The 72,089-nt window shown below is 37.4% G+C and overlaps 2 protein-coding genes across 2 annotated transcripts; one reads left to right on the top strand and one right to left on the bottom strand.

Moving 5' to 3' along the window:
• The first annotated feature begins 52,069 nt into the window (after positions 1-52,069).
• On the top strand, positions 52,070-53,744 carry LOC110618615 (cytochrome P450 77A3). Its single transcript, XM_021761791.2, has one exon. It carries the CDS (start codon positions 52,154-52,156, stop codon positions 53,681-53,683), a length of 1,530 nt encoding a protein of 509 aa, XP_021617483.1. The 5' UTR covers positions 52,070-52,153; the 3' UTR covers positions 53,684-53,744.
• A 3,264-nt stretch (positions 53,745-57,008) lies between these two features.
• LOC110619246 (lysine--tRNA ligase, cytoplasmic) lies at positions 57,009-68,647 on the bottom strand. The gene is made up of 17 exons (XM_021762554.2): positions 68,385-68,647; positions 68,127-68,202; positions 67,032-67,100; positions 66,754-66,919; positions 66,564-66,657; positions 64,770-64,855; positions 63,824-63,933; positions 63,681-63,743; positions 60,622-60,747; positions 60,257-60,539; positions 60,057-60,153; positions 59,811-59,967; positions 59,239-59,382; positions 59,090-59,158; positions 58,864-59,007; positions 57,337-57,388; positions 57,009-57,201 (listed from the first exon to the last, which is right to left on the bottom strand). Exons 1-17 carry the CDS (start codon positions 68,477-68,479, stop codon positions 57,194-57,196), a joined length of 1,839 nt encoding a protein of 612 aa, XP_021618246.1. The 5' UTR covers positions 68,480-68,647; the 3' UTR covers positions 57,009-57,193.
• Between the last annotated feature and the right edge of the window lie 3,442 nt (positions 68,648-72,089).

Raw genomic sequence — 72,089 nt, 5'->3', positions numbered from 1 at the left:
CAGGTTCGGCGGCCGAAAGTCCTTCGGCTGCCGAACCTGGTTTCTGCCAAAGGGCAGAAACTTGGCTCCTCATGCACATTTGCCTCCCAAAACCATCCAAACATGCATTTTTCCTAATCTACAACATACATACTCAAGCATACAAGTTCCTAGGGGCTTCAAACTATCTTAAACCCCATCTACAACACATCAAACATCCACATTGTCCACAAACATAACATAAACCCATAAACCTAACCATAAGCTAAACATGCATTCTACCCCATAGATCTACTTAAAACTTACTTAAAACATGCCATAAGCTCAAGATCGGCCCTTACCTCTTGAAGATCGAGAGGAGAACGAACCTAGCTCGGAAAATGGGAGAGAGAGAGTTCCTTGAACCTCCAAGCTCCAAAACTTGCTCCAAAAGCTTAAAATCTTCAAAACAAAGTGAAAACTCATGAAAATCTTGAAAGATCTGAAGGAAGAACTCAAAGATTGGTGAGGGACGGCGGAGAGCTCACCTTGGCCGAAAATGGGGAGAAAAGCTCGCCTATTTCGGCTAAGGGACCCCTTTATAGGTGGCTGGCCAGGCCACGTTCGGGAGCCGAAAGTGCCTCCGCATGCATGCCATGTTCGGCGACCGAACATAAGGTTCAGCGGCCGAACCTGGTTTCCCTCGCTTATACTTTCAGGGGCCTAAGGCACACCCGAAACACATGTATGTTCGGCGGCCGAACTTGAGGTTCGGCGGCCGAACCTGAGTTTTCCTCCAAGGTTGTTTTCATGCAAAAACTCATTTTCTTTCATGCTTAAAACATAAAACACTTTAAAACATTTTATGAAAACATGGTTTTACCCTTCTAGAGGTCTCCGACACCCGAGATTCCACCGGACGGTAGGAATTCCGGTACTGGAGTCTAGCCGGGTATTACAACGGTGTTGGATGTGTTAGCCTCCTGCTGAGTCATGGTGAAGATCCTAGCTGGAGCTGATGGACCTTCACCTCGGGAACCAGAAGAAGAGGCTGCCCCTCTCCCTCTACCTCTGCCACTGCCCTAAGTTGTGGCTGGAGCTGCTGGCTGTGCCACACTACCAGAAGCTGTCTGCTGGGGCTGGCCCATAAAAGGTGCTCTAGGACACTCCCGAGCCATGTGTCCCTCTTATCCACATCTGAAACATGCATTAGTCCCAGCCCGACATACTCCCTTGTGTGGTTTCCCGCACCTTAGGCATTCTGTACCATCTGAGCCTGAGCTCGAGCCACCGCCTAATCCCAGACCGGATTTCAACTTACTCCAGAACTTGTTCTTCTTCGGCTTCTTGGTGGTGTTACTCCACCTCTTGCTACCTGAGCTCTGAGAAGAGAGACCTGGCCCTCCTCTGCCTGGGGACTTAACTCCTGAAGACTGGGTCACTGACTGCTTCACTGACCCCTCAACTATAGCACTAGCCTCCATCCTTCGAGCCATATCCACCACAGTGTGGAAACTTTCCCTCTCAACTGACTGAATCAAAGAGGAGTACCTAGAATGCAGTTTCATAAAATATCTCTTGGCTTTCTTCGAATCTGTATCTAGAGCTTGCCCTGAAAAAGGCAATAGCTCCAAGAATTTATCCGTGTACTCCTCTACACTCATGTGTTCTGTCTGCCTCAGCTGCTCAAACTCAATCATCTTCAGTTCTCTGGAACTGTCTGGAAAAGCCCATCCAGCAAACTCATTTGCAAATTCCTCCCATGTCATGCTGTCTAGTCTTGGGTCCACATAACACTTGAACCATTCCCGTGCCTTTTTGCACTTTAAAGTGAACCCTGCCATCTGAATGGCCCTGCTGTCATCCGCCCCTAGCTCGTCAGTTATCGTCTTCACTACTCTCAGGTACTCAAAGGGATCATCCCCTGACTTGTATTTGGGAGCATCCAGCTTAAGGTAATCTGTCATCTTCACCTTGCTCCCACCGGCTGAGCTAAGTCTAGAAGGTTGAGCAACTGGGGCTGCTGGTTCTGTAGGTGGTGGAGGTGGGGGTGTAGCATTCCCCGAGGTGGGGTTTGCCGGGTTAGGATAGAAGGGTGAGGGTGGATAAGCTGGGTACTGTGGGTAAGGTGGATAGAAAGGTGGATAAGGCATGTAGGTAGGGTAGGGGTTAAAGCTGGAGTAATCCGATGTGCCTCCCATCGGATACCCTGAACCCTGTGGGAAGGGTGGATAATGGGGTGGAAAACCATACCCGAGGCCTGAGCGCCTCCCTGTGACTCCCCTGTCCCTTCTTCCGTCATGCTGACATCCAGATTCCCATCCCTCCTCTGGTCCTCTTCCATAACCTCCCTCACATCTGAGGAACTTCCTCCTCTATCTGTCCCTCTTCTGCTAGCATCAAAAGACCTTCTAAGGTCCCTTGACACTCTTTCTCTGCTTGATCTACATGACATTGCCTTAGGCAATGCAGGAGGACGGGCGCTCTTGCCCTTATCCTCAAGTGGTACTCCAGTCAATCTTGCAGATCGACGGGTTCCTCTCATTCTGTTTTCTGAAAAACAGTACACATCACACAAACATTAGCATCATATGATTCATGTGGGAACACATGAACCCGCATCACATACATATCATACATATCATAGCATTAATGCTCATGCATATAATCATGGCATTCCACATCATCATACAAGACAGGACTCAACATCCTATCCTAGTGGACATGATCTTCCTATTGTGCTTGACCTTCTAGAACATCTATGAGCCCGACACTCTAGGTCCGATCCTATGAACCTAGGGCTCTGATACCATTCTGTAACGACCCGAAAATCGGACCGCTACCGGCGCTAGGATCCAGGTCGGCTTAAGGCCGTCGGGACCCGTAGCAAGCCTGACATACCACCTGTAAACCTGTTTAATCCCATACATGATCAACACCATATGCAAAAATTCTAAAACTTTAGCTTTCATACATTCATCCTTTTATTCTTTTACCAAACTCAACCTGTACATGCACTATACATAGTCATAATCATAAACATTGACCCCTCTGTGGGATCTCATCAGTGCCCCAATGGGCGATATAACATATGTTGAGTTGGTTTACATAAACATCATAAAACATCTAAGATCATGTATTAAATGGGATAATAACATTCTATGGTCAAGCACACCTCTATCATCCATAATCCTCATTACATTACATGTCTATACTGTACTTTTACATAACATCATATTCATTTATCATGTCCACACTATCTATTACATAGACAAGACTTCAATACTCTTGCTGACCTCCTGGTCTACCCTGTACCTGCAAACCTGGGGGATTAGGGAGAGGGGTGAGCTACTAGAGCCCAGTGAGCATAATAATAAAAACATTACATTAACATTTCATGCTTTCATGGAATGCATCACATCACAAACATATCACATCAAGGATGAACTTGTCACCAGTAGCCCTCTACATATCCAATAGTGCCAGAACGTAGAATGGGTCCTGGTCTTTCTCTTACATAGCATAACATAACATTCCAATGTGCCAGAACGTAGAATGGGTCCTGGTCTTTCTCTTACATAGTGGCAGCGAACGTAGAATGGGTCCCACTGGTCTTACATTCCGTACCGTACATATCACATCGTCACATCATAGATTGAGGGCTATGGATCATCCAACATTCATCCACATCAACAACAATAAAGTATGCAATGCAACATATTCGTGAATTCTAATGCAAACAATCTAGTATATCTCATGGCATTAATGATGCGTGAATCATGCTAAAATGTGCATTATTTGCTTTAAAACGTAATGAGTTATTCCACTCACCTCTGGATAGCTCTGACCAGACACTGGAGCAGCTGACTCACTACTGGGGTCCTCGATTCCTCGGGTCCGAACCTACACAGGTGGACTCAAATGAGGGACCAAACATACATGAACATAACACTAAACTACTCCCCAAAAACCCCCTAGAACATCATGAAATAATCATAGAAAAACATGCAAAGGAGGGCTGGACAGGGCACTTTCGGCGGCAGGTTCGGCGGCCGAAAGTCCCTCCAGAGCCGAAAGTCAGGCAGGTTCGGCGGCCGAAACTCCCAGACAGAGACGAAACTCATGCATGTTCGGCGGCACTTTCGGCGGCCGAAACTGCCCTCCAGAGACGAAAGTCCTCTTTCAGGGGCAGGCTTCGGCAGCCGAAGGCTGCCTCCACAAGCGGGTTCGGCAGCCGAACCTGAGTTTCTCCAAAGTGGCAGAAACTCAGCTCCAACATGCACAAACGCCTTCCAAACTTTCAAACATGCATAAACCTATTCTACAACACTCCCAATCATACACAAACAAGCATACAAGTTCATAAGGGTCTCAAACTAGCCTAAACCCCAACTATAACACATCAAACATACCCATAAACTCAAAACAACCTAAACATGCATTTCTACTCCATAAACTTGTATAAAACTTGTTTAAAACACATTATAAGCTAGAGATCGACTCTTACCTCTTGAAGATCGAGAGTAGAGGCGATCTAACTTGGAGTTGGGAGAGATTTAGCTCCTTGGGTCTCCAAGCTCAAAACTTGTTCTTTTGCTCAAAAATCTTTAAAACAAAGTGAAAACTAGTGAAAATCGTGAAAGATTTGAAGAAAGGAACTCAAGATCGGTGAGGGGCGGCGGAGAGCTCACCTTGGCCGAAAATGGGGGAAAAGCTCGCCCGTTTTCGGCTAAGGGACCCCTTTATAGGTGGCTGGCCAGGCCACATTCGGGAGCCGAACGTGCCTCTGCATGCATGCCATGTTCGGAGGCCGAACCTGGACTTCCCTCACTTATGCTTTCGGGGGCCTAAAAGCGCTCCCGAAGGCATGCATGTTCGGCGGCCGAACTTGAGTTTTCCTCCAAGGCTATTTTCATGCAAAAACTCATTTCTTTCTTGATTAAAAACATAAAACACGTTAAAACATTTTATAAAAACATGGTTTTACCCTTCTAGAGGTCTCCGACACTCGAGATTCCACCGGACGGTAGGAATTTCGATATCGGAGTCTAGCCGGGTATTACATTCTCCCCCCCTTAAAAAAATTCGTCCCCGAATGTTCCTCAACTTGTACAAGCAAGGCATAACACACATCATACACATAAAACTAACCTCAGAAGAGATAAGGGTACTGCTGGAGCATGAACTCCCGTGTCTCCCAAGTGCATTCTTCCAAATTGTGGTGGTTCCACAGGACTTTCACCATCGGGATTTCCTTGTTTCTCAGCTTCCTGATCTGGGTGTCTATGATCCGTACTGGCTGCTCAACATAAGTGAGATCTTCTTGGATCTCCACATCAGGCTCACTAAGAACCTTGCCCGGATCTGACACAAACTTCCTCAACATAGAAACACGGAAAACCGGATGGATTCTTTCCATTGAAGCAGGTAAATCCAGCTTGTACGACACATTCCCAATCTTTTGCAAGATTTCAAAGGGTCCGATGTATCGTGGGGCTAGTTTACCTTTCTTCCCAAAGCGAACCACTCCTTTCATAGGAGACACCTTGAGCAATACCAGATCCCCCTCCTGAAACTCTACTTGCCTTCTGCGGATGTCTGCATAACTCTTCTGTCTGCTTGCAGCCGTCTTGATCCTTTCTCTGATTATGGGTACCACCCTACTGGTGATCTCTACTAGCTCAGGCCCTGCCAAGGCCTTTTCTCCAACCTCTTCCCAGCAAACAGGTGATCTGCACTTCCTCCCATACAAAGCTTCATATGGAGCCATCCCGATGCTAGCATGATGGATGTTAATGTAGGCAAACTCCACCAAGGGTAGATGCTGCCTCCAAGAACCGCCAAAATCCAGCACACACATTCTAAGCATATCCTCTATTGTCTGGATGGTCCTCTCTGATTGTCCGTCTGTCTGTGGATGGAAAGCAGTGTTAAAATCCAACCTGGTACCCATGGCATTCTGCAGACTCTGCCAGAACCTGGAGGTGAACTGGGGCCCTCTATCAGACACTATTGAAACAGGAACCCCATGCAGCCTGACGATCTCATCAACATACACCTGTGCCAACTTGTCCACAGAATAGCCACTCCTGACAGGGATGAAGTGAGCAGATTTAGTGAGTCTATCCACAATCACCCATATGGAGTCCAATCTGTTGGACGTCGCCGGTAACCCCACTACGAAGTCCATAGCTATATTCTCCCATTTCCACTCTGGAATAGGTAGCAGGTTAAGCATTCCAGCTGGCTTCTAATGTTCCAGCTTCACCCTCTGACACACTTCGTAGGCTGACACAAACTGTGCCACTTCTCTCTTCATAGCTGGCCACCAATAAACCTTCTTCAGATCTTGACACATCTTGGTGGCTCCGGGGTGAACGCTGTATCTTGCATTATGAGCCTCTCTCATAATATCTCCTTTTAGCCCTATGTCGTCTGGTATACACAATCGGCTCCCATAGCGGAGGATCCCCTTGTTGTCGAATCTGAACTCACTATCTTTGCCTGACTGAACAGTCCTGGCAATCTTTACTAACTCTGGGTCCTCGTGCTGTTTCTGAGCTACCTGCTCCAGAAACACAGGTGCCACTCTCATCTGAGCAATCAATGCACCTGTACCAGACAACTCCAACTGTAGACCTTCATCAATGAGCTAGTAAAACTCCTTCACCACCGGCCTCCTCTCAGCCGCGATGTGGGATAGACTGCCTAGTGACTTCCGGCTTAGGGCGTCTGCCACAACATTCGCCTTACCCGGATGGTACTGAATCTTGCAATCATACAAGGAACTCATAATGCCCATATCTGGTTCTGAAAGCTGTCTTTGACACATCTTCCTCCCTTATCCTTAGCTGATGGTACCCCGATCTCAGATATATTTTGGAGAAACAACCCGCTCCTGCTAGCTGGTCGAATAGATCATCGATCCTTGGCAGAGGGTACCTGTTCTTGGTAGTGACTTTGTTCAACTGCCTGTAGTCGATACAAAGTCTAAGGGATCCATCCTTCTTTCTCATAAACAAGACTGGAGCACCCCAAGATGAGGTACTCGGTCGGATGAAGCCCTTTTCTACCAGCTCTTGTAACTGCTCTTTCAATTCCTTCAACTCGGCTGGAGCCATCCTCTAGGGAGGGATAGAGATTGGTCTAGTTCCAGGCATCAACTCTATCTCGAACTCTATCTCCCTAGCAGGTGGTAAACCTGGAAGCTCGTCTGGAAAAACATCCTGAAATTCTCTGACAACTGGCACTGAGGCTGGCTCCCTAACCTCACTGCTAAGCTCTCTCACATGAGCCAAATACCCCTGACATCCCTTCCTAAGCAACCTACGAGCCTGAAGAGCTGATATCAGACCTCTAGGTGTACCCCTCTTGTCTCCTCTGAAGACGACCTCTGACCCGTTCTGATCTCTGAACCTGACTACCTTGTCTCTGCAGTCCAAGGTAGCACCATGGGTAGATAGCCAATCCATCCCTAGAATGACGTCAAAGTCTGTCAAATCTAGAACCATAAGGTCGGCGGAGAGGCATCTTCCCTCAACAAAAACTGGACTGTACTGGCAGACTGACTCTGCCACTGACAGGTCACACTTGGGTCCACTGACCCATAGGGGACACTCTAACCCAGAGACTATCAGACCCAACCTCTCAACGGCTCTCGGAGCAATAAAAGAATGAGATGCACCCGGGTCCATTAATGCATACACATCAGAACACCCAATGATGAGATTACCTGACACCGCGGTGTTGGATGTGTTAGCCTCCTGCTGAGTCATGGTGAAGATCCTGGCTGGAGCTGATGGACCTTCACCTCGGGAACCAGAAGAAGAGGCTGCCCCTCTCCCTCTACCTCTGCCACTGCCCTGAGTTGTGGCTGGAGCTGCTGGCTGTGCCACACTACCAGAAGCTGTCTGCTGGGGCTGGCCCATAAAAGGTGCTTTAGGACACTCCCGAGCCATGTGTCCCTCTTGTCCACATCTGAAACATGCATTAGTCCCAGCCCGACATACTCCCTTGTGTGGTTTCCCGCACCTTAGGCATTCTGTACCATCTGAGCCTGAGCTCGAGCCACCGCCTAATCCCAGACCGGATTTCAACTTACTCCAGAACTTGTTCTTCTTCGGCTTCTTGGTGGTGTTACTCCACCTCTTGTTACCTGAACTCTGAGAAGAGAGACCTGGCCCTCCTCTGCCTGGGGTCTTAACCCCTGAAGACTGGGTCACTGACTGCTTCACTGACCCCTCAACTATAGCACTAGCCTCCATCCTTCGAGCCATATCCACCATAGTGTGGAAACTTTCCCTCTCAACTGACTGAATCAAAGAGGAGTACCTAGAATGCAGTTTCATAACATATCTCTTGGCTTTCTTCGAATCTGTATCTAGAGCTTGCCCTGAAAAATGCAATAGCTCCAAGAATTTATCCGTGTACTCCTCTACACTCATGTGTTCTGCCTGCCTCAGCTGCTCAAACTCAATCATCTTCAGTTCTCTGGAACTGTCTGGAAAAAGCCCATCCAGCAAACTCATTTGCAAATTCCTCCCATGTCATGCCGTCTATTCTTGGGTCCACATAACACTTGAACCATTCTCGTGCCTTTTTGCACTTTAAAGTAAACCCTGCCATCTGAATGGCCCTGTTGTCATCTGCCCCTAGCTCATCAGTTATCGTCTTCACTACTCTCAGGTACTCAAAGGGATCATCCCCTGACTTGTATTTGGGAGCATCCAGCTTAAGGTAATCTGTCATCTTCACCTTGCTCCCACCGGCTGAGCTAGGTCTAGAAGGTTGAGCAATTGGGGCTGTTGGTTCTGTAGGTGGTGGAGGTGGGGGTGCAGCATTCCCCGAGGTGGGGTTTGTCGGGGTAGGATAGAAGGGTGAGGGTGGATAAGTTGGGTACTGTGGGTAAGGTGGATAGAAAGGTGGATAAGGCATGTAGGTAGGGTAGGGGTTAAAGACAATTCAGACGGATCAAACTAAATCAGACGGATCTTTGCTCAAAAACAATTCAATTCGATTTTTATAAATACTGATTTTTTTAAGCTTTTAGTTTACTAATTCAATTCGATTTTAAATCGAATGATCCGATTTTAAATCAAACCAACTAAATATTGAGCGGCTTAATTATATTTTCTGTGGGAGGAATTAATTTGCTGATTTTAAAAATCATAATGGCTATATATATCTAGCTTCTAAAGATATAAAAATTAATGTACAAGTTTTCTTGAATTACATAAACCAAATTATAGTTTACTCTTTTGTTTTTTTTGAAATTAAAATTATAGTTTACTCAAAATTATTTTAAAAAAAATATTTATATAATTTTTTTAATTAAAAACAAAGAACGTGACAATTTTTTTTATAATGAATTAGATTTCACATAGTGCATTCCCATTTGAGAATGTGTCTATCTTCTATGCCTATGAAGAAGACAATAAACTGGTAAAAAACTTATTAATTCATCCTAAAATGTTATTTTATATTTTAAAAATTTACTTATATTTTTATTATTATTTTAAAATTTCCGTCGGTTTAGATTTTATAAAAGTTTATTTTAAATGAATATTGGAAAAGTCAAATTTGTTAAAACTAATGGATTTTATCTCATTATTTTCTCCCAGAATCTGTTGCCAACTTTACAATCTGATAGCAATAAAGATTTTTATTATTTTTAATATTAAATAAAAAAAGTTAAATATTTACAGTAATTTACAATTATATTCAATATTTTTAATTTTAAATAATAAAATTAATTTTTTTTCAATTTGATACAATTATAATCAAAGGTATTAAATTAAATCTTAAAAAATTAATGATAAATTACAAAATATTTTTAAAATTTTATATTATTAATAAAATATATAATCCTTTAATTTTAATTTTATATTGAAATTAAATATATTATAAACATTATAATAAATAAATTCATATTCTACAAAATATTACATATAAATAATATATATTAAAATATTTCATTGAATACTTATACTTAATAGTATTTATTATATGTATATTTTTTATATTTAAAAAACTTTCCTTTCTATTAATAATATTCTAAATAAAATAAAATATTATATATTTTAAATTATAAATTTTATTTTATTTTATATTTTAATTTTTTATTAATAATCTATGATGTTATATAAAAATGAAAATAAATAATAAATAATGAAATTAACAGAAAAATGATATTTTTATAATAAAAATATGTAATTAAAAACTATTTTATTAGTCAAATAAAATTTTTGGTAATATATTGTAATTTAACATTAATTTTTCTACCTTCAATTTAGTTCTTTGGCTATAACTGTAGCAAATAAAAAAGGTTTGATTTTATATCTAAAATTTAAATTATTGAATATAAATGTAAATTATTGTCAAGGTTTAGATTTTTTCAAAACAAAAATTATAAAAAATTTCAAAATTATCAACGGAATTCATTAGTAAACGAATTACCAACGAAATTCGTTAGTAAACGAATTATCAATAGATTACTAATAAATTATGATATGTAAATGAAAAGTTTATTAATATTATTTTTTATTAATTCAATAAGATTTAAAATTATATTATTATTATTAAATTTTTAATTTATATTTAATATTTATTAGAAATACATAAAAAATGGAAATAAGAGAAAAATAAATGATATAAAATGATAAAAAAAAAGAGAAAATAAGAAAATAATATAAAAATAAAAATTATAAAAAAAGAAAAAGAATGAGAGTAGAGTAAAATGATTATGAAAGAAATAATAAAAAGACAACAAATGATTAAAGAAAAATATAATATGAGAAAAACTAATATAAATGAAAATTATAGAGAAAATGAACAAGAAAGTAAGAGAAAATGGAAGAAAATGATGAAAAAGAAAATGGAGGAGTGAAAGGAAAATTATAAAAAAATGAAGAAAATAATGGAAAAGGGAAGACAATAAGAGAGAGAAAAAAAAGAGATGAGAGGAAAATAATAAAAAAATAAAAATAAATTATGAAATAGAAAAGTGAAATAAAAGAAATTAATAAAAAAGAAAAGAAATAAGAGTAAAAGAAAATGAAAAAATAAAAAATGGTAAAATAAATGAATAATAAAAGGAGAGGATATAGTTTTACATTTATAAACGTTGATTACTCATATCTTTAATAAAGGATTTGCAATTTCTTATTAAATTTAAAAAATATTGAAATTTTTTTACAAATAATAGAAAAATATGAGTTTAAAAAAAATATAAAAATTTTATAAAGAATTTTATTTTAAATTTATTAATAGATTTATTAAGAGACAAATAGTATCCGATAAATTTAATAATTTTCTATTTGTTATTTAATAATAAAATTTAGTAATAAATTTCTAAATTTATTTATAAATCAGGAATGAATTTAAATTTTATTAATAATTTAAATATTTTTTTAAATTTGTTAACGAATGGAAATCAATTAGTAAATTGTAAATAAATTTATTAATAGATTTTAAATCATAAATATTAATACTAATTATTTTATATATTTATAAATTATGTATAAATTTTAAAATTTATAAATAATACCAATAGAAATTTGTATACAAAATTTTTTATATTAAAAATTAATAATGGATTTTTAAATTGTTAATAAATCCATTATTATTAGCAGATTAAAATTTATTAATAATTCAGTAATTTCTGTATTATATTTTACATTTAAAATCGAGTATAAATATGTGCACAAATTCATAGCCTCTACACCATTAGTTTTTGGGTAGAGCTTCTTTCAAGTTGGTGGGTTACAAATAATTTCTCATTTGTCCTCTTTTCACAACAGATGCAACATATATCCACCTTAATATTGTAACATCAAAATTTGTCTGAATTAAATAAAAAAAGCAAACTTATAATTCTATATCTTTTTATTTCTTTCTAAGAAATCAAAATATTTACGTATAAAAAGAATTCAAAAATTTGAGTAATAATTATTGGGCTATAAATTAAAAAATAATCTATTTTTCACCAATAAAACATTCGTCGATTCGGTTTAAAATCGAATCGAATTGAATAAATTAAAAATTAAAATTTTAATATTTATAAAAATCGAATCGAATCAATTCGATCAAATTTTTTAATTTAAAAAAATAGTGCTGATCCCATTTTTTACCGTACTTTCCCTCTTAAATGTGAAGAAAGATGAATTAAATTTGCTCCATAAATTTTGATACTGTGTTTGGTTTTGCGTGTATATTTTCAACACGCAATTACGAAGATTGTATACAAATTTGAGAAAGGTCCACTTTCACTTGATATTAGTTGCAAACATTAAAGACACATAAGATTATTCACACAGAAGCCATCCCTATTAAATGTGCTACTTTTTAGTTGTGGTTAGTTGCAATCAAGGGACTCGTCCTTTAGCTTGTAAAGTCATCGGGGACATTGAAGTTCCTTGTTGTTTTTTTAATACGTTGGTACAATATGACTTTGTACTAGATTTAATGTTTACTGTTGCCGTTATTAATGATTTTTTTTTATTTTTTTTAAATCTCATTTCTCTTTTTTGCCCATAAATAATTAATATATATTTTTAAAAAATTTAAAATAATTTCTAAAAGCAAGACATTTCAATTCACCATAAATAAATAAACGAGGGATTGTAACAATTTAAAGTCACTAAAAACTAACCTTAGACAATTGAAATTAATTCCAAAATTATGAAATTTAAAAATAAAACCTATTCTTTAAAATATTTATATAAATTGGACTTATAAATACTTTGAGCAAATCATACAAGACCTTTTAATCCAGCTTCGTATCACTAAAAAGAGGCATTTGCCACGGATAACAAACATCACTAATGATTATTTTCTGTCACTAAAACTTTTTTTAACAGATTTTTAATAGTAAAAATCTCTAGTTGAAGCACTAGTTGCTAGTATTTTGAGACGGTCTTTAGCATATGTTGCTAACTGTAACGATCCGGAATCCGGACTGTTACCGGCGCAAGGATCCAGATCGACTTAAAGTCGTCGGGACCCGTAGCAAGCCTACTATACATTCTGTACACCTGATAAAATCCCAAACATGATCATACATTTTCATAAAAACTTTAAACTTTCCATATACCAAGCTTGACCTGTGCATACACCATAACTCTATACATACACACCCCACACTAGAGCCCTCATCAAATGCTCTAGTTGGGTTAACATTACATACATCAAGCTTGGTTCAACATATATCATCACTAAAACATTTACATAAAGATCATGTACAACAGGGATTAACCATGCATTAGGGCCAAGCACAATACTAATCCTCATTACATCACTGTACAATACCTTACATCATTTTACATTACATGTCCACAACTAATCTATTACATAACATAGTTTTTACCCTTGCTGACTTCCTGAGCTATCTCTGGCCCTGCAACCTGGGAGTTAAGGGAAAGGGGTGAGCTACTAAAGCCCAGTGAGCAGAACAGTAAAAACAGTTTATAAACATATGCTATCATGAAATGTATCACATCACAAACAATTCACATCACGGATGGACTTGTCACCAATAACCCTCTACATAGTCCAATTGTGCCAGGGGCGTAGAATGGGCCTCACTGGACTTTCTCTTAACATAACATAGCATAACATATCCAGTGTGCCAGAGGCGTAGAATGGGCCTCACTGGACTTCTATATCGTATCATAACATATCATATTGAGGGCTAGTGGGTCATCCAATATCCATCCACATCAACATCATATTATGCAATGCATCATATTCGTGAATTCTAATGCAAAACAACCTAGTACAAATCATGGCATTCGTGATGCATGAACATGTTAAAAATTTCATTTTTACTTTAAAACATAGTTCAGTTCTACTCACCTCTGGCTGACGCTTTACTGACTCCGTAGCAGCTAGCTCACTGCTGACCTCCTCGGTCTCTCAGGTCCGATCCTACATAGGTGGACTCAAATGAGGGATCAAACAAACTCCAACATGACTCTAAACATCTCCCCGAAAACTCCCTAAAATATCATAAAACATGCATAGAAAACATGCAAAGGAAGGCTGGGCAGGGGACTTTCGGTGGCAGGTTCGGCAGCCGAAAGTCCCTACAGAGCCGAAAGTCATGCAATTTCGGGGGCAGGGTTCGGCGGCCGAAGGTCCTTCCAGTGCCGAAAGTCAGGCACTTTCGGGGGCAGGTTCGGTGGCCGAAACTCTCTTCCAGAGCCGAAAGTCCAAACTTTCGAGGGTGAGTTTAGGCGGCCAAACTGCCTCCACAGGCAAGTTTGGCGGCCGAACATGGCTTCGGCAGCCAAACCTGGATTCTCCAGAATGGCAGATCCCGATTCCGCCTCACACATCCAGCCACCCAAAACTTCACAACATGCATTCAACTATTCTAAAACAAGCATAAACACTTATTCCAGCATATAGGGGCATAAAACTAGCTTAAACCCCAACAAACATCAACATAGCATCACATTTCTCATTAAACTAACATAAACCCTAACATTTTACAACTAGTCTAAACATGCATCAAAACCCCTTAACCCATCATAAAACTTACTTAAAAACATAAGAGAAGATGAGGATCTACACTTACCTCTTGAAGATCGAGAGGAGATGCGATCCCAAACTTGGAGATATGGAGGAATGAGCTCCGGGGGTCTCCAAGCTTCAAAACTTTGATCTTAGCTCAAAAATCTTCAAAACAAAGGTAAAAACTCATCAAAACTTGAAAGGATTGAAGGAAAACATAAAATCAACCAAAGGAGGGCGAAATCTCACCTATACCCGAAAATAGAGAGATAAAACTCGCCCATTTTCGGACAAGGGGCCCTTTATAGATGGCTGGCCAGACCACCTTCGGGGGCCAAAGGTGCTTCCGCAAACCCCCCATGTTCGGCGGCTGTAACGATCCCAAAATAGACCGTCACCGGCGCTAGGATTCAGATCGGCTTAAGGCCGCCAGAACCCGTAGCAAGCCTGCTATACTCTCTGAGTACCTGTAAAATCTCATACATGGTCATACATTTTCTGTGAAAATAAAAACTTTTCTCTGGACCAAGACTTAACCTGTGCATGCACTATCTCTGTACTCTGTATCCCTGACTAGAGCTTGCTCTAGATGGGTTAATTCATATCTGTTAAGCCTAGTTTTTCACATACGCTGTAAAACAGTTATATAAACAGATCATGTATACAAAAGATTTACAACACAAAAAGAACTAAGTCAAGCACAATTCTAACTTTATACACAACTGTTACATCTCTTTAATGTTACATGTCCACAATATTCTATTACAAAACTCTTCTCTCTTCCTGTACTCTGCTGGACTTCCCCTGTACACTGTACACTGAACCTGCAAGACTGAGGTTAAGGGAGTGGGATGAGCTCTATAGCCCAGTGAGTAGAACAGTAAAACAAGTCATTAACACATGATCTTATGGAATGCATCATATCACAGACAAACCACATCAAGGGTAAACCTGTCACCACATAGTCACGGTAGCTCTATCGTGCCAGGGCGTAGAATCGAGCACCTGATCTTCCTGTCATATATGTATACGTGTATATAACACCTGTGTACTTACCACTACCAGGGCGTAGTCAAAGGCTCATGGACTTTTCTATACCTGCCAGGGCGTAGTCAAAGGCTCCTGGACTTCTCTATACCTGCCAGGGCGTAGTCAAATGCTCCTGGACTTCTCTCAGAGACTATTGGATCATTCAGCATCCACCCACATCAACAAATAACTATGCAATGCAACATATTCGTGGATTCTAATGCAAACAACCTACTGCATACTCATGATGCATGAATTATGCTAAAAGCATTTCATTTTTTCAATTAAAAGAATAAGTTTAGTTCCACTCACCTCTGACTATCTGGACTGACTCTGCAGGCTCTGTAAACGCTGGAGCAGTACTCACTGCTGCTCTCTCTGGTTCCTCTGTTCTGTGCCTACACAGATGGACTCAAATGAGGGACCAAACTAACTTATGAACAACAACACAAAACATATACCACGTATACAAGATTTTCTCACAAAAATATCAAAAAACCTCTCTTTTACCCTAATCATGCAACTCTCCCCCAAAACCTCAAAAATCTTCCATAAATCATGAAAACAAGTTCAGGATCTTCACTTACCTCTTGAAACCAAGAAGATGAACGATCTTAACGTGGAGTTTTGGAGCAAATCTCCTTCCAACTCTCCAAACTTCACAACTTTGTGTTTTTAGCTCAAAACCTTCAAAATAACATAAACATCAATCAAATCTTTGCACGATTTATGAAAACATAAAGAAACCTTAAGGAAGACAGAGTCTCACCTCAGAAAGTGAAAAGATAAACTCATTCTTATCCGTTCAACCGACTGAGGACCTTTTATAGGTGGCTGGCCAGACCACCTTCGGCGGCCTATCGTGAGACCGAAAGCCATGCAAGTTCGGCAGTCGAATGTCACCTTCGGCGGCCGAACCTGGCTTTTCTGCCTTGGTTCTTTTCTTGCAAAAACTCTTTTCATTTTAGCTTAAAAACAGTAAAACATACTACATTGCTTTAGAAAAACATAAATCTTACCCCTTTTAGAGAATTCCGACATCCTGGATTCCACCGGACGACAGAAATTCTGATGCCGGACTCTAGCCGGGTATTACAGCGGCCGAACTTGAGGTTCGACGGCCGAACCTGGATTTTTCCCTCCATGACTTTTTCTTTCAAAAACTCAATTTCTTTCTTCATTAAAACCATAAAAACATTCAAACATTTTAGAAAACATTTATTTTACCCTTCTAGAAAGCTCCGACATCCGGAAAATTTCAGATTCTAACGGAGATTCCGCCGGAAGGTAGGAATTTCGATGCCGGGGTCTAGCCGGGTATTACACTAACCTTAGTGATAGAGTTAGCGACATTAATATGCCATCAAAATTAAACTGATGGATGCTCTGAAGGAATTTTCTATTGCTAAAATATGTTGAAAATTGTCAACAATTTCATCATTACTGTTAAATCCATTGCTAATTATCTTTGTAATATGTCGCAAATCCATCGTAAATTCAAAAATATTTTTCATATTTAATTTAATTTTTTATTATACTTATAAATTAAAATCACATCCAACACAATTGATAAATTACAATCAATAATAAATATGAGTAAACATAAAATATAATAAATTAACATTATTCATTTAAAATAATATCATAAAATGTACTATTAAAACATAACAGTATCTATAAGAGAGTATTATAATTTCAAACTAATAATAAATCGTAAGTACAGATATAAATAAGAGAATTACTACTCTTAGTTATAATGGGGAGATGTGGGATATGAAGGGGATTGATTGTGAAAATGTTGAAAACTAACTTTTAAATATAGACATCATCCTCTCTAATACTCTACCCCTCACTCTTTCTTCATTTTCTTTCATAATACGTTCAACTTCATCCATGATCATCATAGGCAGACTAGAATGAACTATTGAGTGAAAATGAAAGCTAGATGGTGTAGGAGTGCTAGATTTTGCAATTGCAGATAAACCAAAGCCATACATCCTTCCCTTTTGAAGGCCACAAATACTTCAACCACTTTTTCACATCAAATTCAAGCTAAGATCCAAAATTGAAACCATATCTCTCCAAAATTGCACTTGAATATGCTCCCTAAATATACATATAATGCAATAACAAGAATATTATGTTAAAATTAATATTTATAAATGAACTTACATCAACTCGTTGTTATTTTTTATCAACAAAGATACCATTACTTCCCTTCTTTGTGTGAGTTCCTCGAAATAACTCAAGTTAATTTGGTAGTGTTTTCAATTTTTTTTGCCTCATAATTAAAATTATCATATTATGTAAAATATAAATTAACTAATGAAGATTTATATAAAAAAGTAACATGCACACTTATAAAAAAAGTGTAATAACTTAATATTTTAGAAAATTATGCCAATCGATCTTTATGAATCTCAAGTTTCACTGATCCACTAACATGTCTTATCTTAGATCTTCATGGCTTTTATGCCTCACTATCAACGAGATATGATATAGACCCATCAATATGTTAGTTAGAAGCATATTATACTATTTGCTATACCGTTTTGGATGACATAAATAGCCTGTGAAGCCTATGAATAAAAGCCAAGTAATACAACACTATAAATGTTTTATTTTTTCTATGCCCCTTGCTTGCTTACCTTGGCATATACTGAGGCTGACCACACTGAGCATACTAGTTGATTACTAACTTCTTTGTAAAACAATATGCAATTGAACACACATCAATCTTTTGATAACCAAGCCCAAGAGCTGACATCATCTTTTTTTAGTTATAAAAGTTACTTAGCAGTTGATGACCTTCAGGTAACATACTTTTTATTATTGTTAGAAACTTGTCAAAAACAACTAAGGCTAATATTAAAGTTCGACATGTAGTTTAACAATAGAGACATTGTAGATAACCTAATATGATTATCATAACCTTCCCATAATGGTGTATTTGCATCATGTAACAAGCCATAGAAATTTGATGCTTCTGGATTTGATTCATTTGCTTCACAGCATCGTAATTACCCATTCTCACTATATTATCATTCATATCTATTGCTTCAATGACCATTCTTTTATAATTATTTAAATCAGTTAAAGTTGTCAGAGTTGGTGTTGAATTCATTTCATTTGCAGAAGTTTCATCATGAACAATCCACTCAGTGCATACCCTAATAAATCCATTTTTATAAAGATGATAAATGACATTAAGTCTGTATAAGAATTTTTTATTATTGACATTTAAAACATGGACAAAGAATCTTGTTTCTTGAGACAAAATGACTTTGGGTATAGGTGTAATTTAAAAAATATTATACCCTAATCTCAAATTTAGGGTTATGGAAGCCATTTTTATTTAGGCGCCGATACATCTAACTACGATCTATGGATATATTAATATTTTTTGAATTTAAAACTAAGATATTTACTAAGTTAAAATAAATATTAAGTATATATGACTAAGAATATTTTAAAAAGTTTTACATGTTCTATAATGACCTAAGCATATATAACAGGTTTATAAACAGATGAATGATAAGAGTCAATATATAGTTTAAAATAGATGTAAAAAATATCACCTTTGTTTTTCTTTCAATTGGATTTAAGTGCTTGATGTAGTTGCTTCACTACAAAAGAAGTGAAAAAGGAAAATCAATGATTCATGAATAGCCAATAATAAAATATGAAAAGATAGTAACAAGTTTAATACACATCGAGAAATAAATAAAATTCATGTAAAAACTATCTTTCTAAAAGAAAACAACATAAATACTTAAATGAAATTCAAACATGTACTTATATTTTGTTATTATTTGAAAATAATAATATATTTGAAATATATATTTGTATTCAGTTGTGTATTTGAAAGTAACAAACTTTTACTATAATGAATTCCTACAAAAACACAAATTTCTACAAAAATAAGTTGATTTTTATAGGAATTCAAGTTTGTATAAAAAAAGTCTCCACAAGAATTCATTTCTGTAGAAACAAAGTTGATTTCTGCAAGAACCATTTCTTGCAGAAAGATTTATTTTTGCAGGAATAATTTTATGCAAAAATAAGGTTTATGCAGAAAATATTTCCATAAAAACTAAATCAAGTTTCTACAGGAGACTATTTCCTGTAAAAATCTAGTTTCTGCAGGACCTTGTTTTTGCAGGAAATGGTTCCAACACAATTAAGTTTCTACAAAAACCATTCTTGCAAAAATAATATGGTTCTTGCAGAAACAATATGGTTCTTGCAGAAATTTTCTAGGGAAACTATTTTTCAAAAACATAGAATTTCTGCAGAAAATTTCTACAAGAACTATTCTGCAAAAACATAAAGTTTTTGCAAGAGATTTCTACAAAAACTAGTGTTTTAGCAGGAGATTTCCTTAGTAATGTTGAAGATATTAGGTTGATGATGTGGTCGGAACGATACTGTGCTGTGATTAGCTAGAACTTGCAAGAAAGGAGGCGTGAGGTAGTAGTGGGTGCCCACGACAACTACTCCGATACCCAAGTCAGCATTTTAAAGAACAAAGAGAATGTAATGAACAACTTAGAGTTCGAGTATTATTAGAGATAGTGTACCTTTGTCTTTGTAATAGATCCCCTTTTATACTGCAAGAAGATAGAGATAAACATAGCATTTCCTGAGAATCCGACATTGATCTGATCGACTCCTCAATAAGGGGCATCGCCAGCTACTAAGTTGGTAATCCTACGATCTCAGGCTAGATGGGAGTGTGTTTAATAATGGTAATTCTATGCCAAGATTCAGCCTATCGGGGGAGGGCGAGTCTTATCGGCAAACCGGATGTTAAAGTGTCTGGGTCTCCTTTTCCTCGGGTGAGACCGTATTTCTCACTTGTCAGATCATTGCCACATGGCCTTTGTCTCGTGGTGATAGCTCATAGCTTGCTTTGGGCGAATGTTATATAACATTAGAGGTCTCCCCGCTGGTCTTTGATTCTTTAGGTTTGAAGGTGGCAATTTTGCTTTTCCATTTAGGACGACCTTAGTTGTGAGTGTCGCTTCAGTTTCCTAAGGTCTCCTTATCTTCTGCGCCGCATTTAAAGCTTTGTCGGCTACCTCGCGGTATAAGAACTCTTCTTTCTTCTTTTTCAGCTCACGATAGTTTCTCATGGGAGAGAGGAGTGGTGGTCCCTCTTCTTCTGTTCTGGAGGGTACCGAAATCTGTATGGAGGATATCATCATAGTCTTCGAAGAGCAACTGAAGGCAGGTCTTCATGAAAGTGCAAGCATACTGTTTAGCTTTGTGTACTAGCTGAGGACTTCAATAAGCTCGAATATAATGGCTTTCCAGCGCCGTGACTCCTGCGGGGTTGGTTTTGAAGATTAATTCCGAGGGTAAGGCTAGGAAGGTAGTTGGAGAGATAGCTCTTCTCATAGCTTTGCAGGCGGCTCCTCCCACAGGACATGATAGATTTTAAAGATTTTGATGTAATAGAGACTTTTGATATAATGGAGATTTTATTCAAATCCCTTTTTGTCTCCTTATAATTTTTTGTAATGAAAATATATGTTTCATATGTCTAGTTGCCACCATTTTTGCCGAATGGGCTAAAGTGTATCTTTTTATAATGCCTTCCATAAAATGTTTTTTGGAAAATTTTACTGAAGAATAAGGTTAATACCTAGGCTTGTGGCCCGATGGACCACTGTCCTTCCATCGTAAAACATCTTGGGCGAATTTGTTTAATAAGGGTCTTTCACCCGATCTAGTTGTTTATTTGATACCTTCATCTTTTATCTTTCTGAGGGTAGGTATATCCGCTTTTCTAGTCATTTAGCGTAGAGGACTCTATTAATGGGACCAAAGTTTGAATTCGTGGTCTAGCGAGAGTCACCCTATGGACTGGTCTGGTAAAAACTGCCTTGTAGCTCTACTTAGTGAGACCAACTCCCAAATGGCTGGGCAAAAATTGCCTTATGGCCTTTCTTAGTGGAACCAATGCCCGAGTGGCCTAGTGAAAATTGACTTATAACCTAGCTTGGCGAAAACTGACTTATGACCTAACCTGGTGAAAACTGCCTTATGACCTTGCTTAATGGGATCAACGCCTAGATGACCTAGCGAATGCTGCTTTATGGCCTAACTTAGTGGGGTCAACGCCAAAATGACCTGGCGAATACTGCCTTATGGCCTGACCTGGTGAAAACTACCTTATAGCCTTACTTAATGGAACCAACACCCAAATGGCCTGGTAAAAACCACCTTATGGCCTGGCCTGGTGAAAGCTGCCTTATGGCCTTGCTTAGTCTCTCTTCGAGGGAGGCAATCCCATCATTCCTTATTCCTGAAAAATACCACGTATAAGAATATCATGTTAATTTGTTATCGGTAAAACTTTCTCAGATTACAGATATTCCGGGAATGGAAAATGACATGACCATTTAACTTGGCCAACTTATATGACCCTGGGCGAATAACCTTAGAGACCTTGAATGGTCCTTTTCAATTCTCGCACAACTTTCCAGACTCGACGTTGCCACCATTACATCTATTTTTTTAAGGAGTAAATACCCTACATTGAAGGCGCATGACCGAACCGTACTGTTGAACATTCTGGTCATCTTGTTTCTGTAAATCGCCATTCTAATTGCAGCCTTTTCTGGCGGAAATTCTGCTTGGTCCAAATTGAAATGAATTTCTTTAGGGTTTTTTGATATCTCAGGATATTGCGTCCTAAAGCTGCCTATTTTGATTTTCACGGGAATGACTGCTTCAGTCCCGTACACAAGAGAAAAGGGCGTTTCTCCTATAGTTGTCCAGGGGGTGATTCTGTATGCTCAAAGCATGTGGGGTCACTCTTCGAGCCAGTTGCCCTTGGCCTAGTCTAATCTTTTCTTTAGACTCCGTAAGATGGTCCTACTCGTTACCTCAATCATACCATTGGTCTGGAGGTGATAGCTTGAGCTAAACTTTAAATCAATTTCTCATTTCTTGCACAAATCTTTGATCCTAGAGCTTGAAAACTGAGTTTCATTATCGGTGATTACTATTTTTTGTATTCCAAATCAAGTGAATATATTTTTGTTGACGAAGGAGATCGCTTATTGAATGATGATGCACTGTACTACCTCAGCCTCTGTCCACTTGTTGAAATGATCTACCACCACGATTATGAACTTTCTTGACTCGAATGTCTTAGGGAACGGGCCAAGGATGTCTATCTCCCACTCAAAGAAAGATCAGGGACTTCCAATGGCTGTTTGCATCTCTCTCAGAGTCCTTGGGATGTTTGCATGTACTTGGCATCTTTCACACCTCTAGATAAGCTACTTCGCATCTTTCATTATCATCAGCCAGTAATACCCTTGCCTAAATGCTTTTTGAGTGATTGTTCGAGCTCTTCGTGGCTCCTGCAATCACCTTCATGGATATCCCTTAAGATCTCCTGCCTTTTTCCTCGGTAACACATCGCAACCATGGGTGTGTTGAGGACCTCCTGTACAACCAATCATCAATTAGTGCATATTTAGAAGACTTTCTTATTACCTATTTAGCTAATAATTCATTGGCTGGAAGATCATCTTGTGTCAAGAATTTGTATACTAGCATCATTCATGATTCCCCTTCTTCTATGGAAAAGGACTCTTCCACTTCCGTTGCTGAAGTGTGCAATTCCTCAAATTGGAATGGTTGGGTCAAGTGTTGTTCAGCCGTTGCTGCCATCTTGGCTAGAAGATCCGCTTCTTCGTTGTCGCCTCTGGCCACCTAGCAAAGTTCGTAGTTGCCTTACCCATCTATAATATGCCCATTAAGGATTGAACCTTCTCCTTGTATGTGACAAGATTTATTTCTTAGAATCTGAATTGTCCCTGGCATTGATTAATAACCAATTGTGAGTCATTAAAAATAATGGATCTTTGTATACCTAATTCCTTGATGATTCTTAAGGCCATTATTATAGCCTCGTATTCAGCTACGTTAATGGTGACATTAAAGGAGATTTTGGCTGCATATCGGAGCTTTATCCCTGTTTGAGATTGCAATAAGATCCCGATACCTAAACCTCCGGCTCCACAAGCTCCATCTACCCAAACCTTTCATTCCTATGTGTTCTCCTCCAAGGACCCTGAAGGTTCTAACGGCAGAGTCCTCTCTACAACAAAATCGACTAACACTTGGGCTTTCATGGCTTTCGTTGGAACATACTTGATACAGTCGTCTGACAGTATTACCGCCGAGGTGGATAATCGCCCTGACAACTCCGGCCTGTGTAGAACCCTTTGTAAAGGGTAATCTATTCTGACTACTATGGTATATGTCCTAAAATATGGCTGTAGCTTTGTGGCTGATATTAGAACTGTGAACGCCAACTTTTCGATAGAGGAGTAGTTTAGCTCTACCCCCTTCAACACCTGGCTGACATGGTATACTGGACTTTGCTCCCCACTGTTTTCACGAACAAGCACTGAGCACACCATTTCCTTTGACACAATTAAGTATAGAAATAAAATTTTGCCTTCAACAGGCGGGCTTAACAACAGGGGGGACGTTAAGAAGGTTTTCAGGCTTTCAAATGCCTCTACACACTCCTCTCCCCATTCAAACTTGCCTTTGCCTTTCAAAGCCTTAAAGAAAGGGAAACACCTTCTGGCCAAGCATGATATGAATTGACCCAGGGCAGTGACCCACCCATTCAGCTTTTGCACCTCATTAATGGTTTTGGGTACTTCCATGTTTTGAATGACGCTAATCATTTCAGGGTTTGCTTCTATATCTCTTTCTGAGATTATATATCCTAGGAACTTCCTCTGTTTTACTCTGAAAGTACACTTATAAGGGTTCAACTTCATATCTACCTTGTCCACGACGTCAAAAACTTTTCAGATATCTCATGGATAGGGGTGAGCATTCGGTCGGTTCGGTTCAAAACCGAACCGAATCGAATAAACCAAAAATCGAAATTTTAGTATTTATGAAAACCGAACTGAACCAATTTTGGTCAGAAACTGAATCGAACCAAATCGGTTTGATTCGGTTTGATTCAGTTTGGTTTGATCGATTTTGATTTTTAATAATTTTTTTATTTTTTACACTTTATTTTTAATATTTTAAAATTTAATTAAAATATTTTAATCTTAATATGATTTAATTTCTCTATATTATTGAAAAAATATATTATTATCACTAATCGGTTCGGTTCGGTTTTTTCGGTTTTTTCTGATCAAAACTGAACCGAACCGAAATAACCGAAATTTCTGAAATTAAAAACCTAACTGAACCGAAATGTATAAAAAATTGAATCAAATTTTCAAATCGGTTCGGTTCGGTCGATTTTTTCGGTTTGAACCGAATACTGCTCGCCCCTACTCATGGATGGTCTTCCAAGAATCAGCTCTTTACTACCATGTCATCCACATACACCTCAACTGTTGATCCTACAATTTCCTTGAAGATTCCTGATACCAGCCTTTGGTATATTATCCTTGTGTTTTTCAATTTGAAAGGCATTACTTTGTAGCAGTAAACTCCTTCGTCTATTATAAATGCAGTCTTTTCTGCATCCTTAGTATCTATCATAATTTGGTGATATCCTTAAATGGCGTTAATAAAGGAGACCACTGTATGCCTTGAGGTTGAGTCCACTAATATATCAATGGACGGTAATAGGTAATGGTCTTTCGAACATGCTTTATTTAGGTCAATAAAGTCCTCACACATCCTCCAATTTTTGTTAGTTTTCTTTACTAGGACCGCATTGGCCAACCATGTGGGATATTGGGCTTCCTTTATCAAACTTTCACTTAGAAGCTTACTAACCTCTTCTTTGATCACCTGTTGTCTCTCTGGTGTGAACTTCCTTTTCTTTTGTTGGACTGGTTTGACAGTCTTATCAATGGATAACTTATGGATGACGAGAGCTAGGTCTACACATGTTACATCTTTTGGAAACCAAGCGAAAGTAGTTACTCGGCTCTTTAGCAACTCTATTAAACTAACATTCGTTTCTCCAGTTCATGCAGTGCCAACCCACACCTTTTGCTCCTTCCCTAATTGGATCTCCTCAATCAAATCCACATGTTCTGGCTTTATGTGAGATTCTAGTTTCTCTAGCAAGTTGATAGGTATAGTTGCTTTCTCGAGGCTTTTTGTAGGGTATCCGTAATCTTCTTTGGCTGATTTTGGACTGCCTCAAACCACTGCTATTCCCTTAGGAGTTGAAACTTTAAGACACATAACACCCATGTTAATAATAATACCGTGGCAGTTCAGGACCGAACGGTCGAGTATCACGTTATATACAAATAGAATATCTACCACTGCAAACTCTGCATACAACTCACGCGTATACTTTTAATCCCTGAGTACTAGGGGAAGATTGATGGTGCCCAGTACTGCCACGGTCTTATCTCCTAACCTTACATAAGGGTAGAAGACCCTGATAAGGATGTTTTTATCCAAGTCCAACTTGTTAAAAACATTTAAGATAAAAAGGTTAACAAAACTATCTGTATCTACCAGTACCCTCCTTATCTCATACCAGTTTAAGAGGATCTTAATGACTAGCAGGTCATTTCGAAAGAATCCGATCGCTTTGTCCACGGGGCCAAACCTTACCTCTTGCCTAGTCTATGTTTCTTGATGAACAAATAGGACATCCTTTGCTACTCGCTTATTTTTCTCTTTACCCTTGTTAGGTCCTCTAGTGATGACATGCACGATTCCAGCTATTTACAAAAATACGAAAGAAAAGTTCCTTCTTTATAGAGATGGAGAGAACAAGGGGCTAGCGTAAACCCAAAAGATTAGAGAGAACCTAATAGGTTTTCTGGTAACAGAACCAAATGATGCTGAAGAGATTAGACTGATGACATGGTCAGAATGATACCATTTTGTGGTTGGCTAGAACCTGCAAGAAAGGAGGTGTGAGGAGGCACTTCGATGCTCAAGTCAGTATTTTGAAGAATAGAGAGAATGTAAAGAACAATTTAGAGTTTGAGTAGTATTAGAGATAGCATACCTTTATCTCTGTAATAGATTCCCTTTTATACCGCAAAGAGATGGAGATAAATATAGCATTTTCTGAAAATCCAGCGATGATGTGGTCGGCTCCTCAATAAGAGGTATCGTCAGCTACTAAGTTGGTAATCTTGTGATCTCAGGCGAAATGGTAGTGTGTCTGATAATGATAATTCTATGTCAAGGCTCGGCCTATCGGGGGAGGGCGAGTCTTATCGGCAAACCGGATGTTAAAGTGTTCAGGTCTCCCTTTCCTCAGGCGAGACTGCGTTTCTCACTTATCAGATCCTTACCACGTGACTTCTGTTTTGTGGTGACAGCTCATAACTTATGGTGACTTCTGTTTATCAATTAGCTATGCTCTCGTTGCTATTTAAGTGTACTTAAAATTAAATTTATTTTCAAAATTCACTTAAAACAATTTAATAATTCTAATTGACTCATTTGTCATTTCAGATAGCTAAGGTTTCTAAATTCCTCTCAATAAATCCCAACTATAAATGTTAAGTTAATTTATTCATTTAGTTGAGATTTTGTAATAAATGGAAAGTAAACCAAATGAAATTTCAAATATCACATTCAACCCTATATAATTATTTTATTTGACCCATTCCCTTTTTAAATAATAAAAATTCTAAAATCCTATCCATGAATTTCAGTATGAAATAATTCTCTTTTATCAATATTTTTTTAGTACTAACATACTCAGGTTATTATAAACCTAATAGGTAAAGGTGAGCATTCGATTAGTTCGATTTAAAACTGAATCATACTGAATAAATTAAAAATTGAAATTTTAGTATTTATAAAAATCGAATTGAATCAATTTTGATTAGAAATCAAATTAAACTGAACCAGTCCGATTCAATTCGATTCGATTCGGTTTGAATTTTTAATAATATTTTTATTTTTTAATATAATTCTGATATTTCATTAAATTTAAATTAAATTTAATTCATTTTAAAAATTAATTTAAAAAGATAAATGTTTAAAATTTTTATAAGAAACACGTTATTATCAATATGAAATTCAACGATCTTTAAATAATTATTTTTTTAATTAAATATGAATAGCTATTTTAAAAAATATCTACTAAAATTAAAAAATATATGTGTGTTTGACATATTTATTAATAATTTTAATATACATATATATATATTAAATTTGTTATTACTTAATTTATATTTTGTTTTTACTCTATTTAAATACATTAAATTTTTTATTTAATAATGGTTTAATGAAACATTATTAAATTTAGATATTGAATAAAATATAAATTAAACATAAGTACAAAGCAACTTGAAGTTGTTAAATTATATGATATTTTTATCATTTTAATCTCTTATACACTCTTAATGTATTAAAAAAATTAAATATTATTTTATTAATATTATTATTCTAAAAGAATACAAAAATTTGAAAGTGTTTAGAAAGTGCCACATGGCAATATTTGAGATTAAATTATATTAGTTTTTAAACAAATGCTGGTATGATAGTAATTCACCCATTTTAATGAGAACCGAAAGTTTACAATTATGAGTTTGGTTTGCGTCCTTATCAATTAGTTTGCAGTTGTAGTGTTTCCAATAAATGCCATTATCCCATTTTAACTACTCATTCACCCAATTCTTACCCTTATAATTCATTTTATAGAATAAATTTTTATAAAATTATGTATAATTTTAATTTTTTTAAAAACTAAAATTAATTAAATTCTTTTATTTAAAAAAATTAATAAAAAAATATTTTTAAAATTTTTATTTCAAATAGAGGATAGAGTTAATCACAAGTAAATTCTCCTATTACTTAATATTGTACACCTTTCTATTTTTAATTATTTTAAAATATTGTTCGCCTTACTTTTCATATTATACTTAATATATAAATTAATTATTATAAATCTAATTAATTTTATCTTATTTTTAATATAATCATCATTAATTAATTATTTTTTAAAATAAATTATTTCTTAGAATTTAATTCAAATCATATATTATTAATAATGATTTTATTGTTTAATAAAATTTAATATTTTTATTCTATAATAAAAATAATATAATTAGAAAAATTTATCATTTAATTAAAAATATTATATTTTTTAATTTATGTGAAAATATAAATTGAATAAAAATTTGGAAATAGAGAGAGTAAAATTTAATATTCGTGCGTAAAGACTTAGAAGACAAGTAAAGAAAAAATAGAAAGAGTATTTAGCCTTACTCAAATACACTGATGTGAGATACTTCTTTTAAGGTAGCCAAGACCAACTAGGCTTCCGAGACAGCTATCAACAGTCAGCCTCTTGCATGTGGATCAATTATTATTATTATTATTTTCAAGTATTGAGTAATTTTTTTTCTATATTTTTCTAATTCTAAGATAACGGATGAATTGATAATGTCTATTTTAATAATAAAATAAATTAAATTAAAATTAAAATTACCAAAAAAATAGTTTGTAATTACGAGTAAGAACATGAAATTTTACTTGTACCAAATTACTAAATATATCAAATGACAGATAATTTCTAATAAAATAATAAAATTCTAATTATAATAAAATATTATTCTTATCCAATAAGATTTCATATTCTATCTTATTTAGGATTTGATATCCTATACTAGATATAATTATATTATATCATAGGTTTTTAACAAAATCTAAATTGTATCTCATACACTTTATAAAGAGCTCACAACCTTCATAATCAATGTGCTATTATTTCAATAGGCAATTCAATTGTTTATTCTTTATCCATACTTATTTAAGTATTGGAGAGATTGTTCAGTCAACTCACCCCGTTTTAAATATTCATACCCAAAGAAATGTGATGCGAACAATATCATTGATATTATATGTGAAAATCGATACAAAAGCTCTTTATCTCTCTCACATTTTTTTATTATTTAAAAGAGATTGTAATCAAATCATTCGCGCCGTACGTGGAAATTACACAAAAGTTATGTATATCTCTCGTTTTTTTTTTATTTGAAAAAAATTGTGATCAAATAAATAGAAATTTGAGATTCTACAACGAACAATTTACGTCGCTAAAAGGGTTTTGTTTTGTTGCAAAAAGTTTCTGTGACATATTTGTATCGTAAAATTTTTACAACTGAAATTTGCGTTTATCACTATAGAAGATTTATGGTATTGAGAATTCTATGTGTTCTTTGTATTTCTGTATAGAATATATTTATATAGTATATACCGGTGGTTGAGTTGAATACAGATCGTATGAATAACAAATATTATCTCAACCAACTCTAAACCTTATCACAACTCTAACCTTATCATGACTCTAAATCTTATCACAACTCTAAGCCTTATCACGCCCCCTCAATTCGTGCATTGTAGGGACAGGACGAATTGTTAAATGTTGCATTAGAGTTTGATGCCGCATTTTGGATAATGGTTTAGTCAGAATGTCAGCTAATTGATCTTTAGAGCAAATAAACTGTACTTTGACTTCATTCTTTTGCACCTTATCACGAACGAAATGAAAATCGACTTTCAAGTGCTTCGTCCGAGTATGGAAAATAGGATTGATAGAAAGATATGTTGCGCCAATATTATCACACCACAAGTTGGGAGTTTTGGTGGAATGGAAAGTAATGTCATGCAACATTGACTGAATCCAAGTTAATTCAGTGACAGCAAGACCAATAGCTCGATATTCAGCCTCTATTGATGAACAAGCAACTGTTTGTTGTTTCTTGGAATTCTAAGATATGAGATTTGTGCCCATGAAAATAGCATAACCTGTGGTAGACTTGCGATCATCAATGTCACTCGTCCAATCAGCATCAGTACATATAGTCAAATCTGTATTTGCCGTTTTGGAGATGTAAAGACCTTGACCAACAGTGTGCTTGAGATACCTCAATATACGCTTAACCGAACACCAATTATCCTCAGTAGGTGCATGAAGAAACTGAGAAACCTTGTGAACTGAATAACAGACCTCGGGTCGAGTTAAACTCAAGTATTGCAATCCACCTACTATACTCCGATATAACGTGGGATCACTCATTGGGCGGCTTTGTATAGCAGACATCTTATCTTTTGGAGTTGCTGGTGTGGAGATTCCCTTGTAGTCTCCCATCTGTGCTTTGTGAAGCAAGTCAAGGATATACTTTTGTTGAGTTAACAAAAGTCCATCAGCGGTCCAAGTTGCCTCCATACCAAGGAAATACTCCAATGTGCCTAAATCTTTCAACATGAACTCAGATTTGAGAGAGAAAATAATATGATTTAAAGTATGACTGCATGTACCGGTCATGATAATATCGTCCACATACACAAAGATAAACAACTTGATATTGTTCTTGTCATAGCAAAATAGAGAGGAATCCGTAGGAGAGACTCGAAACCCTTGATTGATTAAGGCTGAGAACAGACGTTTATACCACTGACGTGGAGCTTGACGAAGACCATATAGTGAACGGCGTAGACGACAAACATGATCTGGTTTAGATGTATCAGTGAAACCTGGAGGCTGTTCCATGTAAACTTCATCATCCAAATCTCCATGCAGAAAAGCATTCGAAACATCTAATTGTTTCACTAACCAACCATTTGAGACGGCTAAGGACAAAATTATTCGAATAGTAGTTGGTTTGACAACCGGTGAAAAGGTTTCAAAGTAATCAATGCCGGGGCGTTGATGATATCCTTTAGCAACAAGGCGAGCCTTATATCTATCAATATTGCCATCAGATTTCTGTTTAACTCTGAACACCCATTTACAACCAACTATATTCTGTGCCTTGTCCCGAGGGACGAATTCCTAAGTTCCGGCTTGAATTAAAGCATTAAGCTCTTGAATCATGGCATCATACCAATTTGGATCTTTGACAGCTTAAGTATAGCAACTAGGTACTGAGAAAGAAGCAGTCACATTATTTAACTTTGGAGACCATGGAGTTTGCGGTTTGAGCTTGCCCGTTTGCTGTCTAGTCACCATGGAATGTGTCTTAACGTGCAAAGGAACAGGACAAAAATTGATCAGCTTGATTTGGTTAGTATTTAGTGATACGGTGCGCTCAAGTGATGGGCTTAGTATGTGGGCCTGACTTGTGTCAATTGTGGCGTCGTTTTGGGTAAGGGCTGGAGTAATGGAAGCAGCGTCATTTTGATGTCTCAGAGAGCTTTGTAAGTTGCGTTTTGGAGCTGCTCCTAGGATACCAGGTTGTGTATTTGACAAAGGTGGAATGGGTGGTAATGGAATGGACGTAGGACTCACTTCAGCCACTGAGGTAGTGTCATTATCATCCAACTTCTTAAAAGGAAACTCCTGCTAAAAAAACAAGACATAGCGTGAGATAAAAAGACAACCAGAAGAAATTTCAAGACAAGTATACCCTAAGAAAAATATAACGAGAAGACTTAGGAGCAAGTTTGTGAGATGAATAAGGTTTCAACCAAGGATAACACAATGAACCAAACATACGCAATTCATCATAAGGAGATTTCTCATGAAATAAAATTTCATAGGGAGTGCGTTTGTTATTGGATGAAGAGGGCAATCTATTTATTGTGTAGGTAGCAGTATTGAAGGCATAGGTCCAGTAATTGTAAGGAACTGAAGCATGATGTAATAGAGATTAGCCTAACTCAACAATATGCCTATGCTTTCGTTCTGCACATCCATTTTGTTCAGGAGTGTGAGGACAAGAAACCCTTTGTGAAATCCCATATTGTTTCAAGTAATTGGACAAAGACCGAAATTCTCCCCCCCAATCTGATTGAAAGTTTTTGATAGGTAGTCCAAAATATTTTTTCACTAAACACCGAAATTGAACAAAGACAGATAAGACATCAGGTTTTTGTTTAAGAAAATATAACCAGAAATACTTACTAAAATGATCATAGAAAATCACATAATAACGAAAACCATCAACAGAAACAACAGGGGCAGGACCCCAAACCTCATAACAAATGAGTTCAAGAGACTATTTAGCACGATAAAGAGAATCAACAAACGGTAACTTATGTGATTTACTCACATTACAAGCATGACAATGATGAAATTTACATCCTTGGCAGTGGTGCAACGAGTGATCTGATGAAGAATAGATTCAGAAACGGAACAATTGATCCAGCTACAAACGATGTGATCGTGACAGAACCAATCCATAAATGAGGGATTTGGTTCGCCAGTGGATAAAAACCGATATGGTGCAATAACAGTACCATCGATATGAGAAGCCAATCTGTATCCATAAAGAAGAGGCATGATTTGTGCATGCCATAGCAAATAATTAGCCGAAGTGAGTTTAATGGTGAGAAATTGAGTGACGTTTGGAATCTGAATATTGGGAATAGATGATGTGGAGCCGATAGTGGTTAAAATAAGAGATTGCTCAGTGTTGGGAATAGATGATGTGGATCCAATAGTGGTTGAAATAAGAGATTGCTCAGTATTAGCCATTGCTGGTACGAACAGAAGGAAGAACAAGATGAGAAAAACGTAAAAGAAAAGAGAAGAATTTGCTATAAAGCCTTTATAACTCTGATATTATATAGAAGATTTATGGTATTGAGAATTCTATGTGTTCTTTGTATTTCTGTATAGAATACGTTTATATAGTATATACTGGTAATTGAGTTGGATACAGATTGTATGAATAACAAATTTTATCTCAACCAACTCTAAACCTTATCATAACTCTAAATCTTATCACAACTCTAACCTTATCATGACTCTAAACCTTATCACAACTCTAAGCCTTATCAATCACTAACTGTAGTGGCAGACTTTGTGACGAAAAATATTGGTCGCAAAATCAACGACGATAATCCATCGCTAAATTACTTGAATAAATATTTTAACACAATAATACTTTTAAGTATCTCTCAAATTCTTATTGAGCATGAAAATCTATCGATATTAGTCTTTTATTAAGTTTTTTTTTTAAATTATAAAATATATCATCATGTTAATGTCTTAAAAAGCATCTTTTATTGTAAAAAATAAATAAATAAAAGTAACCAATTTTTTTATTAATAAGATAGTGATGTTTACACACATCAACCAAGTAATCTTATGTGTTTGATAATCAGTAGAGTTGCTATGAGCATGTTGTAAAATCAAGTGGGAGAGAATCGTGGTGTCCCATTTAGTGTAGTTATTTTAATCTCACATCGAAAATATAGTAGGATTAATGGGAATTGATGTTGCAACAGCTCTTTTGACAGTTCAGATCTACAAAACAAGTAAATACTAGGTGGTTTGGTTAATAAAACCTTTGATGGTTAAGTCAATACTGGGTGTAAGTGTAACATCCTCAAACCCATAGGTAGAGTAGTGCCATCGTTAGGCTATTTCATTCCTAGAGTAAGGGGCATTAGGGGAGGTGCTAGCTTAACTCTAATCTGCTAATAACTGAATCATAGAAAACTTAATAAAAGAAACGGACATATCCAGAAATAAAGCAGACAGTGTGATTAGCGAGTCGGGAACGAGTCACTTTCGGGAGGTGCTTAGGGTTTCCCGACGTGCTTGCTTGAGGTGCTTGTTTATATCCGTCATGCTTGCTTAAGTGAAAAGGGCTTCTAACGGCTATATGTATAGTTTAGTAGGTCAATCTATGATTATTGAAAGTTTAAAAACTAAATTGAAACATGGTAAAGAGTTTAGTAGGTCAAAGTATAAATATGGAAAGTTAAAACATAAAATTCATATTTACTTTCCATATGTCACCTAAGTAAGGAAAGAAGAAATGACAAAGCAAGTTAAAAAGGGATTGCCTTCTTTCTTTCATTCATGTTGCCGTAGCTCACCATTGAAGAACCAAGAATTTGTTTTGTTTTTCTTCCACCAAAGCCAAGCCAAACTTCACCAAATCAACTTCTTCCTTTAACCAAAATTTATCCTAAGACCAAGAGCTAAAGGAACAGTCATATAGTGAAAGAATTGAAGAAGAAAAGTTTAGGGTTCCATATACACCAAGCTTGAAAATCAAAGGTAAGCTTAGAAAGGTGTAGGAAATAACATCTACTCATTTCTTCATGCATGAATTTGACTTATAAAGCTTTAATTTACAATTTATTCAATCCTTCCCTAAGATATAAATTGGCATAGGTGAAGGAACATCAAAGGGAAAGGAGATAGCTAGAGATTAGAAGAGGAAAAGAAAAGAAGAATTCAAGAAAGGTTTGGTGTTTTAATGATTTTCTGTTTTTCTTTGATTCTGCCATGAATAAGTGAAATTAGGGGTTGATTTTACTTGCTGGAAATGTTGCTTTGATTGTATAAATATGTTATATGAATGTTAAAATGATGTTTGAAAGGCTTAAGAGTAAAGAAATTTAACATGGGAGCTAAAAGTGTAAATCTGGCAGAATAGGTTGTAACAGGACAGCTTGTGTTACTAACTTCATAACTTATTGTGTATATATTGAAATTAGGCCTAAGATATACCAAATGAAAGCTAAGACAAATATCTAAAACTTTCATGAATTGATAAAATTCTGAATCTGTAGTTAAAATGATAAAAATTGCAAGTGAAACTAAACTGGACACAGTGGGAGTGCATCCGGAACAGAGTCTATTGATTATACCATAACTAATTACATACTCAGTGAAATTTGTTCAAACCAGTGCCAAATGAATCTTAAGAAGTATACCTACAACTTTGTAGAAGACATTTAAGCTTGAATTTGTATGGAAATACATGAATCTGATAAGTTTTGTGATACTATAAACAAGTACCAATACTGGACTGATTAAGACCTTATTGAGCAGCTTGTAAAGAAAAATTTATAACTTAAGCATAGGTTTAGGCGGTTCTAGGTCATAGTATGTATGTGTATATGCATAGTATATGTACATGCCAAAATGAGTTACAGCTATGATATGGTTCTGATGTAAATCTCTTCTTTTTGTGTTTAGGTCGTATATAAGATGTCATCTGACTCACAGAGAGCAATAGATGAGGAGGTAGAGAGTCATGCTCCCTCTGAGGCAGCTGCACCTGCTGCTACTCCTCCACCTGCTGCTGCTGGCGGACTAGGGCATGATGCATTATTTCAGCAAATAGCTGAGTTGCTTAGGAGGGTTACACAAAATGTACCAGAGGTACCACCACCACCACCTGTAGCAGTCCAGGTTCCCCCACCTGTGGTAGCTAGGCCTCCAATAGAAAAACTCAGAAAGTATGGTGCAACAGATTTTAGAGGTAAAAAGGAAGATGATCCTTCAGCTGCAAAATTCTGGTTAGAAAGTACAGAAAGGGTTTTACAGCAGCTACAGTGTTCACCAGTAGAGAGCTTGATGTGTGCAGTATCATTGCTAAAAGATGAAGCGTATCGATGGTGGACAACTTTAACACAGATGGTTCGACCAGAGCGCCAGACTTGGGAATTCTTTTTGTCAGAGTTTAAGAAGAAGTATGTTGGGGCCTTATATATAGAGGAGAGAAGGAGGGAGTTCTTATACCTCAGACAGGGCAGGCTTACAGTAACTGAGTACGAGCGAGAATTTGTCAGACTTAGAAAGTATGCCACAGAGATAGTTCCTATAGAGGAAGAAAGATGTAAACGCTTTGAGCAGGGATTACATGCTGATATCCGGATGTACCTCACAGCTATGCATATCAGGGAACTTTCAGTTTTAGTAGAGACGGCCCACAGCCTGGAGCGAATTAAAGAAGAAGAGCAAAGTAGAAGGCAGAAAGGGCAGCAGAAGAGGAGTCAGAGCCAGTATCAGGGACAATCCTCTGCATCTCAGACAAGTAGTAAAAGACAGAGGGAATTTCAGCAGACAGGGCAGAGAGGACCACCTAGGCAGATTCAGAGACCTGGGCAGAGTTCAGTAGTAAGGTCTGGACAGCAGACTACCTCAGTATCCAGTACAGGAGGACCAGGCAGAGGGTTGCCACCAGTATGTGAGCATTGTGGCAGGAGACATGGTGGAGTATGTAGGAGATTGACTGGGGCTTGCTACTTATGTGGAAGCTCAGACCACTTTATGAGGGATTGTCCTAGAGGCCAGTCAGTGCAGCCTATACAGACAGAGAGATCTTTGCTGACAGGGTCTAGAGGCAGAGGTAGAGGTAGAGGTGAATCTAGCAGTGCTCAGAGTCACAGAGTATCAGAGACAGTAGATAGACCAGACACTAGAGCACCTGCCAGAGCATATGCCATTCGTGCAAAGGAAGACCAGGACAAACCAGATGTTATTGCTGGTAAATTTTCTATCTTTGGCACATATAATGAGAAGGGAATTCAAGTAGAACACTTAGAACATGACATAGCAGTGACCAATCCCTTAGGACATCTTGTGATTGTGAATAGAGTTTATAGAGATTGTCCTATATGTGTGCAAGGTCATACCTTTTTAGGTGACTTGATAGAGTTACCTTTTAGAGAGTTTGATGTGATTTTGGGTATGGATTGGTTGTCTAGACATCATGTCATAGTTGACTGTAAGTTAAAACGAGTTACACTCAAAACATTAAAGGGTTCTGAGGTTATAGTTGTGGGCGAGAGGTCAGATTACCTCTCTAATGTCATATCTGCCACTACAGCTAGGAGGTTGATTAGAAAAGGCTGTACAGCCTATCTGGCTAGTGTAACTGAAACTAAGAAGGAAGGGCCTAATGTGTCAAACCTACCCACAGTATGTCATTTTCCAGATGTATTTCCTGAAGAGTTGCCAGGGTTACCTCCAGAAAGGGAAGTGGATTTTGCTATAGAAGTTGTGCCAGGCACCGCACCTATTTCAATTGCTCCTTACAGAATGGCTCCTACAGAATTGAAAGAGTTGAAAATACAGTTACAAGAGTTACTTGATAAGGGTTTTATTCGACCTAGTGTTTCACCATGGGGTGCACCAGTGTTGTTTGTGAAAAAGAAAGATGGATCTCTTCGATTGTGCATTGATTACAGACAGTTGAATAAGGTAACTATAAAGAATAAATATCCACTGCTCAGAATAGATGATTTGTTTGATCAGTTGAAAGGGGCCAGCATTTTCTCTAAAATAGATTTGAGATCGGGTTACCATCAGTTGAGAGTTAAAGGGGCAGATGTGCCTAAGACTGCATTCCGGACACGATATGGACATTATGAGTTTTTAGTTATGCCATTTGGGTTAACAAATGCACCTGCATCATTCATGGATCTAATGAACCGTATCTTCCATCCATATTTAGATCAGTTTGTTGTAGTATTCATTGATGATATTCTAGTATACTCTAAAACGAGAGAAGACCATGATAGACATCTGAGGATAGTATTGCAGACTCTGAGAGAAATGCAACTTTATGCCAAGTTCAGTAAATGTGATTTTTGGCTCAATGAAATAGCATTTTTGGGACATGTTGTATCAGCAGAGGGAATCAGGGTAGATCCTCAGAAGATAAATGCTGTTCTGGAATGGAAGCCACCAAAGAATGTTGCAGAGGTCAGAAGTTTCTTGGGTCTAGCTGGGTACTACAGACGGTTTGTGAAAGGGTTTTCACTTATAGCAGCTCCATTGACTAAATTGCTACATAAGGATGTTAAGTATATTTGGGATGATAGATGTCAAGCAAGCTTTGATAGATTGAAGACTATGCTCACTGAAGCACCTATACTTACACAACCTGTTTCTGGCAAGGAATTTGTGATATACAGTGATGCTTCTCACAATGGACTTGGATGTGTTTTGATGCAAGAAGGTAAAGTGATTGCCTATGCTTCCAGACAATTGAAGCCACACGAGAAGAACTATCCTACCCATGATCTAGAGTTGGCGGCCATAGTTTTTGCACTAAAGATATGGAGACATTACTTATATGGTGAGAAATGTTACATCTATACAGATCATAAAAGCCTGAAATACTTGCCCACACAAAAGGAGCTAAACCTGAGACAGAGAAGATGGATGGAGTTACTGAAAGATTATGATTGCATTATAGATTATCACCTAGGCAAAGCTAATCTGGTAGCAGATGCACTCAGCAGGAAATCCTTATTTGCATTAAGAGCAATGAATGCGCAGTTGACTATAGCAGAGGATGGAGCTATCGTAGCAGAATTGAAAGTTAGACCCAACTTACTGCAACAAATTAAAGAAGCACAGAAAGAAGATACAGAGATAGCCTTATGGACTAGACAAGTACAAGAGGGAAAGAAGCAGAAGCATGTGATAAGTGATGATGGTTACTTGTACTATGGTAACAGAGTATGTGTACCTAACATTGGAGAGTTGAAACAGAGTATTCTTACAGAGGCACACAATAGTCCATATGTTATGCATCCAGGTAGCACTAAGATGTATCAAGATCTGAAGATGCACTATTGGTGGCCAGGTATGAAAAGAGATATAACTGAATTTGTAACAAAATGTTTGACATGTCAACGGGTAAAAGCAGAGCATCAGGTTCCATCAGGGTTATTGCAGCCTATCGCTATACCAGAATGGAAATGGGATAGAATTACCATGGATTTTGTGACAGGATTGCCACTCACACCAAGGAATAAAGATGCCATATGGGTAATAGTTGATAAGTTAACTAAATCAGCGCATTTCTTGCCAATCAGAATGGATTATACATTGGAATAGTATGCAGAATTGTACATTGATGAAATTGTGAGACTACATGGTGTCCCTATCTCTATCATATCAGACAGAGACCCAAGATTCACATCTAGATTTTGGGAAAAACTACATGAAGCTTTAGGGACAAGATTGAATTTTAGTACAGCTTTTCATCCTCAAACAGATGGCCAGTCAGAGAGAGTAATTCAAGTTTTGGAAGATATGCTCAGAAGTTGTGTAATTGAATTTGAAGGAAGCTGGGAAAGATATCTCCCACTAGTGGAATTTGCTTACAACAATAGTTATCAGGCTAGTATTAAGATGGCCCCTTATGAAGCATTGTACGGCAGAAAATGTAGAACCCCATTGTGCTGGACAGAACTCAGTGAAGCTAAACTTGTAGGTCCAGAGTTGATAAGACAGACTGAGGAGAAAGTGAAGATTATCAAAGAAAGATTGAAAGCTGCAACAGATAGGCAAAAATCATATGCAGATTTGAAAAGAAAAGATATAGAATTTGCTATTGGGGATAAAGTGTTTTTGAAAGTTTCTCCGTGGAAGAAAGTGCTAAGATTTGGCAAGAAAGGTAAGCTAAGCCCTCGGTTTATTGGTCCATATGAAATAGTTGAGCGTGTGGGTCCAGTAGCCTATAGGCTAGCTTTACCTCCAGAGTTAGACAGAATACACAATGTCTTCCATGTATCCATGTTAAGAAGATACAGATTTGATCCTTCACATGTCATTCCAGCTGAAATCATTGATGTACAATCTGACCTAACTTATGACGAGGAACCAGTGAAAATTTTAGCAAGGGAAATGAAAGAGTTAAGAAATAAGAAGATTCCCTTAGTGAAAGTGTTGTGGAGAGATCATAAGGCAGAAGAAGCTACATGGGAAAGTGAAGAAGTGATGAAGCAACAATATCCCCAGCTATTCACAGCAGGTAAAATTTCGAGGTCGAAATTTCTTAAGAGGGGAAGAGTTGTAACATCCTCAAACCCATAGGTAGAGTAGTGCCATCGTTAGGCTATTTCATTCCTAGAGTAAGGGGCATTAGGGGAGGTGCTAGCTTAACTCTAATCTGCTAATAACTGAATCATAGAAAACTTAATAAAAGAAACGGACATATCCCGAAATGAGTTACAGCTATGATATATACTATGCATATACACATACATACTATGACCTAGAACCGCCTAAACCTATGCTTAAGTTATAAATTTTTCTTTACAAGCTGCTCAATAAGGTCTTAATCAGTCCAGTATTGGTACTTGTTTATAGTATCACAAAACTTATCAGATTCATGTATTTCCATACAAATTCAAGCTTAAATGTCTTCTACAAAGTTTTAGGTATACTTCTTAAGATTCATTTGGCACTGGTTTGAACAAATTTCACTGAGTATGTAATTAGTTATGGTATAATCAATAGACTCTGTTCCGGATGCACTCCCACTGTGTCCAGTTTAGTTTCACTTGCAATTTTCATCATTTTAACTACAGATTCAGAATTTTATCAATTCATGAAAGTTTTAGATATTTGTCTTAGCTTTCATTTGGTATATCTTAGGCCTAATTTCAATATATACACAATAAGTTATGAAGTTAGTAACACAAGCTGTCCTGTTACAACCTATTCTGCCAGATTTACACTTTTAGCTCCCATGTTAAATTTCTTTACTCTTAAGCCTTTCAAACATCATTTTAACATTCATATAACATATTTATACAATCAAAGCAACATTTCCAGCAAGTAAAATCAACCCCTAATTTCACTTATTCATGGCAGAATTAAAGAAAAACAGAAAATCATTAAAACACCAAACCTTTCTTGAATTCTTCTTTTCTTTTCCTCTTCTAATCTCTAGCTATCTCCTTTCCCTTTGATGTTCCTTCACCTATGCCAATTTATATCTTAGGGAAGGATTGAATAAATTGTAAATTAAAGCTTTATAAGTCAAATTCATGCATGAAGAAATGAGTAGATGTTATTTCCTACACCTTTCTAAGCTTACCTTTGATTTTCAAGCTTGGTGTATATGGAACCCTAAACTTTTCTTCTTCAATTCTTTCACTATATGGCTGTTCCTTTAGCTCTTGGTCTTAGGATAAATTTTGGTTAAAGGAAGAAGTTGATTTGGTGAAGTTTGGCTTGGCTTTGGTGGAAGAAAAACAAAACAAATTCTTGGTTCTTCAATGGTGAGCTACGGCAACATGAATGAAAGAAAGAAGGCAATCCCTTTTTAACTTGCTTTGTCATTTCTTCTTTCCTTACTTAGGTGACATATGGAAAGTAAATATGAATTTTATGTTTTAACTTTCCATATTTATACTTTGACCTACTAAACTCTTTACCATGTTTCAATTTAGTTTTTAAACTTTCAATAATCATAGATTGACCTACTAAACTATACATATAGCCGTTAGAAGCCCTTTTCACTTAAGCAAGCATGACGGATATAAACAAGCACCTCAAGCAAGCACGTCGGGAAACCCTAAGCACCTCCCGAAAGTGACTCATTCCCGACTAAAGGTAAATGTTTAAACCAAAATATTTGCAGAGTCTCCTCTTTTTCATCCACATTTTACCCTGTAGCATATATGAAAAACACATGCAACATTATCAACTGTTATTTGACATCTTACTATTCTTTGATTTACATGACCTTCATAACTCACTCTATTTAATATGTACATGCCAAAATAAAACTATACTATGCCTCAGAGACTCAAAACAACCAGCTATGATAATGGCCTTGATATCTGATGTAGACCTCTGATGAACTTCGCGTGCCTACTCTATCTACAACCTGCGTGAGGTAAAAACCAACACGCTGAGCTAATGCTCAGTGGGTGATAGCAAACAAATAACAAAATAGAGTAAACAAGTTCACTTATATAGATAATCAGGTAAACAAGTACAAGCTAGTAGATGCAAACATATTAACACTCACTAATAAGTTCACCAAAATCAAGTATCAATCTTAATTAAGATCTTAGCCCTTATAAACACATAGTAGGATCGACTAGGTAGATAAGGAGTTATAACGGTAGGCACAGGGTGCCGAACGGTAGGCTCAGAGGCCAAAACTGTGATAGCAGGGCTCTGTGGCCATGTTTATGAGGTACCAGATATGTAACCTCTAATATAGATCATGTATCGGTAGCAGTACTGCGAACTCTATATATTTATATGGCATGCCATACCCTTAAGCTAACCTCGACTCCTATTACGTGTACCAGGGCCAAGTATCATTAACTCAATGTATCAATGTAAATGCATGTCATTTGAAGCTATTTGATTTCTTTTTCCAAAGTACATATATCATATGCCAAGGTTTACAATATGGAAAACTCATGGCAAATAGTGCAAAACTCTATTGACTTAGCATTTCAATATAGAAAACTACATTCTGCCATATATTGTCTAAACTGCTTGAAAAGTTTATGCAATATATGGCAGAATGTAGTTTTCTATTGTAATACCCGGCTAGACTCCGGTATCGGAATTCCTACCGTCCGGTGGAATCTCGGATGTCGGAGACCTCTAGAAGGGTAGAATCATGTTTTATAAAAATGTTTTAATGTGTTTTATGATTTTAAGTATGAAATTTAATGAGTTTTTGCATGAAAAGTCTTTGGAGGAAAACCCAGGTTCGGCCGCCGAAAGTCAAGTTCGGCCGCCGAACATGCATGCGTTTTGGAGGCACGTTAGGCCCCCGAAAGCATGAGTTAGGGAAGCAAAGGTTCGGCCGCCGAAAGTCAAGTTCGGCCGCCGAACATTCTGCATGGATGCGGAGGCACATTCGGCCCCCGAACGTGGTCTGGCCAGCCACTATAAAAGGGTCCCTTAGCCGAAAACGGGCGAGCTTTTTTCCCTATTTTCGGCCAAGGTGAGCTTTCCGCCATCCTTCCCCAATCTTGAGTTTTTCCTTCCTTTTTCCATGATCTTTACAAGTTTATAACTTTGGTTTTGAAGATCTTTGAGCTTAGAACGAGTTTTGGAGCTTGGAGACCAAAAGTTGGAACTTCTCCCACCTCCAAGTTTAGATCTCCTCAACCCTCGATCTTCAAGAGGTAAGAGCCGATCTTAAGCTCAATGTATGATTTAAACAAGTTTTATGAAGTTTTAAGGGGTAGAATGCATGTTAGGTTATATGATGAGTTATGGGTTAATGTTGATGTTTTGAACAATGTAGCTTGTTTGTGTGTGATTGAAGTGTTGTAGATGGGGTATATGGATGTTTGAGGCCCCTAGGAACTTGTATGCTTGTTTTGGTTGAGATATATGCATGTTTGGAAGGTTTGGAGGCGAAATGTGCAAAGGAAAGTTTTAATTTTTATGCTTATTGTTGATCATGTATGGGATGATACAGGTTTACAGGTATTATGTTAGGCTTGCTACGGGTCCCGGCGGCCTTAAGTCGACCCGGATCCTAGCGCCGGTAGCGGTCCGATTTTCGGGTCGTTACAGAATGGTATCAGAGCCCTAGGTTCATATGGTCGGACCTAGAGTGTCGGGCTCATAGAGGTTATAGAAGGTCAAGCACAATAGGAAAAGATCATGTCCACTAGGATAGGATGTGGAGTCCTGTCTTGCATGATGATGTGAAATGCCATGACTTTATGCATGTGCATTAATGATATACTATGATATGTGATGTTTGTGATGCGGGTTCATGTGTGCCCACATGAACCATATGATGCTAATGTTGCTTGTGATGTGTACTGTTTTTCAGAAAACAGGATGAGAGGAACTCGTCGATCAGCAAGATTGACTGGAGTACCACCTGAGGATGAGGGCACGAGCGCCCGTCCTCCAGCATTGCCTAGGGCAATGTCTAGCAGGTCCAACAGGGACAGAGTAGCAAGAGACCCTAGAAGGTCTTTGGATCTGGGTAGAAGCAGATCAGTAAGAGGAACAGTGCAGGGAGGAGCGTCTGAGGATATGGAAGTAGATCAGAGGAGGGATGGCAGTCTCGGTGTGAGCATGCCGGAAGAGGGCATGGGAGAATCAGAAGGAGGCGCTCAGGCCTCGAGTTATGTACAGCCACCTCACTACCCACACTTCTCACAACATCCCGGGTATTCGATGGGAGGTACATCGGATTACCCTAGTTTCACCCCTTATCCCACACAGATGACATACCCACCATACTACCCACCGTACTCTCAGTACCCAATGTATCCACCTCCACCCTATTATCCAAATCCAGCAAACCCTACCTCAGAAAATGTTGCACCATCTCCACCACCTGCAGAACCAGCAGCCCCAGTTGTTCAGCCACCTAGATCTAGTTCAGCCAGTGGGAGCAAGGTCAAGATGACAGACTATATGAAGCTGGGTGCTCCCCAGTTTGAAACCGGTAATGATCCGTTCGTGTACTTAGAGCGGGTCAAGGCAATTACAGATGAGATAGGGGCGGATGACAGTAGAGCCATTCAAATGGCTGGGTTCACACTTAAGTGCAAAAAGGCACGAGAGTGGTTCAAGAATTATGTGAACCCGAGAGTGGACAGCATGACTTGGGAAGAATTTGCAAACGAGTTTGCAGGATGGGCTTTCCCTGATAGTTCAAGGGAATTGAAGATGATAGAATTCGAGCAGTTGAGGCAAACTGATGACATGAGTGTAGACGAATATACTGACAGGTTTATGGAGTTGCTGCCATTTGCAGGGCAAGACCTTAGCACAGACCAGAAGAAGTCGAGGAGGTATATCATGAAGCTCCATCCCAGGTATTCCTCCTTGGTACAGTCAGCAGATAGAGAGAGTTTTCACGCCATAGTAGACATGGCTAGGAGAATGGAGGCTAGTGCCATTATTCAGGGGACAGTTAAGCAGACAGTGGCACAAGCTTCTGGTTCAAAAACTCCGAGAGGGGGAAGGGTAGACCCCTCTACCTTGAGTGCAGCAGCTTCAGGTAGTAAGAGATGGAGTAAACCCAAGGGTAAGAAGAATAAGTTCTGGAACAAGGTCAAATCTAGTCTGGGATTTGGGAGTGGCTCAAGCTCTGGTGCGGATAATGCAGTTTGTGCGAGGTGTGGTAGACCACACAAGGGAGTATGTCGGTTTGGGGCGAACGTCTGTTTCAGATGTGGTCAGGAGGGGCATATAGCTAGAGATTGTCCAAGAGCGGCCCCGATGGCTCAGTCCCAGCAGACAGCTTCAGGCAGTGTAGCGCAGCCAGCAGCTCCAGCCATGACTCAGGCCAGTGGCAGAGGCAGAGGGAGAGGAGCAGCCTCTTCTTCAGCAGGTTTCAGAGGTGAAGGTCCGTCAGCCCCAGCACGGATCTTCACAATGACACAGCAGGAGGCAGACGCATCCAACACCGTGGTGGCAGGTAATCTCGTCATTGGATGTTCGGATGTATATGCATTGATGGACCCTGGTGCATCTCATTCTTTTATTGCTCCGAGGGCCGTAGCGAGGTTGGGATTGATGATCTCTGGGTTAGAGTGTCCTCTCTGGGTCAGTGGACCCAAGTGTGATCCATCAGTGGCAGAGTCAGTCTGTCAGTGTAGTCCTGTGTTTGTTGAGGGGAGATGCATGTCCGCCGACCTTGTGGTTCTAGATTTGACAGATTTTGACGTCATTCTAGGGATGGACTGGTTATCTACCCATGGTGCTACCTTGGACTGCAGGGACAAGGTAGTCAGGTTCAGAGGTCAGGATGGATCAGAGGTTGTCTTCAGAGGAGACAGGAGGGGTACACCTAGAGGTATGATCTCGGCTCTTCAGGCTCGTAGGTTGCTTAGGAGGGGATGTCAGGGGTATTTGGCTCATGTGAGAGAGCTAAATAGTCAGGTTAGAGAGCCCGCCTCGGTGCCAGTGGTTAGAGAGTTCTTAGATGTGTTCCCAGACGAGCTGCCAGGTTTACCACCTGCTAGGGAGATAGAGTTCGAAATAGAACTGATGCCTGGAACTCGACCGATCTCTATCCCTCCCTACAGGATGGCGCCAGCAGAATTGAAAGAGTTGAAGGAGCAGTTACAGGAGCTGGTAGACAAGGGCTTCATCCGACCGAGTACCTCACCCTGGGGTGCTCCAGTTTTGTTTGTGAGAAAGAAGGATGGATCCCTTAGACTTTGTATCGACTACAGACAGTTGAACAAAGTCACTATTAAGAATAAGTACCCATTGCCAAGGATCGACGATCTATTCGACCAGCTAGCAAGAGCGGGTTGTTTTTCCAAAATAGATCTGAGATCGGGGTACCATCAGTTGAGGATCAGGGAAGAGGACGTACCAAAGACAGCTTTCAGGACCAGATATGGGCATTTTGAGTTCCTTGTGATGCCGTTCGGGTTAACTAACGCCCCTGCAGCATTCATGGACCTCATGAATAGAGTGTTTAGCCAATACCTGGATCACTTTGTTATTGTCTTCATAGATGATATCTTAGTGTATTCCAGGAATGCAGAGGAGCATGCCCATCATCTGAGGTTGGTTCTACAGACTTTGAGGGAACATGGCTTGTATGCCAAGTTCTCTAAATGTGAGTTCTGGCTGAGGAGTATTTCATTCTTGGGGCATGTAGTGTCAGAGAATGGAATAGAGGTAGACCCCAAGAAGACAGAGACTGTGGCTAACTGGCCTAGACCCACTTCAGTGACAGAGATCAGGAGTTTCTTGGGTTTGGCAGGTTACTACAGGAGGTTCGTTCAGGACTTCTCAAAGATAGCAGCTCCTCTAACCAGACTAACCAGGAAGAATCAGAAATTTCTGTGGACCGACCAGTGCGAGGAGAGTTTTGAAGAGCTCAAGAAGAGATTGACTTCAGCACCAGTTTTAGCTCTGCCATCTAGTGGAGAGGACTTTACAGTCTTTTGTGATGCGTCCCGTGTGGGACTGGGTTGTGTGCTTATGCAGAACGATCGGGTGATTGCTTATGCTTCTAGGCAGCTAAAGAAGCATGAGTTGAATTACCCCACACATGACCTTGAGATGGCAGCAGTAATCTTTGCACTCAAGATGTGGAGGCACTACCTCTATGGGGTTAAATGTGAGATCTTTACAGATCATAAGAGCCTGCAATACATCCTGAGTCAAAGAGACTTAAATTTGAGACAGAGGAGATGGGTAGAGTTGCTGAGTGACTATGATTGCAAGATTCAGTATCATCCGGGTAAGGCGAATGTCGTGGCAGACGCCCTAAGCCGGAAGTCACTAGGCAGTCTATCCCATATCACGGCAGAAAGAAGACCGGTGGTGAAGGAGTTTTACAAGCTCATTGAGGAAGGTCTACAGATGGAGTTATCTGGTACAGGTGCCTTGGTCACTCAGATGAAAGTGACACCCGTGTTTCTAGAGCAGGTGGCTCAGAAACAGCATGAGGACCCAGAGTTAGTGAAGATTGCCAGGACTGTTCAGTCAGGCAAGGACAGTGAGTTCAGATTTGACAATAAGGGGATCCTCCGCTACGGGAGTCGATTGTGTGTACCAGATGACATAGGGCTGAAAGGAGACATTATGAGAGAAGCTCATAATGCAAGATACAGCATTCACCCCGGAGCCACCAAGATGTATCAAGATCTGAAGAAGGTTTATTGGTGGCCAGCTATGAAGAGAGAAGTGGCACAGTTTGTGTCAGCCTGCGAAGTATGTCAGAGGGTGAAGCTGGAACATCAGAAGCCGGCTGGGATGCTTAACCCGCTACCTATTCCAGAGTGGAAATGGGAGAATATAGCTATGGACTTCGTAGTGGGGTTACCGGCGACGTCCAACAGATTGGACTCCATATGGGTGATTGTGGACAGACTCACCAAATCTGCTCACTTCATCCCTGTCAGGAGTGGCTATTCTGTGGACAAGTTGGCGCAGGTGTACGTTGATGAGATAGTCAGACTGCATGGGGTTCCTGTTTCTATAGTGTCAGATAGAGGGCCCCAGTTCACCTCCAGGTTTTGGCGGAGTCTGCAGAATGCCATGGGTACTAGGTTGGATTTCAGTACTGCCTTCCACCCCCAGACGGACGGACAATCAGAAAGGACCATCCAGACCATAGAGGATATGCTCAGAATGTGTGTGCTGGACTTTGGCGGTTCTTGGAGGCAGCATCTACCTTTGGTGGAGTTTGCCTACAATAACAGTCATCATGCTAGCATCGGGATGGCTCCATATGAAGCTTTATATGGAAGGAAGTGCAGATCACCTGTTTGCTGGGAAGAGGTAGGAGAGAGGTCCTTAGCAGGACCCGAGCTAGTAGAGATCACCAGCAGGGTGGTGCCCATGATCAGAGAAAGAATCAAGACAGCTGCAAGCAGACAGAAGAGTTATGCAGACATCCGCAGAAGACTAGTAGAGTTTCAGGAGGGGGATCTGGTATTGCTTAAGGTGTCTCCAATGAAAGGAGTGGTTCGGTTCGGGAAGAAGGGTAAGCTGGCTCTGCGGTACATCGGACCCTTCGAAGTCTTGCAAAAGATTGGGAATGTATCGTACAAGCTGGATTTACCTGCTTCAATGGAGAGAATCCATCCGGTTTTCCATGTTTCTATGTTGAGAAAGTTCGTGTCAGATCCGGGCAAGGTTCTTAGTGAGCCTGATGTGGAGATCCAAGAGGATCTCACCTATGTTGAGCAGCCAATACGGATCCTAGACACCCAGATCAGAAAGCTAAGAAACAAGGAAATTCCGATGGTGAAGGTCCTTTGGAACCACCACAATCTAGAGGAATGCACTTGGGAGACACGGGAGTCCATGCTCCGGCAATATCCTCATCTCTTTTAAGGTTAGTCTCTATGTGTTTATGTGTATGTTATGTTGTTTGGTATGCATGTACTAGTTGAGGAACATTCGGGGACGAATGTTCTTAAGGGGGGGAGAATGTAATACCCGGCTAGACTCCGGTATCGGAATTCCTACCGTCCGGTGGAATCTCGGATGTCGGAGACCTCTAGAAGGGTAGAATCATGTTTTATAAAAATGTTTTAATGTGTTTTATAATTTTAAGTATGAAATTTAATGAGTTTTTGCATGAAAAGTCTTTGGAGGAAAACCCAGGTTCGGCCGCCGAAAGTCAAGTTCGGCCGCCGAACATGCATGCGTTTTGGAGGCACGTTAGGCCCCCGAAAGCATGAGTTAGGGAAGCAAAGGTTCGGCCGCCGAAAGTCAAGTTCGGCCGCCGAACATTCTGCATGGATGCAGAGGCACATTCGGCCCCCGAACGTGGTCTGGCCAGCCACTATAAAAGGGTCCCTTAGCCGAAAACGGGCGAGCTTTTTCCCCTATTTTCGGCCAAGGTGAGCTTTCCGCCATCCTTCCCCAATCTTGAGTTTTTCCTTCCTTTTTCCATGATCTTTACAAGTTTATAACTTTGGTTTTGAAGATCTTTGAGCTTAGAACGAGTTTTGGAGCTTGGAGACCAAAAGTTGGAACTTCTCCCACCTCCAAGTTTAGATCTCCTCAACCCTCGATCTTCAAGAGGTAAGAGCCGATCTTAAGCTCAATGTATGATTTAAACAAGTTTTATGAAGTTTTAAGGGGTAGAATGCATGTTAGGTTATATGATGAGTTATGGGTTAATGTTGATGTTTTGAACAATGTAGCTTGTTTGTGTGTGATTGAAGTGTTGTAGATGGGGTATATGGATGTTTGAGGCCCCTAGGAACTTGTATGCTTGTTTTGGTTGAGATATATGCATGTTTGGAAGGTTTGAAGGCGAAATGTGCAAAGGAAAGTTTTAATTTTTATGCTTATTGTTGATCATGTATGGGATGATACAGGTTTACAGGTATTATGTTAGGCTTGCTACGGGTCCCGGCGGCCTTAAGTCGACCCGGATCCTAGCGCCGGTAGCGGTCCGATTTTCGGGTCGTTACATCTATATTGAAATGCTAAGTCAATAGAGTTTTGCACTATTTGCCATGAGTTTTCCATATTGTAAACCTTGGCATATGATATATGTACTTTGGAAAAAGAAATCAAATAGCTTCAAATGACATGCATTTACATTGATACATTGAGTTAATGATACTTGGCCCTGGTACACGTAATAGGAGTCGAGGTTAGCTTAAGGGTATGGCATGCCATATAAATATATAGAGTTCGCAGTACTGCTACCGATACATGATCTATATTAGAGGTTACATATCTGGTACCTCATAAACATGGCCACAGAGCCCTGCTATCACAGTTTTGGCCTCTGAGCCTACCGTTCGGCACCCTGTGCCTACCGTTATAACTTCTTATCTACCTAGTCGATCCTACTATGTGTTTATAAGGGCTAAGATCTTAATTAAGATTGATACTTGATTTTGGTGAACTTATTAGTGAGTGTTAATATGTTTGCATCTACTAGCTTGTACTTGTTTACCTGATTATCTATATAAGTGAACTTGTTTACTCTATTTTGTTATTTGTTTGCTATCACCCACTGAGCATTAGCTCAGCGTGTTGGTTTTTACCTCACGCAGGTTGTAGATAGAGTAGGCACGCGAAGTTCATCAGAGGTCTACATCAGATATCAAGGCCATTATCATAGCTGGTTGTTTTGAGTCTCTGAGGCATTGTATAGTTTTATTTTGGCATGTACATATTAAATAGAGTGAGTTATGAAGGTCATGTAAATCAAAGAATAGTAAGATGTCAAATAACAGTTGATAATGTTGCATGTGTTTTTCATATATGCTACAGGGTAAAATGTGGATGAAAAAGAGGAGACTCTGCAAAAATTTTGGTTTAAACATTTACCTTAATCGCTTTATAAAATTTACTTGGACTATCTAAAACTTGGTATTTACAGATAAAGAAAATTGTTTAGTCTTGATATGTCTAAAAGGTATAGTTTGTGACAGACCTTGCTTTATCTACACTTGATAGGGTAAGGGGTGTTACAGTAAGGATGTAATCTGAACAATGAGATAGATCTGCATACTTGGAGGTTGCCTATATTTATAGTTGTTAGAAGTCCAATTTTGATAAGGTTTTGAGATTCTAACAAAGTCTTGGTGGGACAAAAATTTTGTGTTTAGCTCCATTTGAGTTTTCTATTGTGTAAGAATTATATTTGAATTAGGACCCAGCCTAAAGTTTTAAGTGGAATGTTTGAATACATGTCTTGTTCATTTCGGGTTTCGACCCATTGAGGTTTCGACCTTTCGAATTCTAGTCTTTCGAGTTATAGGCTTTGGGTTTCGGTAAAACTATATATAAAAAATATATAATAGTTATCTTAGAACTACTAAATAATTTGGGTTAATCATTTTGGTTGAGTGAAAAAATGGGTTCATAAGTTATTTAGACTAGTTTTAGTCGGACTGTTACTATTGATATCAAAGCCATATTGGTATCAAAGTCATCTTAAATTAGAAAAATTGTGCGGAAGTAGTAAGTTTGTGAGAAAAGGGCTACCCGTGAAACGAGGTAGAGCAACTTAAAACACTAATAATGAACCATAATACTAAGAGTCAAAACCTAACTTAGTAATTGTATTTGGAGTTGCGATGAGCATCGCAAATATATAACTAAAACACTATTAGATAATTTGGATTAATTATAAGTCAAATGAAAAATGAGTTGAAAAGTTATTTAGATCCGTTTTAGTTGGGTTGTTATGATTCATATTAGAGCCACACTAGATTAGTAAGATTGTCCGAAACTAGTCATTTTGTAAAGAAACGGTTATCCATAAGATAAAGTGGACCAATCCGAGACACTTACAAACTATAATACATATGGTTCAATGCTAATTTAGCAATTATATTATATTCAGCATAGTAAGGTTGTGACAGAGAATCTCACGAAAATTAAGTGGAGAGATTGTAATGTCACGTCTCGTATTTATAAGAAAAAAAAAATAAACGCTAAAAAATTATTAAGCATTTTGGGTGCGTGTACAATACTTTTAAAATTTATAAAGCAGCACGTCAGCCTAATTAATATGTCTACCTAGTGTAAGTTTAAATTAATATGATGAGTATGTGTATTAGATACGGTATGGTTGAAGAAAAAAAAAATTGGGGGCGGAAAGAGTCAAACTTGGAGTAGAAAATGTGATGATTATTAATGAAATCCCAACTGCAATTTCAAGCACTTCCAATTCTTAAATACCCTCTTTTTCTTACCCACTTTACCTCATCACCTCGTCTTCCTCACCTATCCTTTTCGTTCTGTTTCAAGCTCAAGCTCAATCACATACTATTGATGGCTTCTTTTGCCTCTTATTATCATCATCTCTTCTTTACCATTCTTGCCTTGTTCATTTCACTTCTTATTTTCTTGCTTTCTCGCAAAACCAAATCTAAACGCTTGAATCTTCCTCCTGGGCCTCCAGGTTGGCCCGTCGTCGGCAATCTTTTCCAGGTCGCTTTCTCCGGCAAGCCCTTCTTTCAATATGTGGAAGATTTACGTCCAAAATATGGTCCAATCTTTACTCTCAAGATGGGAACAAGAACACTCATAATCCTTACTGATTCGAAATTAGTTCATGAAGCACTCATTGAAAGAGGTCCTCTTTTTGCCACCAGACCTCCCGAAAACCCTACCAGAATCATCTTTAGCAGCAATAAGTTCACTGTCAACTCCGCCGTTTATGGCCCTGTGTGGCGGTCTCTGAGGCGGAATATGGTGCAAAATATGCTTAGTTCAAGCAGGATTAAGGAGTTTCGAAATGTAAGAGCAAGTGCAATGGATAAGTTCATACATCGGCTTAGAACTGAGGCTGAAGCTAACGATGGAGTTGTGTCCGTGCGTAAAAATGCTCGATTTGCTGTGTTCTGTATACTTTTAAGTATGTGTTTTGGGCTTGAAATGGATGAAGAAACAATAATCAATATGGATCAAGTAATGAAATCAGTGTTGATCGTTCTTCAACCAAGAATCGATGATTTTCTTCCAATTTTAAGTCCATTTTTCTCGAAGCAAAGGAAAAGGGTGTCTAAAGTTAGAAAAGAGCAAGTTGATTTCGTGGTTCCTTTGATCGAAAAACGCCGGAAAGCTCTGCAAAATCCAGGATCAGACCCAACGGCAATAACATTCTCATATTTAGATACCCTTTTTGACTTAAAAATCGAAGGAAGAAAATCATCTCCCACTGATCAAGAACTGGTCACCCTTTGCTCAGAGTTCCTCAACGGTGGGACTGACACGACGGCGACGGCAGTTGAGTGGGGGATCGCACAACTTATCGACAATCCCACTGTTCAAGCCAAGCTGTACAATGAAATAAAAGAGACAGTGGGTGACAGAAAAGTTGACGAGAAGGACGTAGAAAAAATGAGATATTTACAGGCAATAGTAAAAGAATTGCTACGTAAACACCCACCAACATATTTTCTACTGACCCATGCAGTAACCGAGCCAACAACTCTGGGAGGCTATGATATTCCAATTGATGCAAATGTAGAGATCTTCTCCCAAGCTATAGGGGAGGATCCAAGAATTTGGTCGGACCCGGAAAAGTTCGACCCAGATCGGTTTGCCTCTGGAGGAGAGGAAGCGGATATAACCGGTGTGACGGAAGTGAAAATGACACCGTTTGGTGTAGGGAGAAGGATTTGCCCTGGTTTAGGGTTAGGCACTGTGCATTTGCTTCTGATGATTGCAAGAATGGTTCAAGAATTTGAATGGAGTGGTTACCCATCTGATGAGAATGTGGATTTTAGTGAGAAATTTGAGTTCACTGTGGTTATGAAGAATACTCTAAGAGCTAAGATCAAGCCCAGGATTATTTAAGGTTTTTTATAATGCTAATTTTTAATTTTTATATATAAATTTATGAGAATTTCTATAGTAATTTCAGCTATATTCACTTATAAAATGTGGATTATTCTTTATATTAAATAATTTTAAATAAGTTTAAATAAATTAATGAGAGCACGAGAAGCATTATTTATATTTTAAAATTCTGACCACTGTTAATATTTTTTGAATAAATTTAAATAGAAAAGTAAAATTTAATATTTTTAATTTTATTATATAATTCTGGGACAAATTTTCCATCTAGTCTATTTTATTTCCTTAAGAGAGGCAGGACCACCAAAGCTGCGGAGACGGCAGCGTCCTTATTTAGCTGAGTATCAATTAATGGTGGCCGATTTTTTCAAATTGAATTGACAATAAAAGGTCATTAAAAATTTGAATTAACCAAGAATTGCCCACTCACACTAAGGAAAAGTCTTATCACAATAAAAGGTCATTAAAATTTTGAATTAACCAAGAATTACCCACTCACACCAAGGAAAAGTCTTATCACATCATTCTAGGGAAAGGGTGATACCATATTAACATATACTATTATATGGTATTTTAGGGATAAAAATATAATTTCATAAATAATATTAAAATAAATTAATATAAATTAAAAATAAATTAAGTATTGTGTTAAATATTTTAATTTTTTTATATTATTTATTTACGAGGATATGTGATTTTAAATATATTAATGTCTATTTTTATTACGAATCATTTTATTCTTTCGATTAATCCAGTTAGCTATTGTAAATTTATATATTTTTCAAATCATGAATTTACTTTTCATAGACCATCTCGTCTATAAAGAAAATGAGAATTTTTATAACGATTATATTAATGATAATATATAATTATTATTTTATTTTTAAAATAAAATAAACAGTCTATTTATGAATTCACATGTTCAGTTTTATTTTTTGTGATTATTGTGAGACGAATAAATGAATGTTGCTCGTTGATTTTATTGTTTGCTTATATTATTTTGATTAATTAGATTATTTGTATTCATATAATATCATATAATTTTTAAAACTGACTTGATTTGAAAGTATTTACGGTCGCATGGGGTGTGATTAATATGCTAAATCAATGAAAATGGGTAATATGTGAATCCTATTATATTTTAGATAAATTTTTAAAAATTTTAAATTAATATCATAATTCAATTAAATGATATATACACATGGATGTATGGTAGAAATTACTCAAATAAATATATGATTATTTATTTTGTGGGTTAGAATTTTTCAGGAGTAAATATATATTTATATCAATGCATGGTTATTTTAGCATTCTTGTATGCTATTATATGTAGAATTACACGATAATATGTAATTTCCCTGCATAGACAAATAATATATCAAAAAGCAACCAACTTGATTTTTCTCTTCCTATAGAAAAAAGGAGGATATTATTTTAAAAAAAAAATTATACGCACTGGAATTTATACATCCGATTAATATATAAATAATATATTAATCAAAATTATAATAAATTTTACATATAAATTTAAATAAATAACATTATATTCATCAGATAAATAAGGCCATATGCCAATAAAGTATAATTTGATTAATATATTATTTATATATAACGTAATTTGTATTAATAATTAATTTTAAAATTTAAATGGTAGTTTATTATAACGGTTTAATTAGTGCTAATATAACGGTTTTTTAGCAATAGAAGATAAGATTTTGATAAGATTTTATTATTATTTTTTAAATAAAACAACACTTTAATCTCGTTTTTGGTTGATAGCTCACTCTCTTTTTCTCTCTCTCTTCTCTTCTACTCATCTCACTGTCTCTCGCGATCTCACTCTCTCTTCAACTCATCTCTCTCTCTTGCTCTCGATCTCTCTCTCCCTCCCTCTCACTCTCCCTCTCCCTTCCTCTCGACTCTATCCTTGAAGCGAAGTTAGTGTTATTAATTGATTTGATTTATTTTTGAAATTAATGGATTTGATTTGTTTCTTTCTTTCTTTTTTTCTTTTATTCTTATCAGTGTTTTATGAGTCCTTAATTGAGAGCAAAATGAGAAATTAATTTATATATTCAGTTATTGTTGTTTGAGTGATGGACTTTGGAATAGAAAATTAGACATGATTGTTGGCTTTAGTATTTAATTAGGATGAAAATGGTTTTTATTTAACTTCAATATAGGAATTTTGCACATAAAAATTAATTTGCAAAACTTCTAATAATGTTAGATTGGGTCTTCCAACTTATTTCTATATATAATGCCCATAAGTTGTTTGTTAAAAGTTCAATTTCTGGCTGCTTTGATGGAGGGAATGGCTATATTTGGGTATTACCTTGAATCTGTTTTTATGCAAGCTATTTGCTATATTAGGTTGAAATCCTAGTTTGAATTGGTTGAATCCTTCCTGTGAATTGGTTAAAATCCTAGTTTCTGGTTGCTATATGTTTGCTATATAAAAATGGCATGCTTAAGATCATTATTATATTGTTAAAATTAGATTAACAATGGTCCAATGAATTTATTATAAATGCACTTGCTCGCAAAAATTGCCTGAAACTCGATGATAATTTGATTATTTGAGAATAAGTGGAATCTTGACAGATTGCCTTGGAACAAGCTGGGGAGAAAGATCTTTTTCCTTTTTAATATGATCATGACAAAAATTTTCACATTATAAAAGAAAAAATTCTTGCTATTTGATGACTCAGAGTACTACAATCCGTCAATCTTCAACAATAATATGAAAAGATGGATGTTGAAGAGGAGAAAGATCTTATTCTTCCCATTGAATTTCTTTTTTGAAAGAAGTTAGTCCCTTAAATATCCTGTGGAGTACACACTTCCTACTTTGAAATATCTTTTATTTAGTTAATTGAAATTCCTATCCTGTGGAGTACACACTTCTTACTTTGAAATATCTTTTATTTAGTTAATTGAAATTCCAGCCCTTCTACTTCGTGGCCAGTAGCAATTAATTATCTCAAGTCCATTACTTGTCCTAAAATCTTGATTCTTTTGAGTCTTTACTATTTTGCTAGCTGAGACTCTATCTATGGAAATTCTAACCAAAAGTATAGTAATTACTTCATTTTCCGGTTCAAAATTCTATAGAAAGAATAGTAAGAGAAGTTTGCAGTTACTTTCTGCAAACAATAATGTCCTGCACTAGAAATAAACTTAATCTACCAAAGTAAATTTAAAATGTTTGCAAGTTTTGTATGGCTTAAAGTTTTATAATTTCTTCTTCTTCGTGAAGACGCTTTGGGATAAATGATAGATAAAAGAAAAAACATGAGCGGGAAGATGAAGCAAGAAGAGGATAGGTAACAAATATCTCGTATAAAATTATATTTAATGAGAGCATTTCATAACATTTCACATACTTTTAACAGGCAGTGTCAAATGATCATCCCCAATAAAAATTGAGTTGGCGCAAAAAATGAAGGGAAGGCAATATGGTAAAATTTATCAGCAGTTGACAGCAACTTCACCTCTGTCTCCAACTCATCAAGTTGCTGCATTTAGCCCCCATTAAATACATAAAATTAGATCAACCATATCAAGTGCCAAGCAATCTATGTTCGACATTTGGATCAACAACAACAATAATCAAAAGCCAATCACAAAAGCAACAAAAGATTTTGAATTACCTTTAGCAGGAGGTTCATCTTGAGGCTTCATAGATGGGAAGAGCAGCACCTCCTGCCAACATAAAACCATGTATGAGATTGAAATTTCAGCAAAAAATCACATCCTTCCACTTACACACAAGCAAGGTTTTAAATAACATAATGGCCATTATTTAATGAAATTTCAGTTTAGCTTTACCATTACTGTACCACTATTATTTAAAGGATTCTTTCATACTGCATCCATTAGCTTTACCATTACTGTACCACTATTATTTAAAGGATTCTTTTATACTGCATCCATTACAAATAAGTAATGGCCTCAGCCGATTTTTTTTTTTTTTTTTTTTTTGAAATATAACGATAGTTACATAAATGTATAAATGCCACTACTTTTTCCAGCCTGAGAGCCTTTGTTTTTCATTTTAATATTTTTGACATGAAGGACAGCAGTGGAGGACCCTATTTTTTGAGCAGAGAGTTGGCACGGGTTGTTTATTTTACTTTTTCACCTCATTTCTGAGGTCCTGACGTACTCAAGAAAATTAATCAATGAGAAATATTTTTCTAGTCAAGTGAAAAAAAAAAAGTCATGATAAGGAAAATATTTCTTTTTTTAAAAAATAAGTTATTTTCTGAAGTTTACCCATCTTACTAAGAATATCATATATATATTTATTAATATTCTTTATTTTTTAAATTATAATAAAAAATAAGTGATTTTCTCAGAAAATATTTTCCATATGCAAATTATTTTCCGCATACAAAGAGCCTTAGTTTCCCTTCATCTTCTCTCTAGGCAATTAAGTCATTTTCTCGCAACTCTCACAATGTTCTCCACAATCAACTCAAGTGAAGTCCTTATTTCTCTACAAACTTTTAAGCTCAAGAACATAGGTCATCAAATGAATAGATGGAATTGAAGTGAAGGAGAGCAAAGTGGCGGAAATTATTTTTTTTTCTTTTTCTAATTTTTAGCTACTATTTGAATAATTTTTTAGGTAATTTACTGAATAAACAAATAGAAATAGTACCAAATAAAAGTTTTATGCTTTAATAATTAGATAAGTATTAGACTTGATCTTGGGCAATATAAAACATTAGAAAAATAAATAATCATGAAATTAACTCTGGATATCAAATTGCATAAATTAAATAATAAATTTGAAACCTAATTTTCAAATTAAATGCTTTATTTCTTACCTTGTGTAATTTTCATAAATTAAGTAGTTAGTTCTTTACTATCTACATAGTTATTTCAATTTTAAACTGACTACTCCTAATGATATATAAGAGATGAATTTTAATTTTTTATTTATAATATTTATATTTATTATTTACTTGTACATCTTCATTTTAATTAAAGTTTTGAAATAGTTGTTAATTTCATAAATTTTGCAAATCTTTTAAAAGAAGTGCACAGGAATAGTATGGTTCGGCTGTTTCTGTTTCCATTATTTGCAACCAGTCATGCTCAATGTAAAACCCATGCGTGCACATATACAGAGAAATAGAGAGGAAGCGGGGAGAGAGAAGCATAGCACAAACCTTGATATTCTGGGAATCAGTTAACAACATAGCTAGTCTATCGATACCCATTCCCCAGCCACCAGTAGGGGGTAACCCATACTCAAGAGCAGTGCAAAATGTTTCGTCATAAGCCATTGCTTCATCATCGCCTGATTGTCGATCCTAATGTTTGGAGAAACCATCAGACAAGTTCAGAACAAATTACTGAGAATACAGACTTCAAAGGCTGCAAAATATTTAGTACCTTGAGTTGTTCAGTAAATCGCTGACGTTGTACCACAGGGTCATTCAATTCAGTATATGCATTGCATAGCTGAGAAGTTACAGAATATTAACATGAGCAGAATGGATAACAAATCAAAAGTATAAATCCAGAAGTTTGACTGCAAATACCTCATGCTTGTTCACAAATAATTCAAATCGTTCGGTCAAGCCTGGTTTCGATCTATGCCATTTTGCCAAAGGACTCATAATTTCAGGATGATTTATGATGAAGGCAGGATTCACACAAGTCTCTTCCAGGAAGTGCCCTACCAACTGTAAGCACAAATATAACAAACATTATACAGCATAAGCCTACAATTGGTGCATCAGCCCCTTCTCATGGTTGATTGGCCAAAAAATTTTATATATATATATATCAACATGATAACCTATCTCATGAGTAATTACTCTTAAAATAAATAATTAAATGTCAGTGTATCACAATGCGTGTAATACTAGAGCATTTTATTTGGAGGTCGAACCATATAAAACAACCCATGATCTGGAACTATAACGCTCACAAAGAAAATAAAAAGGATGAGATTTTTATTTTAAATTGAATGGGAAATACCAGAGCTACATTCTAAGCATATGATGCATATTGATGGTAAAAGTGGCACTGCATGGCAACACCAGGTCACCAGATATAATCCTAATTACTACAATAGTCTGTTTAAACTAAGCCAGGAAAGAAGATTTACTTTGTCTAACAGACGAGCTGTTGTCTGCGGAGGAGGACACTTGACATCAAACCTTTCACAAGCAGCAACAAGATACTTGTTAGCTTCATCACTGGAAAGGTCCTTTGGAATGTTGAGGTTGGCCATCTTCTCTAACTCCTCTATCATATCAATCCGTCTGCACCAATGAAACAATTATTTGGCTCAACCCCAAATCACAATTTCACACTTGTGATAAAAACTTGTATATGAGCACTGACTATATACCTAAAAGGTGGTGTAAAGTCTATCTCAATTGGATCATTGTCAAGCCCATTTGCGTGATATTTAATTTTGTAGCCCCCTGTAAGTTCCTTGACCATTCCTAATTAAAACATACAAAGAGCAATAAGCTCAGATTTATAATTTTTTCCAATGCAAAAGAAAAAAAAAAAAAAATTTTGCAGCACCCAAAAGCTCAGCCTTACCACTCAACAATCTCTCAGTTAGTTCCATCAGGTCATTGTAGTCCGCAAAAGCCATATAAAATTCACAGGTCGTAAACTCAGGGTTATGAGTCAAGTCAATACCCTCATTTCTAAATTGTTTTCCTATCTCATAAACACGATCCAGACCACCAACAACTAACTCTTTAAGATAAAGTTCAGGTGCAATACGCATGTAGAGCCTCATGTTCAGCTCATTGTGATGAGTAACAAATGGGCGAGCAGCAGCTCCCCCAGCAATCATGTTCATCATGGGTGTTTCAACCTAAGGACAAAACCTGACATGATCAGTAAGGTACAAACAACCATCAGATCATAAAACTTGAAACATCCAGACAGATACCAACCTCCAGGAAATCAAGGTTGTCAAGAAAGCTTCTAACATATGATATGATCTTAGATCGGGCCTTGAATAGCTGTCGAACCTCAGCATTCAACATCAGATCTAGATAACGTTGACGATAGCGAGTTTCCTAGCATCATGAAAAAAAAAAAGGGTTCTTAAATAGATGGAAAGGAAATTACTGGTGATGGAAAATCCCACTCAAACTATTCCAGTTTTGCATTGAAAAAAGAGCAGAAAGTGGATTTATAAGTCATAACCAAGCCTTCATAATTGTTGAAAATATGGTAAAGTTAAATGTATTTTTTGGTCCATGTACCTATAATATACTAGAAGTCGATGAGAATGTAGGGTGATGCTGTAGTCTAAATATTGTGACATAGGTTTAGATTAGAGGTAGATGGGGAGAAAAGTCATGTACATTGTATAAGAATAGGATGGGACAGGAAAAATCCAATCCAATATCTAGTGTGTTTGTGTGTGTCCATGCATGCACGCACGAGTGTGTGTGTATAAGCAAGGCAACTTCTATCCTGTTGCTGCCATATGGCATTTTCCATGCATAGATTGGCCTACTAACTAATGGAATTTCCTACACTTTACATATAATTACCATTGTCTTGTAAAGCACTGGTTCATAACATCATATCAATTTTCATTTTTTTGATAATCATTTTCGTACTTCTACTTGGTGTTCACTATTTCTTTAAAGTAAGCAACGATACTTGAAACTCTAAATCCCAGTTACACCTACAACTATAACAATAATGATATTAATCAAGATATGCTTGTTCCTGGAAGCAACCAAATCCAAAAGGTGGAAAGAAAATAATTTTCTCAAGGAGTTTCTAGCGAGAATATAGCAAAAGGGAAATCCATTAGACAAGAATTACAATATAATAGAATTGGATGCAGCGGATTTACTAGCTAAGTACACTCGTTATTGCCAAATTTATAGGAAAGGAATCAAGTGTGCTGCGAATTTGAGGATGCATATGAGAGCTCATGGAGATGAATATAAGATTAATGCTGCTTTGACCAATCCAATGAAGAACAGTAGTATGGGAGGTAATAATAAGGGAAAATTACTACTTAGAGAAAGTAAAGAAGATTCAGAGCTTGTGGTATAAGATTCAGAGCTTGTGGATAAGCTCGGTGGTTAGTTGTCTTTCTTCTTTTCCTTCCCTTGACTTAATCTAGAGGTTTCTTCTCAGATTTTTACCAGATCTGAGATCAGATTTATTTGTTTAGATTTGTGTTCTTCATTTCTTCTCAAAATTTCTGCTCATTTGAGAGATTTGTATTCATCATTTTTTTCCCATTGTTTCTCATTATTGAGGTTGAAAGATCTACTCTTTTTTGGGGCATAATAGTGAGCATAACAGCAACTTAGGGTTCTGCATCTGCTACAAAGAATCAAGAAGGTAATGCTACATTTACTATGGATTTTAATCATCCCTTACACGTGCTTCCTTCTGATACACCTGGATCTAAATTGGTTTCACATGTATTATAAGATCCTGAGAAATTTAGTTCAAGGAAACAGTTCAAGATTCTTCTTTTGGAGGCCAAGAGCAAAATAGAAATGGTGGATGGATGTGCTAAACCTGTTGAGGATTCTGATCCAGTGTACTCTCTGTGGAGATGTAATAGCCTAGTCAAGTCTTGGTTGATCTGTGGGACTGTCTAAAGAAATTGCAGACAATCATCTACTTGCCATATGCAGCCTACCGGATTTGAACCAGTGAACAGAATCGAAAGTAGAATTGATGGAGAAGAGCTTAGCAGCCGTATAAGAAGGATTAGTAAAGCTAAGTGCCGACCGTGATCAACAGGAAAAGAGAACACTTCTTCAGTTCAATGAGATTAGTAGCACAAACTATAAGCTCTATGACTCTAAGGTTAAGAAGAATGGAAATGGGGTAAAAATCACAGTAAAACGATAACTCGAATATAAGATGGGAGAAGTGAAAAGAATCAGCGATAATATCATGCCATAGAAATTACTGTTGCATAAATACATTGTTATCATCATCAATATATATGCAACTTAACTAGAGGAAGCCAGAAAAAAGTTTAGGGAAGATAAGCAAGGAATGATTCAAAGGATTCCCATGTTCACAAGCTTTTTGTTAGGAGATTTGAATAACATGTAGTACCAACTACTAGAATAGATTTTGGACAATGGGAGTACGAATGAGGAAGGGAAAATCATTCTAGTGTTTGCTTTGGCTCATCATATAGTTTTGACCAAAACTTATGATGTGGAGGAATTAAGTGACACATTCATGGAGAATTGGGACTAGCAACAGGTGAAGCAAACGAGGAAAGGAAGGGAACCCAAAGTGCCCAAAAACAGGGCTGCAGAAGAGTGCAGCACACCCCAGGGTGTGCCAGGCAGCCTGCAGCATGCCCCCAGGTGTGTGACAGGCAGATTGCAGCTCCTGCCTCCAACTTGCCCTAGGGCATGGTCCCAGGCACTCCAGCTTGCTAGGGCGTGCTCGACACAAGGGGCAGCAGCTATTTTCCTATTTTGACTTGGATTTCTTTCTTTATTATTCCTATGTTATTTAGACTTCCTATTAGCTTTACTACTATTTCTAGATTAGTTTTAAGAGCCTTGTTTTATTTAGGAAGCTATTCTGAAAATCATACTTCAGTTAGAATTAGTTTATCCCAATTTTGGTAGAAGTTATCTTTCTAAATTATAGAACTCTAATCCTATGCTAATTAGGGGAAATAAAACTCTGTAAATAAAATATCTCTATTAACTTGTATTACAGCAGCTTTTATTCAATAAACGAAAATACAGCAGAGATTCTTTCTCACAAGTGCATGTGTGAAAGTTGCGTAGCTTTGCTGCGTCATAAACAGAGACATTTGTCTCCAAGTAAAGAAAACCTTTAGTAATTGTGCTTCAATGTGACTTGAGGAATAAATTCACCAAACTATACAAAAGAATGTAGTTAGTTACTTGGCAGAAGTCTGAAGGTGTAGTTTGCCAACTAATCTAATCATCTAATTGATTCAAAAGTGATGTTTTCTTTCATTATGGCTAAATACCTGATCTTTTAAAGTATAAGCTTCAGGATTCCTGGTTTGACCTGGGGCCCAGATGTCAGTTCTCTGTAGAACAAAATACATCCCATTACAAATTGTATCAACAAACATAAACTAAGCAAAAACTAACTTTCTTGTTTCTTCACCTTTACATTGGGATTCTGACCAGGTTTCTCCCTTGGCATCATATGCAGACAATGAGATAAAACCGTAAAAGATCTTGGAAAAATACTTAGCTCTCCCCTTTTAGTTTTTCCTAACAAAATGGAAGAAGAAAATGGATCACATGAGATAAAAATTATTTTCTAAGAGTCCATTATATAGAACAGGGAAATAACATCAACCACTAGCATAAGTTTGCAAGATGCCGCCAGAAAAGACAAGTCAATCTGACTTCTATGCCAATAAAGGCATCAATATACAGAAAGACTTCAATAAAATTATAAAATCTAACCAAAAGCATAGGAAGATGAAAAAAATTGAAACCACGCAGACCTAGAAGTGGAAAGAAGATCTGGACCTAATCAATCCAATCAAATCTTTGATTGTCATGTACTAAAAATGAATTGTCACAGCCATACAAGAACTTAATCATAACATGCTTTCCATTCTTACCTCTCCGTCCCTAGATAATGCAAGGATCTAATTAGTTAGAAAAGAGAAATAGCCACTTTCTCAAATTCCTATGTAAATAATAAAACTAGAATATTATTTTGAAATTCAGAACCTCCCAAACTTGTTCCCCAGCTTCCAAATTTATACTAATATTGGAAATTTTCTAAAACACGCTTCTCTGTTTTCCAACTCTCAGTAACATATCACCACCACCACCATGTCTAAATGAATTATTTTAGCATCCTAGAATGTTTTCTCAATCACAAATGATAGCGACGCTAGTTCACTATCATTTGTTAATTACACATTATAACAACCTTAGACAATTAGGAAAAGCAAGATGTGCACATTTTCTTACTTTCCAATGAGAACTGGAATAGAAACAAAACAATATAAAAAATAATAATAAAAGAACTATTTCTTCCACTGAAAAAAACAATAACACAATGAACTAAAAGAATAAGAAACAAATTAAACCTGGAAACCCAATGACACCAACAATATCACCACGTTTCACGCTGGAGTGAAACCTCGAAAATTGAGCTTCATCCATGCCTGACTTGCTGACATTTGTTATAGGGGAGGAAACCTCTTAGCCAATTCAAAAGAAGGAGGAAACAAATAAAGAAACTAATGAATGAAAATGATAGCAAAAGATAGCATAGAACTAAGAATTTCACTCTTGGGGGGGTGGGGGTGGGGGAGGAGGAGAGAGGGAGGGGAAAGGGAGAATTGAAATGTCAAATAACATATTCATTAGCTTATAATTTCATGTTGATAAAGATATGCACAACAAGTATCAATCAACATATACAACCAAGCATAGCAATGAGTATGTGACCTTAAATGCTTCAATAGAAGAGGATAAACATCATATATAACACTTATCGACAAGGTAAAATGTAAAAAGACACTAAACGTAGAATCAAGCATCTAAGCAGTAAGCAAACATGCAAACATTAAATAGGATTGTGCAAAGAGGGCACAATTTTAAATTCCTAAATATTGGAATTTGAAAAATATAAGTACAGGAATTAAGAAAAACAACTTAAAACATTTCTTCATGCATACATAATCTTTAGAAATTACCTATTATTTACAAATATAGTTGGCTATACATATTTAAAGCTTCAAATCAAAAACACAATATTGCAAACCAAATTAGCCTAAAAAATTAGCAACTGGAAAATTAGTAATCATTAGTGATATTAATAAAAAAAAAAAACTTCGACAGTTTCCTATTTCTAACCTCATAGAAACACAATATGATAGAAATGATTATCAAGGACCAACTACAAAGCCCACAATTGGCTGCAGGCTGGTACATTCCAGAAAAAGAAACAGATTGGATGAACACTAAAGAATTCTGTTATCCAGCTGTAAAGGGAATTGGATGTTTCTAGAGAAAAACTATAAATAGATGGTTTTGGAGCACAGCAAGGCATCATTGAAAATTAATAAAGTTTTTCACTTTAGGCTGGGTGAAATAATCATTTGTAGGGCAGTTATCTGCTGAAGGGGAAGACTTATATAGTGTTTATTGCCATAGTCTAATACTTGATATTTTGAATCTTAATACCAATTTGGCCTTCTGCTCTTGAATCTTTGTGTTCATTTTCTGAGATTGATTTAACTAGCTGTGCTTTGAGATTCTAATCTCTACCACAATATGAAAAATGGCCTGAAATCTGAATAAAACAGAATAACCAACAAAGCAGTCTTGCATAGAACAACACTAAATATTCATTTCATAATCTCCTTTGATTCTAAAACATACTGATCGCGACCTAATAAGTAGTAATGTCACATTAAAAGATATAAATATCCACCTAATACATCCAGCAATTATCTATCAAAGCAGCCATACTAGGTATAGAAGTGCCTCACATGTCAACAGTGCCTTGACATAAGAAAAAATACAGCAACATTTTTCATACATTATATTAGAAAATTTCCTTAACTTCCACCTCTATATGCAATCCACATCACATTGTTAACCAATTGACCAACAAGAGAACAAGAAATGATATAACAATTTCAACCACTAAAGCCCGAAAACAAGATTAATGTGGCACCTATAAGAAAATTTAATCGAACAGCACAAAATGTAATAAGCTTTTTGCCTTCCAATAAAATAATTCAGCAACAGAAGGTCATGACCTAGAGCCTAGCCCACCTGCTTCTCCAAAAGAAGAAGAAAAATGAAGGAACTATAATACAAATTAAGCAATACAAGTATTAAATAAATAACACATAGAAATGAGTAGATACCTCGCATCAGCCATCACTTGGACTTTAACATCGCCACCATGCAAATCATAAAAGAATAGCTTTGATGAGGAGGATCGTTTCTTCATAATTCGACCTAGCATGAGAAAAAACAAACATAAAAAAAATCAACACTATGAAGCATGTTCACATATATAATACCAAGCAAGACAAAAGCGCTGGTTTTGGGCACCAGCCAAAGATTCATTGACATCCTCAACATGCTCTCCATTGCTCAAGCCTCCATACTTTTCTATAAATTCTACAATGGACATTGAAACAGAGAATTTATGAGGATATGGATTTTTTCCTTCAGCCTTCTGAGAAGCAAGATATTTCAGCCGATTTTCATAGTATTGCTGCAAGTAAAACAGGTATAACATCAAAAAGTGGACACAGATAATCTCATGCTCAAATGATTATATTCAAACTACAAAGTTATGCCTAGAAATGAGACATAGACTTACATACCGTTGGGTCCATATCCTCATCATCAGCAGCTGCAGGTTTCTGAACATGGGTACTAGTCCTCTCTGCAGCCTGGAGACGGGTACATGTGCACATTTTTTATGAAATAATTTAGAAAGAGATAGATAAAAATATGTTAGAAAAAACAATCAATGACAGAGCATGAACAAAAGCTAATATTAGCAAACAAATCTTTACATCAATTCAGCATGAAATAAACTCAGTCTACAGTCTAGACTAAGACTGAGGGACATGGAGAGAAAATAAAAGAAAAGAAATTGGGCTCCAATTTCTCTTTTTTGGGCAGTAAATAGAGGAGATAAATGAGGAGAAAGGAGGATAATAGAGGGGAAATCTGATTTCTAAAATTCTCTTATTTTTCTAATCATATTGGAGGGAAATGGAGAGAAATGCGACCATAATTATTAAATTACTCAAATGTCATTATTTCTATAGTTAGGAATGAGAAAATAATTGAGGGCAACAAATTGTTAATTTCTCCCTTTTTCTTAAGGTTCCCATTTACAATTAGAAATATTTGACTTCTCAAAGACGCAGTGCAGAATTTTTTTGCAGGAAATTTGGCCATTTTGAGAAGTTTTGCAAGGCAAAGCAAAATCATATATGGAACCAAAATCAGACGACTAATTAGCAACACGCTAACTACACTGATGAACAGGAGGAGGATGAGGCTGAAAACGCGTTCATGGCTTCTCAACCCTGTCTACGAAGACGCATCCTTGAAAGACTTCTCCTCCTATTTTAATAGGTTATCCAAACAACCCACATGAAATTACAATTACATTCTTTTCTTTTCTCTTCATTTCTCCTGTTCAACTTATCCTCATTTCCACAGAACAATCAAGGATCCAAACAAAGGGTAACTAAACTCACTGCCAAAATGCACCCATAAATCATAGCCTATTGCCTGATAACAAAGTATCATTACCCAATTGCCCAATTACTGAAACAATATTTTGAGTACGAAGAAGCAATTGTATGTTAAACATTGTAATTTAGAACAATTACTCTAGGCCTCGTAAAACAAAAAAAAAAATGAAAATGAAATCAAAAAGCCAAGAAGAAAAAGCAAAATACCTGTCTGGCTTTCTCCTCCTCCTTGCGTCGTCTCTCTTCCTCCCTCTGCTTATTCTTCAATTCCTTCTTGCGCGCACTGGCCAAACCATCAAAGCAAACACCCAAACCAATCACCAAATAAAAACTTAAAAACTAACACAAAAACCCAAGCTTCGGATACAAGAACAACTAATGCCAAGCCAACCAAAATACATTTAGTTTTTCAATTTTCGCAGCAGCCAAACAAAAGAAACTTAATCATAGTAGAAAATGACTCACTTCTTGCTGACAGTTTCTCCTCCAGAAGCTGTAGACTCGGCGTCCATTGATAAATTAGAGACTTGTTTCGCTGTTTCGTCGACAGAACTTTCCATCTTCGCCTTGTTTTTTCCGTCCTATGAGAACAGGAGAAGGGTTTTGCAAGTCCGGTGTGAGACAGAGTGAAGATGGACTGGGTTTTATATCCCCATTGTTAACTTAACTAGGGTTTTGTACTCCGATTCCTTATTCCCTACGACTTGTCGTGTTAGAGATTCAAATTTCAGTTCGTTAGTCCAGGTTTTCTTTTCTCCATTTTATATAAAAGTCTAATAAGTTATGTATTTGTTTTAATAAATGTTTCCTCTTTCATTATCAATATTATATGTAATAAATGGGAATGGAGAATAATGGTTTGTTTAACAACAATTTATTCAAAAGAGGAGAGCGCATGCGAAGAAGACACTGTTTTTCTCCATTTTTTATGTTTTTTTTTTATTTTTTAATTTGATTTATGATGCTACATCATAACCGCTAAAAGTGAAATATGAGTTGTTGTTACAGGTTCTCCTTCCCTTTCTTGTTTCGAATTTTTAAATCAAACTCTTGTAACAGCAGTATTTAGCATACCAATCTAGTTTTACCTCTTTTTTCTTGATCAAGTATCTTAATACAGCATAATCTGAATAAACGATGACATCTGTCCTAAGTAGGTAGGACCGAAACTTTTGTAGTACAAACACCACTACTAGCAATTTTTTTCTGTTATGGAATAATTACATTGTGCAACATCTAAAATGCGTGAGGCATAGTGAATGACATGAGGAGAGTTACCTACACGCTGTACCAATACTGCCCCTACAGCGAAGTTGCTGGCATAACGCATAATCTCAAAGGGAAGATCCCAATTAGGTGGCTGGATGATTGAGGCTGTGACCAGCAGCGCTTTGATCAAATCAAAGGCTGATCTGCAATCTGCATCAAAGTCAAATGGCACATCCTGCTGAAGTAATCTGCACAATGGCTGCGTGATCTTGGAGAAACCTTTGATGAACCTTCAGTAGAATCCGGCATGGCTAAAAAAAGAGCAAATTTCTCAAATGCTGGTTGGAATAGGCAGGTTTTTAATGGTGTCTACTTTGGCTTTATCCACCTCTATCCCTTTTGCTGAAGCGATGTGGCCTAAGATCAAACCGTGGTTAACCATGAAGTGACATTTTTCATAGTTTAAAACCAGATTTGACTCTAAGCACCTTTGAAGTATCTTCTCTAAGTTAGCAAGGCATTCATGGAAAGAGTTACCGTACACCGTGAAGTCGTCCATAAAGACCTCAATAATCTTCTCCAAGAGCAGCTATAGGAGTTGGTAGATAAGGGTTTCATCCGTCCAAGTACCTCACCCTGGGGTGCTCCAGTGCTGTTTGTCAGAAAGAAGGATGGATCCCTTAGACTTTGTATCGACTACAGGCAGTTGAACAAAGTCACTACCAAGAATAAGTATCCTCTACCCAGGATCGACGATCTATTCGACCAGCTAGCAGGAGCAGGTTGTTTCTCTAAGATAGATCTGAGATCGGGTTATCACCAGCTGAGAATCAGGGAAGAGGATGTACCTAAGACAGCTTTCAGGACCAGATATGGGCATTATGAGTTCTTAGTGATGCCGTTCGGGTTGACTAACTCCCCTGCAGCATTCATGGACCTCATGAACAGAGTTTTCAAAGAGTACCTGGATCACTTTGTTATTGTCTTTATAGATGATATCTTGGTGTATTCCAGGAATGCAGAGGAGCATGCCCAGTATCTGAGGATAGTTCTGCAGACCTTGAGAGAGCATTACTTGTATGCCAAGTTCTCCAAGTGTGAGTTCTGGCTAAGGAGCATTTCATTCTTGGGGCATATAGTGACAGATCAAGGTTGTGATACCCGGCTAGACTCCGGTATCGAAATTCCTACCGTCCGGTGGAATCTCGGATGTCGGAGATCTCTAGAAGGGTAGAATCATGTTTTATAAAATGTTTTCATGTTTTTAATGGTTTTAAAGTATGAAACTAAATGAGTTTTGCATGAAAAGTCTTTGGAGGAAAACCCAGGTTCGGCCGCCGAAAGTGAAATTCGGCCGCCGAAAGTGAAATTCGGCCGCCGAACATGCATGCGTTTTGGAGGCACGTTAGGCCCCCGAAAGCATGAGTGAGGGAAGTCAAGGTTCGGCCGCCGAACCTCAAGTTCGGCCGCCGAACATTGCATGGATGCGAAGGCGCATTCGGCCCCCGAACGTGGCCTGGCCAGCCACCTATAAAAGGGTCCCTTAGCCGAAAATGGGCGAGCTTTTTCTCCCCATTTCGGCCAAGGTGAGCATTCCGCCATCCTTTCCCAAACTTGAGTTTTTCCTTCCTTTTTCCATGATCTTTACAAGTTTATAACTTTGGTTTTGAAGATCTTTGAGCTTAGAACGAGTTTTGGAGCTTGGAGACCAAAAGTTGGAACTTCTCCCATCTCCAAGTTTAGATCTCCTCAACCCTCGATCTTCAAGAGGTAAGAGCCGATCTTAAGCTCCTTATGTGTTTTAAGTAAGTTTTGAGTAATTTTATGGGGTAGAATGGCATGTATAGGGTTGTATGAGTTTTTAAGCAAATGTTAGGTTTTATGTGATTTATGAACAATGTGGCATGTTTTAAGTATGCTTGAAGTGTTGTAGATGGGGTATATGCTTGTTTGAGGCCCCTAGAAACTTGTATGCATGTTTTGGTTAGAGTATATGCTTGATTTGTGGATTTGGGAGGCAGGAGGTTCATGTGAACCAAGTTTCTGCCCGTTTGGCAGAAACCAGGTTCGGCTGCCGAAAGAAGTTTCGGCCGCCGAACCCCTCTTGTGGAGGCAGCATTCGGCTGCCGAAGGTGCCCCCGAAAAGAGACTTTCGTCTCTGTCTGGGACTTTCGGCCGCCGAAGGTGCCGCCGAACCTACCTGAGTTTCGTCTCTGTCCAGGACTTTCGGCCGCCGAAGGTGCCGCCGAAAGTGCCCTGTTCAGCCACTTCATGCATGTCTCTATGTGATATTTTCAGGATGTTTTAGGGGGTTTTTGGGGAATGTATTAGAGTTATGTTTATGTATGTTTGGCCCCTCATTGGAGTCCACCTGTGTAGGTTCGGACCCGAGGAACCAAGGACCCCAGCAGTGAGCCAGCTGCTACAGAGTTGTCAGAGTCTGCCAGATGTGAGTGGAACTAAATTTAACCTTTTAAATTAAGAAATGAAATGCCTTTATCATGTTTCATGCATCATGATCATATTATAGGTTGTTGCATTAGAATTCACGACTATGCCGCATTGTATTGATTGTGATAGATGATAGTGGATGGACATTAGGATGATTCATTAGCCTTCTATATACGAAGTCCTGTGGTGCCCATAATAGGGCCGGGCAATACGAAGACCTGTGGTGCCCATAATAGGGCCGGGCAATGACTCCGAGTACGAAGTCCTGTGGTGCCCATAATAGGGCCGGGCAATACGAAGTCCTGTGGTGCCCATAATAGGGCTGGGCATGGAGTTGAGGGATTTTTGAATCAGTCCATCCGTGGTGTGAATTGTTTGTGCAGTGACGCATTTCATGATAGCATGTTTTAAATATTCTTTTTACAGTTCTACTCACTGGGCATCTAGCTCACCCCTCTCCCCTAACCCCAGGTTTGCAGGTACGGGATAGATAGAGAAGGCAAGAAGAGA

This window comes from Manihot esculenta, chromosome 7 (genome assembly GCF_001659605.2).
Source record: "Manihot esculenta cultivar AM560-2 chromosome 7, M.esculenta_v8, whole genome shotgun sequence".
Classification (NCBI taxonomy): domain Eukaryota; kingdom Viridiplantae; phylum Streptophyta; class Magnoliopsida; order Malpighiales; family Euphorbiaceae; genus Manihot; species Manihot esculenta.
Note: the sequence above shows the minus strand (reverse complement) of the source record. Positions and strands in the feature narration are given on the sequence as shown.

Coding starts and splice junctions, on each gene's coding strand:
- LOC110618615 (XM_021761791.2), top strand. CDS start 52,154: ATGGCTTCTTTTGCCTCTTATTATCATCATCTCTTCTTTACCATTCTT.
- LOC110619246 (XM_021762554.2), bottom strand. CDS start 68,479: ATGGAAAGTTCTGTCGACGAAACAGCGAAACAAGTCTCTAATTTATCA. Junction 66,658..66,753: donor TGTCAATGAATCTTTGGCTG/GTGCCCAAAACC, acceptor TTCTCATGCTAG/GTCGAATTATGAAGAAACGA. Junction 59,383..59,810: donor CAGCTCGTCTGTTAGACAAA/GTAAATCTTCTT, acceptor TTGTGCTTACAG/TTGGTAGGGCACTTCCTGGA.